The following is a 72,089-nucleotide window of genomic DNA, read 5'->3' on the forward strand; positions in this document are numbered from 1 at the left end:
AAATCCGAATAAAAACAGTTTCACTGTAAAAAATTGTGCCAAGTCCACGTTCATAAAACTCATCTCAATAACATTAGCACTTTACAAAAAAATAAGACTCGTTTCAAAAATTTTCATTCTTTACAAAAAGATGTGAAATCCGAACAAAAACAGTTTCACTGTAAAAAAATTGCGCCAAGTCCACGTTCATAAAACTCATCTCAATAACGTTTGCACTTTACAAAAAAATAAGACTCAATATAATAATTGTCATTCTCTACAAAGAAAAGTGAAATACAAAAAATACCAAGAAACTGTCATAATGTTAAAAAAATTGAAAGAAAATTTGTTGAAAATTTAAAAATTAAAAAAATTTTTTTATCGTACTTGGCGCGCGTCATTGAGTACCCCAAATTTTTTCAGGATAAATAAACATCCTTTGAATGATTAAAAATTTATAATTAAGTCAACCTATAAAATGCATGAATTTAATTAATCAACTATTATTATTTAATAATAAGTTTTACAAAATTTAGGTAAAATCGACATGTCATACATATGTTATTTGAAATTTTTTAATCTTCCAGACATCATTTATGATTTTACTAAAACGCCCTCTCGTGTTTGGTTATGAAAACTACTTCAAAGTAGATACAATTGAGTGCTCTAGAAAAGAAAACATATGGTCGACTAAATTGAGAAAATGCGGTGTGATTGCCAATCAAAATGTGTTAATTACAATTAAACTAAGCAATATCAAGTTTCTTCATTGAAGCTTAATGACAGAGCTGAAAAAAATTGAATCCAAAAATTTTATATAATTTCAGATGATTTCACCACACCACCATATTGATAGTTATGTCCACTAAAAATTTAAAAACGGATTTTTTCACTGAAACTGATAATTAATCGAGTAAGCAGTGTTTTTAATGAGTTGAGTATGCTTGACTAATGTAAATTTATAAGTATAAGAATGTATGAAATCATATATTATGTAATTAGAGCTGATCAGCCCGAATATGTATAACTATACATAATTACATAAATTCGAGCAAAATCGTTTTTTCTCGGGTTGAAATTCTTCCGAAAAAATTTGGGGTACTCAATGACGCGCGCCAAGTACGATAAAAAAATTTTTTTTTAATTTTTAAATTTTCAACAAATTTTCTTTCAATTTTTTTAACATTATGACAGTTTCTTGGTATTTTTTTGTATTTCACTTTTTTTTGTAGAGAATGACAATTATTATATTGAGTCTTATTTTTTTTGTAAAGTGCAAACGTTATTGAGATGAGTTTTATGAACGTGGACTTGGCGCAATTTTTTTACAGTGAAACTGTTTTTGTTCGGATTTTATATTACTAGAATTCAAATTTGCGCGCGCAAGCGCGCGCCTGAGTTTAGGGTTTACATATATTTTCATGCTTATGATATATTTGACCAATCACGTTACGAATAGTTTGCTTACATGATATATTTTCATATTTTTCATCTAAATTATAAGAGTGGAAAAGGATCAGGAATATTGAAATAAGCAGATATCTGATAATTCTTAAAATTTTTATAAGAAATCAACCCGTGTAAAAAAATCGTCTTAAATAAGTCTTAAAAAAGTCATTTGTTTAAGATTTTAAACGTGTCACGAACCAAGAATATTTTAAGATGCCAAAATAAAATTTCGAAAGCAGATTTTTGAAATTTGGTTCTGAAGTTTATTATGAAAATTAATTTTTACATATTTTTTAGACCATTTTGCGAATTTTTGACAGCAACAATTTTGAGTAAGCTTTTTTTGAATTGAATTTGAAATTTTCGAAAAATTATTATCTGACAATTTTAAGACTTATTCGTCTAAAAAATGTCTAAAAATTAATATTTATAAGATTGTGACAATTATAAAATACCTCTCAATTTCAGTATCATAGAAAATCTTTTTTAGTGGCAGATCACAATGTAAAAATTAATATTTATTCTTTCCTTAAATTTCCTACTCTACCGATGATCCAATAATCATTTTTTCTCGTCGGTTAACAAAATTTCTTTCGTACCTACAATCATTATCATAACACTCTAGGAATGAATTATCATCAGAGAAAATATTTACAATTGCAAACACACGTCAAGTATCAAATGTCAACAAATGATCGTGTCCGCAATAATAAAGAAGTAATTAATTGTTTAAGAAGATAGATAATAATTAATTTACTGTCAATCATGACTGATACAAACGGTAAGTTATTAAGAATTTATAAAATGTATATTTATGAAAAGTAACATTTTTTTTTATAGTAAATTAAGTTGTAAGTGCAAGGTAACCTCAAAAAAAAAAAAACTAAAATATTTATGATATTTATTTATGTTTTTTCAATTATTCAAATTTTCTTTTTAATTATTTAGATTTTTTTTTTTTATATTTCGGTATTTTTTTAATAAAAATTTTTTACCTAAAAAAAAATAAAATAATCACTAAAACATGTAAGAATTATATGAATTCATAATAACAAACAATATTTGATACAATTAAGCAAAACTCGGGAGGAATTGTAAATGTATTATAATACTATAATATATTTAATTACGGTAGCACTTACAATCATGCAATTGCAAGAACTGATGTACAAATTTAAATATGTCAATAAATATTCTTAATAATAAATTTATGATAGTGAAATCAACAGAGATTTAAAAGTTTTTTAAATTACTAGTTCAAGTCGATTACAAAAAAAAATATATTTATAAAAATTTGCATATGTAATTCTTTTAAATTTCTAAATGAAAATTTTTTTCACAAAAATTTAGATGATATTAAATTTGGCTGTCATTTCACAATTTTTTTAATTTTCTTTGAAAATAAATTGTAGCAAAAAAAAATATTGAAAATTATCATCATTTAATGTCATTAAAGTTGGCTGTCACTATTATAATTTTTTTACTTTTTTTAATAAACAAATTTGCTCCGAAAAATTATTTCTGAAAAATTGCATTTTCGACCTTTTTCAATTTTTTAAATGACAATTTTTTGTTTTCATTTTTTTTTGCCATAATTTATTTGTTAAAAAAATTTTCAAAAATAATTATTATCTGCTAGATTCATTCTCATAAATTTAGTTGTTATAAAACCCAAAAAATTGACAGACCTCTGTTAATTTCAGTATCATACTATTAAAGTCAGTCAACGTTTGTAATTTTTTGATTGTTTTAATAATTAAATTAGAACAAAAAAAAAAATATTAATTAAAAATTGCACTTACGGTTTTTAAAGTTTTTTACAAATGAAAATTTATTTTTTAATTTTTTTGTAATCATTTTTTCAACAATATAAAATTCTAAAAATTTTTAAATGTCGGCTAACTTAATTTTTATTTCCGTATCATAAATATTTGTAAATAATTTTATTTCTTATTAATAATATTAATATTTATTAAAAATTGCACTTACAGTTTGTAAAGTTTTTTACAAATAAAAATTTATTTTTTAATTTTTTTGTAATCGTTTTTTCAATAAAAAACATAAAAATTTTTAAATGTCGGCTAACTTAATTTTTATTTCCGTATCATAACAATTTGTAAATAATTTTATTTTTTATTAATAATATTAATATTAATTGTTAGTACTGATTTTTTTTTTTTTTTTTTCAACAGAAATAGAAAAAAGTGTTTTAACAATAATACTGGACGTAAATCCTCTGCAGCGCTTAGTCAGAAATGACCCCAAAGTAATGACGCAGTGTATTGATGCAGTCACAGTCTTCGCAAATGCACATTTAATGGAATCGTCAACGAACGAGCTGGCAGTTTTAGCTTGTCATGGCCAGGGCGCTAAATTTTTATACCCAAAACCCGATAAGCCGATCGAGATACGTCAGTTTGACGGCCAGTATGAAAAGTTAACTCTAGTTGAACGAACAGTTCGCTCTCAGTTACAGGAAACTATCAATGAGTTATTACAGTGTGGTAATTTGCGTAACGAAAGCTTAATATCTGGCGCGTTATCATTAGCGCTCTGCTATATATCACGTTTGGAGCGTGATAAAGCGCCCGGTGAAAAATTACATTCCAGAGTATTAATTGTTACGGGAAGTAATGACTCTGCGACGCAGTATATGAATTATATGAATATCTTCTTCACATCACAAAAAATGGTAAGATTTATTTTTACTTTTTATTCTTCTAGGTTTTATATTATATATAATAATAATAATAATAATAATAATAATAATAATAATAATAATAATAATAATAATAATAATAATAATAATAATAATAATAATAATAATAATAATAATAATAATAATAATAATAATAATAATAATAATAATAATAATAATAATAATAATAATAATAATAATAATAATAATAATAATAATAATAATAATAATAATAATAATAATAATAATAATAATAATAATAATAATAATAATAATAATAATAATAATAATAATAATAATAATAATAATAATAATAATAATAATAATAATAATAATAATAATAATAATAATAATAATAATAATAATAATAATAATAATAATAATAATAATAATAATAATAATAATAATAATAATAATAATAATAATAATAATAATAATAATAATAATAATAATAATAATAATAATAATAATAATAATAATAATAATAATAATAATAATAATAATAATAATAATAATAATAATAATAATAATAATAATAATAATAATAATAATAATAATAATAATAATAATAATAATAATAATAATAATAATAATAATAATAATAATAATAATAATAATAATAATAATAATAATAATAATAATAATAATAATAATAATAATAATAATAATAATAATAATAATAATAATAATAATAATAATAATAATAATAATAATAATAATAATAATAATAATAATAATAATAATAATAATAATAATAATAATAATAATAATAATAATAATAAGCGTTATTAAGCCAATTAGACGCCGGGGAGTTGTATAGATATCTAGGAATGGAAGAGCACCGCATGCATGCGGTCTCTGAAGTCCGAACAACTCTCCAGAGCGAGTATGTTAGGAGACTCCGGAAAATTTGGTCCTCCGAACTTTCCGGCAAAAACAAAGTCTCAGCTACTAACATGCTCGCTGTCCCAGTCTTACTATACTCTTTCGGTGTCCTGAAATGGACCCGAAAGGATTTACGAGATCTCGACATCAAAACCCGTAAGATCATTAATATGAATCGGAGCATGCACCCCAATTCATCAGTCGCCAGATTATACCTCTCCCGGTCCATCGGTGGGAGAGGTTTGCAGAGTTTGGAGCGGCTTCACGACCGTTTGGTCCTGGGTTTAACTCACGAAGTTGTCAATTTCACTGCAGACGAGGATGACTTTCTTATGCAAATTGTACATAAACATGAAAATGCGCATAAGGGGTCATTCTTGTATAAGGCAGCAATATATGCGGCAAGAACCCTTAGTCTTGGAGAAATAAACGCTCTTATGGAACTCCGAAAAGAGGAATTTAAGAGCGTCATCAGGAACGCCGAGGAAAAACTACTCCTTGGCGAACTGATGGACAAGTCCATGCACAGCGTGTTCTTTAAACACGTGCGTGATCATGGCTTGTCCATCCAGCTGACGTTTTCCTTCTTAAAGTCAGCGGGCCTGATGTCCGAGACTGAAGGGTTCATATTTGCCTGCCAAGATGGTGTCATTAACACTCTTGAGTACCGTAGCAAGGTGCTCCAGGTGCAGCTTCCGGACACGTCCTGTAGGAGGTGTAGACAACATCCGGAGACGCTTATGCACCTTTTGTCGGCATGTCCAGTGCTGGCGAGAGGTGCATATATCCAGCGTCACAATGCTGCCCTGAGAGTACTGTACTACTATCTTCGTCATTGCTACGGTATTGACGTGACACCAGTGCTGCCTTATTTGCCAGGAGATATTCCCCAGTTTGTTGAGATTGACAGTTGCAAAATTTATTGGAACATGCCATTTGCAACAACCCGGCGGATAGATCACAACAAACCTGATATTGTGCTCTTCGACAAGGCCACTCATGACATTTATGTCATTGAGTTCTCGGCCCCGGCTGAATACAACATCTCAGCCAAAGAAGAGCACAAAAGACAAATATATCAGGATCTCCTGTTTGAAATTGGTAAACTTTACCCAGGTTACCGTGTCAAGCTTGTCGTCCTGATTGTTGGCGTCCTAGGAGGGATGAAGCAGTCTTTTGTATCCTCACTTGCCAAAGTTCCAGCTTGCTCATCAAAAGCTGAGTTCTTGGCAGTTAGGATGCAGAAGGCTGTTTTACTTGGTTCTCTCCGTCTCTTAAGGGAAATGACTTTGGCCTGCTGTGATCACTAACCGCCTTGTTGTGCGGAGTGGTCCAGCAGTAACGGACGGAGCTCAGGCTGGGCCCTCGGAGAATCGGACTCCGGGGATAACCCCCCTGAGCATTTAAGGGGGATAGCCACTGTAAAATTTCGGAAAAAAAATTTTTTTTTTTTTTTCATTAAACTGAAGTTTATATATTCAAAATTATGTATTTCAAATTTTATAGAAAAATTCCGAATAGTTTTCGAGTTATAGTCATTTTTATAAGAGCGCGTCGATTGACCGTTTTACGCGCGGCGCTTCGACGAAAACGTCGCCTGCTCGCTCCGTCTTTGATTCGTACGGGTTGGCGATTGTTTTCCCTCACGATTGTCAACCGTTACAATTATTTGACTTTTAACGTATATTTTTTCTTATTGTTGAGATACTGTACCTCATAGTTTAGTTGTTTTGTATGAATACACACTCGTTCTTTAATTTATTGAGTTTCTTAGTGTACTCGTTATTGTTTACTTACTTATTTTTTTAAATCTTCTGATCTTTTTTTTTTTTTGTTTATTTAACAAAAAAATTTGTTAAATAATGGATCGTAAACAAAGTAAAGTTATTAAAAACGAAAGAAAACTGCCAAACGACAGGAAAAAATTTAATCGACCGCTCAACAGATATGAAACTGAAAAAATACTGGCTCTCAACGACGTGATAGTGCTTCCAAGAGGAAATTATCACAAAAATCTAATTGTACAATTGATTCGAGTATTAGCTACAAAATTATAAATTTTTTTCGATATTTAATTTACTAAGTGGCTGTGTATCGTGTAAAAAGTGTGGTGGTGATGTAAATTTTACTGAGACAAGTATTCGAGGATTAGGTTTTAAACTAGTTGTGAATTGCAAAAATGTGATCCAGTTTTGATAAATTCATGTCCACTCATCAAGAATGCGTATGAAATTAATCGCCGTTTCATCTTTGCAATGCGGATAATTGGTATTGGGTTATCTGGACCTGAAAGATTTTGTGCTTTCATGGATTTACCACGACCAATGTTCCATAGCTTTTACGATCGTCTGGTCACACAAATCAGAAATGCAGCTAGAAACTGTTGTGATTTAGTGTTGAAAAAAGCTGCTAAAGAAGAAATCCAAGAAACCTGCAAGCATTTAAAATCCAATGACATTCCTGGAATTTCTGTCTCCGGTGACGGTAGTTGGAAGAAAAGAGGGTTTAAATCTTCATTTGGTATATCTTCTCTAATTGGTTACTTCACTGGCAAAATCGTAGATGTAAGTATGAAATCCAGTTATTGTAAGATGTGTGCGCTAATGAGCTCAAAAAAGGAACAGCTGAATACGATCAATTTATGCAAGACCATGCTCTAGACTGTCCAATAAACCATGAAAATTCTTCTGGACAAATGGAGGTAGATGGAATAAAAGAGATGTTTATGCGATCAGAGTTATTACATAACGTTAAGTATGTAAACTATATAGGTGATGGTGACACTAAAACGTATAAAAATATTTGTGATGCTAAACCGTATGGGGACATGGTGAAGATAAAAAAAAAAGGAATGTATTAATCACGTGCAAAAACGAATGGGCAGTCGACTAAGGGCTTTGAAGAAGCAACGAACTAACAAGAAGACAAAAACAGGAAAAGAAGAAAATACACAGAAAAGTTTAGGTGGGAAAGGTCGATTAACGGACAAAGCAATTAATGAATTTACAAAGTATTATGGTTTAGCAATCAGACGTCATTCTAATGATGTTGATGAGATGTATAATGCTATTTGGCAAACATTTTATCACAAGTTTTCATCACCCGAAGATCCGCAGCATTTTCTTTGTCCTGAAGGTGCAAATTCGTGGTGTCAATTTCAAAAAGCTGTGGCAACAAATACTTTGGACTCATTAGTTGAAAAACCACCACTTCCTGCAGATATTGCGGAAGCTTTAATACCGATTTATGAAGATCTATCGAATCCAGAGTTATTGGAACGATGTGTCGGTGGGTTTACACAAAATAATAATGAAAGCTTCAATGCATTAGTGTGGCAGCTCGCCCCAAAAACAAATTCTTCTTGTTCCCTTATTGTTGAAATAGCTTTATATATTTCAACAATTACATTCAATGATGGGGCTCTAGCAACTCTGAAGATATTAGAGAATCTCGATGTTAAAGTAGGACCAACACTCTACTCATACTGCGCTGAGCGCGACGCTACTCGGGTTAAAGCTGCTGAAAGCCGCATGGAAACGGCCAGTAAAAAAATAAAAAAGTCAAGGTCAATACTAAAGATAAGGAGGAAGAACCCTCATATGGCCCAGGACTTGATAGTTTGATGTGAGTATGAATATTTTGTGAAAGACTAGATTTTAAAGTTGCGAGAATCTTCTTAAAACTTTACTCGCGTTTTTCTCAAAACGACTTTTTCAAACTTTCCGGTACTGTAACTTTCGTAAATATGAACCGATTCTCAATTTTTTTGTTTCCCCGTATTCGTCTACTTAGTGGCTATCGTCGCACGTAGGGGATTTTGAAAATTTTAATTTTTAAGATTTTTAAGGCTGTTTGAGTCCAAAAAATGAGGAAAAAAGACGAAAAAATTTTCAATATGGCGCCATTTTTTCTCAAATCAAAATTTTCAAAATCCCCTACGTGCGACGATAGCGACATTCCTATAGATTAAAATGCCGTTTGGTTTTTTTGTTTCAGATAATCCGTTTTTGAGTTACAGTACCGGCAATGGAGGGGGAAATTTTTTTGGTGCTCTACAAAAATGTTTATAACTTTGTGATAACAAAATATTTTTGAATAAAAATTTAGGAGAATTATCCTCAACATATACTTTATAAAACAAAAAAAACCCGATCCCCAAATTCCTTTATTATCCTAGTAAAAAAAATTCCCGAAAATTGCCTATTTTTTCCAGCGTCACAGTGGCTATCCCCCTTAATAACAAAATAATAATAATAATATAGTTTTAATTAAGTCTTGTATGAATAAAACAGCGCGCTTTCAAATACAATCATCTGCCCAGGCACAAATAATAAAAAATTTATAAAAAATGTTAATATAAACATCCCGTCAAACAAATTTTAGAAGCGTTGCTGGATTGTTTCAAATTCAATGCAGTGAGCGAACAATTTACTTAATTTCTGATGTTAATTAAACACGACGTATGTGAACATTAACTTTAATTTTATGCTAAATATTCAATGCAATTAATTCGCAGTCTTGACATTTATTTTCCACTATTCTAACAGAAGCATAGCGCCGAATTACCATACAAAATTATGTTAAGTTTGTATACTTTATGTGTTAATTTCATTCAGCCCGAAACAGTAAAAAATAATAAAATGATTTTATTGAAAAATAAACATACACTGATAAAAAAATTGACTTGACTCAAGAGCCAAACTCTTGAACCCAGAATCCCATTTTGGAGAAAATGATTTTCTTGAAATAAGAAAATTTTCTTAGACCAAGAATAATTTCTTAGTTCAAGAATTTATTTTTTGTATACGGCAAGAAAAAAATTTTTTTTTGTATACGCCCTTTTGGCTCTAAGACAAACAAATTTTAAAGCTAATAAGGCGTATGAGGGCATTCATTAATTACGGAAGGGTATTGAGAGGGAGGGAGGGGGCTAAAAAAATGTCTTCATGTCCTTATGTTGGGGAAGGGGGGGGAGGGTAAATTCATTCTTACGTAATATTTCGTGAATCAAAATTCAATATTAAAAATTTAATTTCATTCTAGATTTCAAGTAATTTTATTAATTTTAAATTGTACAGTCGAATTTTCATTTTATTTTAATAATTTTTATTGCTTATTGAAAAAAAAAATAACTTATTAAAATTTTATATGTTTTTATTGATATCCTTGTTTCGTTCTATAAAAAAATATTTTTTTTTTTATTTAAAAATGATAGATCCACGTTGAACTATAAGTTTTAGTGAAACTGATCTTTCCTAATATAATAGTTTATTATTTAGAATATCAAGATAGAATCTTATGTAAGAAAAGGGAGGGGAGGTTCGAGAAATCTTATGTATACTTACATGGGAGTAGGGAGGGTAAAAGGTCACCAAAATTGTCCTTACGTAATTTATAAATGGCCCCAATCATTTTTTTAAATCATAACTGTTAGCTTGAAAAAAAAAAGTTAAAAATCATTTTTCGGTTAGTTGGAGTGAAAAAAAAGGTTTTTATACGCTCTTTTGGCTCTGCAAATCAATTAATTTCTCTTTCTTTTTGATTTTTTTTTAAGGGAGTTGTGATAGATGTATGCAGTCTCGATCAAGAATTGACGTTATTACAACAAGCTTGTGATATTACTGGTGGAAATTATTTAAAGATATCGCAATTCGCTGGTCTGTTGCAGTATTTGCTGGTAAGTTTTTATGTTATAAAAGCAGCCCATACAATTGTTACTGTACGACTCAGTAGACATATACTATTTTATAAATTGTTGGACTTTAATTTATTATTTATAAGTAACTAGACGGTCAAAATTTATTTTTTTATTTTTTTTTTTAAATCACAACAAATAAATAAAAATAATGTCAGTTATTTTAAAGTTTCTGACGATTAGTTTTTTTTTATAACTAAGAAACTAGTGCAGAACTGCAGAGAACGTATGAAATCAATGTTAATTGAGTATCCAATTTTTAATTGAATTTATTTTGAGTTATAGGTGGTCAATCGACTTCAAATTTTGAGAGTAATTGTATCATTATGTCCTTAATAAGCATACAATAATTTAGAATTTTTTGACGGTAGTTAATTTTTCTTAGCGGGAAGTTAAAAATTTAACTCACATCGTTGTTTCATATTTCTGCGTTCATAATTATACAAAAGAATTGCAAATAAAAAAACCAATAAAATATTCACACTATCGCTGGAGTCTGCTATAAAAGCAAACTAGCAAAAAATATCTCTAAAGCAGGAAAATATAGAAGAGTATAAAATTTTTTTCCTTTATTAATTCAATGTTATTTCCCCGAATAATATGTATCCGGAAGCAGAAATACATTAATTTTTATTAGCATTAGCTTTCCAATGCTTTTAGTTTTTAGTGAAACCATGAAAAATTTCAATACACTAATTGCGTATTTATGGAATAGCAACATGAAAATTAATAATTATGTATTCTGTTTTTGGAATGAAAACTATTAGCTTGGCGGCAACAGATAATTTTTTTATTATTTAATTTCATCCGTAAAAAGAAAATCTGAGCAATTTTTTTTTCCGAAAAAACTATTATTTCACTTAAAAATTGATATAAATTTTTCTTCTTGACTAATTGAGCCACTAGACAATTACTATCAATAATTGTAATTAGATTCTCAAAAATAAAACGGTAACAAGTACATTAATTTCCTGACAAAGAGGAGATTAAATAGCATTTCCCGCTCGGTAGACAAACAATACGATTGTAGACGTGCTTTCCGGTATTGAACAGCGGAAAATTTTTTTCCATCTAAAAAAAAAAAAAACAAACGTGCGCTTTTTTCATTTTATTAATGTACCTATATATTTTTAATATCGGTTATAAAAAATTTTTATACTAAAATCTCAAATTTCCCAGGAGAAATATTTTGGACGTCTTATAAGCGCAGCGGATGAGGCAGTGCCCTTCTCTTGACTTACAAAAAACAAGTGATTTTTTTAACTAAAATTGAGTCTATTTATTTTCTATCGCACTTGTAGAATAATATTTACCTATAAATGTCATTGCAAAACACTAGTTTCAACACCTACAACATTTTTGAAAGACATTTTGCTTTTTAAACAAATGAACAAAATGTTGAAAAAAATTATTCCGTGAATGTCCCTGTGTCTGATGTATGTAGGGAAACTGGCGTGGTCACGATAATTGCCAAAAAATTTAACTGATCCAGTCAATTTTTTATTATACGCTTCAGTACTATCCCAAACTAACTCCTTTCGAAGATCACGGTCTAATTCAATGTAGTTTATTTATAACAACCTGTTACCCGCCTGCTCTGCTGGGCACTTTATAGAATTGTAGTTTTAGATCTAGACTTGAAATTCAATTGGAGTATTATTTTGACTTGCACAGGTTCCACATTCCATCGAATCGGAAGTAGAATTTATTGAAATCCGTATTGAGATGATCTCTACATGACAAATAAAAGATCCTTACCAAATTTGCAGCTTTTTGAAGCTATATTTTAAAAATTAAGATTTTTATCGCTAACACCCACCCCCGCGATCTTTATTGGAGGTGATTCTGTGTAAAATCCGTTCTTGAATCATTTTTGTATCACATGTAGATGACTCCTATTAAATTTGGAGTCTATAGGAGCTATAGCTTGAAAATTAAAAATTTTCATTGTTAATACCTACCCCCGCAACCCTCTGTGGGGTGAGATATCGTAAAATTCATTGATAGATTATTTCTACATCTCTTACGGAAGATTCCTACCAAATTTGAAGTCGATAGAAGCTATAGTTTAAAAACGGGAATTTTTCATTGCTAACGCCCTCTCAAATCTCCTTGTGGGTGGAATTTCGTAAAATCCGTTCTTAGGTGACCTCTATTCGGCGAAAGGAATATTCTTGCCAAATTTCAAGTCTCTAGGTCTTATAGCTCCAGAGATACCGTGATGAGTGACTATATCTGTAGAAAATCTCCTATATATGTACTAAGGTGTGCCATAATGTAACTTCCGTGAAGAACCTTTTAAAATTAAAATTTTGAGTTCCGCTTTTAACAGGGGATGCGTTTGGGCGTTTCCTGAGATATTTTGGGGTGAGACGATAAATTTGATTTTCATAGAATTTTTTAACAGAAGCTTAGTTTGGGCACTAATATATATATATAGATTAGCAATAAACTAAAAATCCACTAGTCGTTTGTATATTTATATCTATGTAAATAAGGTTTATCTACAACACATGCGCAGTACCTTCCTTTTCTGGATAGACAATGGCGCGAAAGATTTAAAAGTATTTGTATTTTATTTCAACCAATTTTATTATGGAAAATGAAATTATGAGGCGTGCACTTTTGATTGTTCCAAACTTCTTACTATTATATTTTGAGGAGAATAATTTTAATGAAATTAAACTAATTAAACTAACTTAATGAAATTAATTTAAAAAAAATTGAATGTCTTAGAAAATAGTTGTATTTTTGTTAAAATATGATAAAAATTTGAATCTTGCCAAGAGATTTAAATAATTTGGAATTCGTTTGATTAAATAATTTAAATATTGAATTACAGTGGGTATTTCTGCCAAATCCAGCTGTACGTACGAAACTAGTACTACCACCGCCAGTTAAGGTTGATTACCGTGCTGCGTGCTTTTGCCATCATGAGTTGATTGATATTGGCTACGTCTGTTCAATTTGTCTTTCAAGTACGTTTAAAAAATAAATTAACTTTATTGGTATTGTTATTATTATTATAGCTATTAACTTCAACAATTAATTAAGCAATTTTCTACCTCCTATTTTCTATCGACCAACCCTATATTTTATTAATTTTCACTTCACTCTCTTCAATAAGCTGCTAAACAATCACCCTCAATTTCAATTATTTCCATTCACTTTTAAATTATTGATTTTTTTTTTAGTTTTCTGTAAATTCAGTCCGATTTGCACTACATGCCAGTAAGTACTCAATTTTTTTTATTGCCAGCAATCGATTAGGCTAAAAATTTATGTGAAAATTAACTAATTGACTTTTTACAGCACATTATTCAAAGCACCGGCACCAATTCCTGCGAAGATAAGGAAGAAAAAGAAGCACTCTGATGTTGTTCATTAATTATAAAGTATTTTTTTTTTTTTTACTGTAAGTTTAAAATAATAAATCATTTTTCAATTAAATATTTAAAAATTTTTATAATCCTGATTTTCATGCTTATGATATATTTGACCAATCACGTTACGAATAGTTTGCTTACATAAAATATTTTCATATTTTTCATCTAAATTATTATAGAAGATATTAATCATGCTTATTATTCACGTGGTCTTATAGATACAATTTAACAGTGAGTATGTGATATATTAAAAAATTATGTATACTCGTCAGTTACGTAATCGCTGAGACTTAATCTAAAAACTATATTATATCTTTAATTTCTTATAAATTCTGTAGTTTTTGGATAGAGACATATTTAAAAAATTATAAAGTATTAAAAAAATTTATTTGAAAATCGATGTAATTATTTAGTAAAAATATAATACTGACAAAAAAAATAAAATTTTAAAGAAATTTTTGTTTCTGGTATTACACTTTTAAAATATATTTACATTGATTCTAAAAAATAAAAATTTATACGCTTTTATGTTACGTAATTTTCTGAAATAATTTTTTAGTCGTTAGAAAATTGGTATTATATTTAAATACGAATTTTAAAACATTTAAAAAAAAAACAAAATATTCAAAAAATTACTAGCAAAAAATACTTTGCTCGAAATTATAAAGAAATAAATCCGAAACAATTTTTATAAAAAAAATTAGGAAAACGGTTAACCCTGAAGGCCATCCTTGCAACTTCCTGCTAAATCCATACCTAGGCGCTTAAAATTGCACTGATGGTGTTTTTGAGCTCTCTGAGCTCAAAAATACAATTTATGTTATTTTTAGCTCTTCGAGCCCAAAAGTCTGACAAAAGTTTCATAGAACACTATTTTTTTAATTTTCAAACCGCAATAACTTTTGAATTAATCAACCGATTTTCACGCGGTTGGCAGCATTCGATGCAGTTTTTTTTTTTAGTTTCATAACGAATTTTTGAGTTTGAATTGATCGAGTAAGAAATTTAAGAGTAACTCCGAAAAAACAATTTTTTCGGTTTTCTTTTGTTCACGATATCTCTCGAACAAATCAACCGATTTTGACCAGCTTGGCAGCGATCGACGTGATTTGGTGATGTTGAAAGCTGATTATTAACTGATTAGCTGATTAACAATTGAATTTAATAAATAATTAATATTTTACAAGTATTAAGTGAATAAATTTATTGAAAATTAAAATTAAATTAACCTTATAGACTATTCTACTCTAGTCCTTTTATTATTTTACTAGAACTTTGAATAGCGCGCGACTAAATTTTAACCAATAATGAATCGTGGCCCGATTTTTGCGAGTTTCGACCTTTGACTAACTTCAAGACTATCATGTATTTTAATTTAGAGGATAGTGATCAATTACTTGCATGCAATCAAGAACTATTTTTTTAATTACGCCAGAACAATATAACTTTTTACGCGCGCACATAAGTACACTTTTTTTTTTTTTCTGTAAGCTAAGAAGTATCGCAATGATCAATAAGTAGTAGTAGAAAGTTGCAGGGATGGCCTGCAGGATCAATTATTTTTCATATTTTGTTTTTAGTCGTGTGATTCTAAAAAATGAGCATATTAATACAACAATTGAAAGATAAAACCCATAAAAAAAAAAAGCACGCATTTCAAGTTAAGGATTCCCGCGATTACATAATCAAAATCAACTTCTGACATTGAAATATGTAGCAACTGTCGAGCTTATGCTATGATCGAATAAGCCCCTATACCCGTATATACATGGCGTATAGCGGATGTCATGCGTGATTTACGATGATAAACGCCTCACGCATACGCTTTCTGCAAATAGCGAATATATAAACTCGTTTGTATACAGTTTATATTATATGTTTTGCAGTAACAATAAACTAATGTACATACATCTCTGTGTACATTGTTCGAATAATCCGCCTTATCTGCATCTCTAAACAATAACAACAACAATAAACAATACCCCACATCGAGCAAAGATGGAAAAAGTAGGACCTCAAAATGACAGGAATAAAATAATAATTTAAAAGATAATTTGCTTGAAAAAAAGGGGTAAAAATTAATAAATCATCTCAAAGCAAAAATATTACTCTTAATGTATAGATAGACATAAATTGTTTTTTTTTTTTGAAAGCTTAGAATTAATTATTCTAGTTTATTTTGGACGTCATTGTTGGAGTACTGACTGAAATGAGCGTAGAAAATCGCTTTCATCATACACTTACTTTACGAGCTCTAACAAAAGCTCATTTTCATCCGCGCTTCCTTTTACTACCGATTTCATTGGTGCTTTGAAGTCAAGTTGAAATACCATCTACATCTACGGGATATTGGATAACGGCTTTGCACACCGGAGAATAAAATACATCGTTAGAGCATGGAAATTCTATTACCAATATATAGATTATATATATGTCATTGAGTTATGTAGCTATACTACTTCGCAACGTTTTCCTTTGTTATATGACTATTTATATTTAGTATTTCTAGAATGGTAATCAAAAATTATTAAATGCAATCATTTTATTGACAAGTCTCAAGAAAATTATCAATTGATTAAGAAGAAAAATTCAAATGTATAAACACATATACAAACAAGCGGGTAATAAGGCCTAAGTGATATGAATGCTATTTAAAATAACCGCATCCGCTAAAGACTTCTTTAGTAGAAGCGTCTAGCATAGAAATGTCGCTATAAGTTTATAGAGTCCCAATACAACGTTCCTTGTCTTCTATATTTTATCATCCGTCATATGCTAAAGTAGCACAGAAGAATTCCTAAAAAACGACTTGAGTAACTGGTGAACATTTTTTATAATTTTATATTTAATAATTTAAAATCATTGTTCTATTTTTTATCAACATCTTAAAAAGTATTGTTGCTCAATTTAAGTGATGATTGATCTCTAATACCTATTTTATCAAGTATAGTATAACTATTTCCAGTATGTATAACCCGCAGGCCTTATTAACCTACCGTAGTAAAATAAGGCCTATTCGCAAGATTTTTGAAAAAATTTAATTTTGTGTTTGTTTATGGTGAAAATTACCATTACTCCATTATATTTTATGACTAATGTATGAATTTAAAAATTAATGATACATTGCAATAATTAAATGCAGAATTTTCGATTTTTTTCAAAATCTTCTCTAGCTCGGCCTTATTACCCGCCGGTACCTTAGTCTTAAAAAAGTTTAAAAAAAATTTTTCGAGACTATTTTAACATGGAGCTAACAGCGATAGAGCCTCGGAACATTAAAACGGAGCGTTATAAAAAAGTCTTAAAATTGTCCGATAATAAATTTTCAACAATTTCAAATTCAATTTAAAAAGAGAGTACTCAAAAATGTAGCGGTTAGAAAGTCGTAAAATCGTCTGAAAATTAATTTTCATCACAAATTCAAGAGCTAAATTTCAAAAATCTGCTCTCACAATTTTTTTTTGGCGTTCTAAAATAGTCTTAAAGTAGTTTTGGTTTGTGTCATGTTTAAGATTTTAAACAAACGACAATTTTAAGACGATTTTTTTCACACGAATTACATTCATCATTGCTGTAAATTTTCTTGTTATAAATAAATTTCACAAAGAAAATAACTAAAGCAAATATTTTAAAAGTTTAATTGAATTTAAATTAAAAATAAAAATGAGTAAGAAAATACTGTTGTAATAATTGTAATAATAAATTCCGTTTAGTTGAAATGGGACAAAAGTTTCTCAAGTTTAAAGTCCATCATTCTCAGTTGGTAGACTTGTAATTGTAAAACCGTCAGTTTGACTTTAACTGAATAAAGTTCAAATGCCACCACTAGCAATGCAAGGTAAAGGTAAAAATAAAGTAAAACTATCAACAGATTATTCACTCTCTGATCTTTTTCTATTATCGTAAAATTCGATTCAGTGGACTAAAATTTAATCCATCTTATCCGTCGTATGGAATTGACAAAGTAAAATAAGACAGAAAAAAACATAATAATAATAATAATAATAATAATAATAATAATAATAATAATAATAATAATAATAATAATAATAATAATAATAATAATAATAATAATATATTATTATTATATTATTAAGTCTTACTATACTCTTTCGGTGTCCTGAAATGGACCCGAAAGGATTTACGAGATCTCGACATCAAAACCCGTAAGATCATTAATATGAATCGGAGCATGCACCCCAATTCATCAGTCGCCAGATTATACCTCTCCCGGTCCATCGGTGGGAGAGGTTTGCAGAGTTTGGAGCGGCTTCACGACCGTTTGGTCCTGGGTTTAACTCACGAAGTTGTTAATTTCACTGCAGACGAGGATGACTTTCTTATGCAAATTGTACATAAACATGAAAATGCGCATAAGGGGTCATTCTTGTATAAGGCAGCAATATATGCGGCAAGAACCCTTGGTCTTGGAGAAATAAACGCTCTTATGGAACTCCGAAAGGAGGAATTTAAGAGCGTCATCAGGAACGCCGAGGAAAAACTACTCCTTGGCGAACTGATGGACAAGTCCATGCACAGCGTGTTCTTTAAACACGTGCGTGATCATGGCTTGTCCATCCAGCTGACATTTTCCTGCTTAAAGTCAGCGGGCCTGATGTCCGAGACTGAAGGGTTCATATTTGCCTGCCAAGATGGTGTCATTAACACTCTTCAGTACCGTAGCAAGGTGCTCCAGGTGCAGCTACCGGACACTTCCTGTAGGAGGTGTAGACAACATCCGGAGACGCTTATGCATCTTTTGTCGGCATGTCCAGTGCTGGCGAGAGGTGCATATATCCAGCGTCACAATGCTGCCCTGAGAGTACTGTACTACTATCTTCGTCATTGCTACGGTATTGACGTGACACCAGTGCTGCCTTATTTGCCAGGAGATATTCCCCAGGTTGTTGAGAATGACAGTTGCAAAATTTATTGGAACATGCCATTTGCAACAACCCGGCGGATAGATCACAACAAACCTGATATTGTGCTCTTCGACAAGGCCACTCGTGACATTTATGTCATTGAGTTCTCGGCCCCGGCTGAATACAACATCTCAGCCAAAGAAGAGCACAAAAGACAAATATATCAGGATCTCCTGTTTGAAATTGGCAAACTTTACCCAGGTTACCGTGTCAAGCTTGTCGTCCTGATTGTTGGCGTCCTAGGAGGGATGAAACAGTCTTTAGTATCCTCACTTGCCAAAGTTCCAGCTTGTTCATCAAAAGCTGAGTTCTTGGCAGTTAGGATGCAGAAGGCTGTTTTACTTGGTTCTCTCTGTTTCTTAAGGGAAATGACTTTGGCCTGCTGTGATCACTAACCGCCTTGTTGTGCGGAGTGGTTCAGCAGTAACGGATGGAGCTCAGGCTGGGCCCTCGGAGAATCGGACTCCGGGGATAACCCCCCTGAGCAATTAATAACAAAATAATAATAATAATAATAATAATAATAATAATAATAATAATAATGAACTTATTTTTAACGGATGATTTTTGGTCGATAGTTTTGCAGTGTATATTTTAAATGTGAAAAGGTATTGTAGAAAAATTTATAAAACAGCGATCACGAATAAAAGAAACGAGTGTAAAGAGAGAGCGATAAAGCTTTCTCGAGAGGATTTCCTCACTTTTTAAGTAGAGAAAGAGAACGATCGGGTAAACTACCAACACGCTATTCTTATATTAAAATACATAGCCATGTCAGTGCCGTAAATCTTTTAGTATTTGAGAAAAATATATGGCGTGCAATATCGTACGAGAGAGTTTATACAGTAATACGCGAGGTCTCATTCGCGCCATTATAATCATTGAGCTCCAAATAAATATCTTTTAGAAATAAAACCCGAAATAAAATTACCATTTTTTGAGAAACACTCACCACATTTTCGATTTATAATTTTATTTATATAATTAACTAGCGACCCGGTCCGCTTCGCTGAGCCTCAGTCAAAATGACTAAAGTTTTTGTTATAATTTTTTATTTTATTATAATGATCAATTAATTTTTAAGTTCGAACAATAAATTCAGTACAATAATAATTAATCTAGAGCAATAACTAAAATTAATAAAATCATAAGTAATAAACTTTGCATTATTCATCGTCAAATAAAAGATTCCTACCAAATTTCAAGTCTGTAGTAGAAGTTACAGTGTAGAAATGGTAATTTAATATTCTAACACCCACCCCTGCAATCCTTATTGGAGGTGGATTGTTGTAAAATCCACTCTTAGATCATTTCCGTACCACTTATAGAAGACTCCACCTAAATTTGCCGTTTGTAGGATTTACAATTTGAAAGTTAAAAATTTTCATTGTTAATGTCCACCCCCGCAACCTCCCTGTGGAGCGAGCTATCGTAAAATTCGTTCATAGATGATTTATATAAATCTTACGGAAGATTTCTACCAAATTTGGGAGCTATAGGAGCTATAGTTTACAAACGGGAATTATTCATTGTTAACGCCTCCGCAATCTCCTTTGAGGGAGGATTTTTTAAAAATTTTTTTACATACAAACCTTCTCCTAAAAATTCTAAAAACAACAAAAAAAATTTAGCTCAATCGGTCCAGCCATTCTCAAGTGATGCGTAGACATACATGCGGCATTTTATTTTTATTTATATAGAAGAAAGAAGAAGATAGAAGATAGAAGAAGAAGAAGATTAAACAAACTGTTTCATAAAAATTTCATTTTCCATATCAGGCTTTATTGAAGGTTACACCGTAAAAAATTTTTCGTCATCGTGTAGTGTTAAAATTTGTGTGTAAAATATTACACTCTAGCGTGTAATATTCTACACACAAATTTTAATATTCAACATAATGACGAAAAAATTTTTACTGTGTACTTGCACGGAAAAAAGTAAACTGTAAAATTCACTCGGATTCTGGTTAATTTTTATAGTGACTTCATGTAAATCCTAGCTGTTCCACTTTCGTCACTTCAAATCCAATGAAAATTATACGGTACATAATACATAACTCCAAGTTTTCATCCTAGAGACATGAAAATTAATATTTACTAACATTTTCGTCACAGAGAAACTCAATTCCAAAAACATTAAAATTTAAAAGAAATTCTCTTTCAAGTTATTTTAATATTATTATCTAAAAATATGGATAATCAGAAAAAATAACAAATTCACGTCAAAACCTTTCTAATAGTACTAAATTTAATAATAAAAATAAATAAACAAATTTATTCTAGAATGAAATTTAAATCTGCTAGAAAATTGAACGCGATTTGCGCGTTTCTGTCAAAATGTTTATTGTTGAAAATTTAATTAATCGATATTTTTACAAATTTTACTCATTAATATTTAACAGTTGCCAAAGTAGTCACCATAGTAACGAAAAGCGACACCAATGAAAATGGTACATCAACTTTTTAATAGAGAAATTTAAAATTACTCCAAAAATGAATTACAATGAATAATCTTGGGAAATTTTATGAAACCTTGAAGTCGCAAAGTTAAGTCAAGACCTCTCCCATGATGCTAAATCCAACTTTACAAGACTCGTTTTATCTTACAAATGCGCTGGAAACAAAATTTTCTTCGTGCTCGTAATCTTTATTTTATAATAGATTTATTTATAGGTGATTGTTCTTGGATCATATAATTCGTTGAAATTTATGACATATCCACAGATATATCTCAAATAATACTTCAGTACTTCTTAACTTCAACTTCATCTACCCACGAGGAGCACGTACACAAGAATACGTAGACAGAATAGTGATCTTCCTTCACCACACTTGCATTTTATAAAATTCATAAAACTCACGCAAAGCTTGCAAGTGTTTGCAAAGCTACCAAGTACCAACTCCTTGCAACCACTCTCTGAAACCTAAAAGACGATATTTATTCATGAAAACATTTCAAATTCTGATAGCTAAATTGCAGGGCTCCTTGTTCTCTCCTTTCACTCTTCGTTCTTCTTCGTCTTTTATTTCTGGATCAACAGAAATCTTCTTTCTCTCACATTCGTTTTCTCATTCATTCAACGTTTCACTTCTTCACCGACACTACAAAACGCAATAATTCTTTCCTCAAGCACGATTGAATAGTAACCGGTATTTTCAGTAGCGCTATTTACTGAATAGAGTGAAATTTATAAACGTGGATAGCTGACTATTGCTGACTCAATTGTCCCTTCCATGCTAGCTTGTTATTCAACTACCCGCTATATATTTTCCACGCGTACGATATAGTTATAGAGCTTCAGGGCAATATATCGCGTGTTGAATAAAGGTGTGTCCCGTGGCACATGTTTTTGAATTCGTTATTGCCAAATCATTTGTCTTCCTGAAAACTTCATTTTTAGTTGTTACAACCAATCAAATGAATGCTACATATTATGAGTGAATTTTAAAGATTTATTAACCGGAATTATTATTTTTTTTTTAGGATAGTATTACAGATACCTCAAGTTTCAAAAGTTCTATACACAGAAAAAAAAATTAATTTGAATGAATCGCATGAAACGTGTGGGACAAGGTATGTACATGTCGAGGTTACCCGAGTACTTCCGAGTTTCGCTCAGTCCCAAACGAGCCTTAATAAAATGGTGCGACTTAATAATATAAAATTTAAAAAAATTAATAATTTCTTAAATAAATTAAAGGTGTGTATTTTCTGATTATTCAAAAACAAATACTCTTATTATATCGTTTATAATTTTCTAGTAATTAAGCCTATTGAAGTTAAAATTGAGAGAAAAATATTAGTGTTTTGTTTTTAATTATTTGAGGTTAGCATCACTTGGATAAAAAAACGTGTTTTCGGTCAAAGCGGGTTTTAGGGTTGATACCTTTTGATTGATATTGTTTAATACTTATTTTTTTGAGTGGTGAATAAATATAAAATTAAAACGGAGCAAACAACCTGGACGGCATTGACATTTTTTACTATTTTTAATTTTTGACTTTATAATTTGTGATTGAAAAAGAATTTAATTAAAAGTCACCGATTTAATAGTCATTTATATTAAAGTATTGCTATATTGAATGAGTTAATGTTTTGAGTTGTTGAAGACTGATTAAATGAAACTAAAATTATTAGTTAATTATCTAAAATAAGCATGTTTCTCTTAATGATACTGCCAACCCGCTTTGCTCGAACGGATTAGGGCAAAGCGGTTTTTTGGGAGTGTTTAATTTTAATAATAATTCATCAATTAATTCAAATTTATACAATATTGCTTATTGATTTTGAAGTTCGATAAATCTTCTATTAAAAAAAAAAAAAATCAAATTATCATACAAATACTAAATTTTTTCGGCTCTCAACCTTAACATACCCGCGTTAGGCCAATTTCCCCTAGTATTTTCCGGATGAAATAATAAGAACTTGAAAAAATTAAATTTCACAAAAATTATTAGTTTTGTTAACTTTAAAAATTGTTAATTGTTAAGAAGTTGCAGAGATGGCTTTTAGGGTCAACCGATTTCCTAGATTTTTTTGAAGATAATACAATTCTTTATCGATGAAATGTCTATTAATCCTTTGTATTTTTAATTCTTGAAAAAGAAATTTATTTCAAGAGTTACAACAATTATTTTGACAAGAAAGTAATTCAGCTGATAATAATTATAAAGTACTAGCTGTTACCCGCCCGCTTCGTTGGGAATTTTATAGAATTGTATTTTAAGATCTAAACTTGTGACGTTACGGAAGGTTTTAAAGCCTCGTCATGCTTTACACGACTTTCCCGTGGTCTAGGGTCTGGATAGGGATCACGCAACACAGATAAACTTACAATTAACTAACATTAACCAAATAAAACTCCGATGAAACTCGCAAAATACTCCTGGAAAACTCCACAAAAACTCGGTGAAGACGCCGACTTAACTCGACAGAAAATCCGAAAAAATACTGATAAAACTCGGGGAAAAATTTATGAGAACACCAGTAAAACTCAAAGCAAACCATGTAACGATCCCAATTAAACACCAATTAACTACTATCGTCTCTATGTACCACAACTGCATACAATACTCCAAAACCGAAACCGCTGGATTTATTGAAACCTAAATTGCTGAAATATGATATTTTAACTGATTCGAAAAAGGCAATTTTTTTAATAATATAAATTAGGAAAAAAAAATTTCAGCTTAATTAATGAGGATAGGGTCTAAAATTGATTGATATAGCATCGAATGCCCCACATAATGTAAATATATATAATTAAATCTTTCCATATCACTATCATCGGCTTTTAAACGTCTCATTACCTTAAAAATTAAGAAAATTTTGCGCAATTATTTTTTAAATTCTTTCATTGTTTAAAATAATCAACTTGTAATGTTATAATTTTTCAGATCACACCCAAATCTGAAAAAACAAAATGACGGAGATCCCAAAAATTAAAATAGAAAGTATCAACATCACAACCGTGAAGGTCTTATTACAAAATCCAAACGTTTCCGTCAACACAATCTTCCCCACACAAAATGGACCTAGTCGCTTCATATCTCTACTGAGCCTCGCAGTAATAAAAGAAGATTACGAGCTGATAAACTATCTGGTATCTAATAATGCTGATATTAATTTACACATTCCCCAATGTGAAGCAGCTGTAATTTTAGCCGTTAATATCGGAAACATTAAAATTATAAAACAATTACTCGAGCATCGAGCTGATGTCAATGTATATAATCAGAAAGGTGAAACGCCACTTCACATTGCCGTGCAAAAAATCCGATATGATATTGTGAAGTGCTTGCTAGCAAATGGAGCTAATGTCAATACTCGAATTTTAGGACCATCAAAATATTCTAGTTTGCGTCCTCTGCATCTTGCTGTAGTCTCTAGATCAGAGGATATGGTCAAATTGCTCTTGGACGAAAACGTCGACATCAACTCTAGGACATTAACAGGAGAGACTTCTCTCATAAAAGCTGGCTTGAACAACGATATTGCGATGATCAAGTTTTTAATTGCACGAGGAGCTAATTGCATTAGCGTTTTTCCGAACCTAACGATAATTCATGATCTGCTGTGTTACTTAAAACATACATCAGTGTTGGAATATCTTCTAAGCTTGGACGAGTCTTTCACTGACATCAACATCCGCACCAACTTAGGAGAATCATTTTTGATGTTCAGCTTGGAATATGGTTATGGAATCCGTGAAATTTCCCAGTTGCTTCTCGATGCTGGAGATGATGTTGATGCTGTAAATTCGAAGGGTCAACTCGCCATCGATTTAGAAAAAAACCGTTTTGTCAGTTCTTCGGTCATCGAGGAGCACATTGTAAAGTTAATATCGGCTGGATTTGACGTTTCTCCCAGAAATCGACTGACTGTGGCAGAAGGATTCGAGAGTTTTAAAACTGAGTGTTGTGAAGAGGTCAAAAAAATGAAAATGAACAAAGTTGGTGCAAGTCAAGTATCATTTTTCAAAGTCTTGTTGATGAATGTGCATGATTTGTCAGTTCGTTTGAAGTACGTAAGTTTGAATGAAGTGGTTGACAAAGTAAAAATATTTAGTGAGTATTCATACTATGGGGGAATGCTTTTTTACAAATTATCCAAGGTCAATCGTAGGATCAAATATTTGGGGCAGATAGAGAAATCCGTCGAGAACATACTATGCTCTGCACCGCTGCTACTGCCCTATAATTTTGTAAGAGACTTGTGGTCCTACTTCAGAAATTACGAATTAAAAAAATTATCTTCGTGAAAAAAATGAGTGAACTTTGTTATTGTCATAAGTGCATCAAAAATCTTGACAGTACTTCCGACTACATTGGAATCAGTTTTCAATGCTTTCGTTTGAATCGTGTGCTATATAATCGTAGGAGCAGAAAATATATTTTGTTGTAAATAAATAAATAAAGAAATAAATTTCTCCTAATAAATTTGGGAAGTAAAAACGAGAAAGTTCACGAAAAATATGTTGTTGTATGTTTTTAAGCCATTTTTTTTTGTAAAAAACTATACAAAATTGTGAAAGTCATCATAGATTATTTTAAGTTGAACTTTAACTGCGAATAACTTTTAACCGAGTTGATTTAGCGAAAAATTATTTCAGACCTTTTTGGTAGGCCGTTTAATTTTATACAAAAATATTTAGGTCTTTTCACTACCCAATAACTCGTAGAAATATATTAAAATTCCAAAAAAAAAAAAAAAAAAAAATTCCCGTGTTGTTTAAATGGCAAATCAAAAATCACCATATGACACCTCTAAATATTGATATTAAGAGCTCAAATTTTGCCAAATTTTTTTTTTGTCATTTTGGACGATATTTTCATAGCTGCAGAAAAAAAAAATTAAAATTTTTTTTGGCCCACCCTAGTACACATGTCACATGAAAATTTTGTTTGCGATCTTAAAGATTTTTTTTTTTCGATTACGGATTAGATTACCACCTCTATTTTTTAGTTATGACTAATACTGTACCGTTCTATTCAGATTTAACGATGCATTAATTTTATCCTGAACCTCATTATTCAAACAATTAAGTTCCATTTTCACAAAACTACTGTTCGAAAAGCAAATGCATTATCGATGTATTACCTCGCCAACTAAACAACATATTTTTAGCCTGAAATGCATGCAAATATGTCTAATATTCAGTACTATCGTTCGAGTATTGATGCTGGTAAATCATTCAAATTTGTTATCACTTTAGAATAAATCTATTTGGTGTATTTCATCCTTGGAATCAGACATATAATACGTTTTGACTCATATGTGTGGTATTCCATTATCTACGGGAATCTCTGTTGAGGTTTCTCGAAAATTCACTACTGATCTCATGTTTCCACAATGGATAAACGAAAAAGAGGAATACGATGAGGAAGATAGCAAAATAGTTTGATTCAAGTAGAAATACAAATCCTGTTTATATTTGCCAGTAAACGTTATTCCACTGCTACCGCTTACACTGTTAGCTACAAATAGAATGCTCAAGGTATTCGCTAAATTTTTCAAATTATTTTCAAATATTTATCTGTTGTTACTATTATTATTATTTTACAGTTGAACAATACGTTTAAATATTTACATATCCATCCTAACGAAAAAAAGGAGAACAATTTATTTTGATGATTGATTCAGATTATTTCCAAAAATCTTCGCTTAAAAAATCCCTCATGCTCATGGAGCACTTAAATCAAATGGCTGTAAATTCTATGCTCGGATTATTGTTCATTCTCTGGAGCATTATTGACATAATAGTTACTTTCGACCCGCAGTTCCATCCCAACAATCTCTGTTTATCTTACCCTAGATCTTTGGTGATTGATCTGATGACATTTCACCGTTCGATACAAAATATTCAATGACAATCCATGCAAATGATCACAAGAAACAATTGACCAGTAAAGATAAGCTTTAAATTGTAAAAGTACAACTCGCTTATCAATGACTGGGGTATCTAATCCTCAATGATTTATTGAAGGGGAGCGCCAAGATAGTAACAAGAACATGATTGTTTTTTTTTTTTGTATTGATTTTGATACGAGTGAATAATCAAAAAGTTTGGAAAATCCAAAAGTGCACGGCTCATAATTTCATTTTTCACAAAAACATTAATTAAAATAAAATGTTAAAAGCAAAATAATAAAAAACAGAAAACTCTGCCATGGTTTAGTGGCGCCATAACTCTAAGGTGAGAAAAAAAAATACTATAATAAAATGTATAGATAGATATACAAAAAAATCCACAGTCATATATTAGTTTTTTAAACATAACAATTTAACGACAGTGAATTGAACGCTTATATTAACTAAGAAATTCAATCGTGTGTCACTTTAGATAATAAAAAAAAAATTATTTTGGTACGATCGTTTTTTCGACCGATTTCCCTGCCACATACACTTATCCATACACAGACGTCCAGAAAGGATTATGTTTATTGTTATAATTAACTATGTTAAACAAAAAAATTGTTATTGAAATATATTTTATGTGCCTGACAAATTATTTGATATAAGTGTACTCATACACTGATAGAAAATTTATGTTAACTCAAGAGATATTTTCTTGATCTAAGAATATATTTTGGAAGACAAATGATTATTTTGCTTTAAAATTTTCTTGTCTTGATTTAGATTTTCTTGGCTTAAGAGCTATATTATCTTCAATCGATACATTTAGTTTTTCAACCAAAATAACATTATCGTTTAAAAAACTTAAAATAATTCATCAAAGTATATTTCAAAAACTAAATAGTCTTTAATTGTTATACCGAAAAAAAATTATTTCTTGGAAATAAGTAAATTAATGACTCAAAAAAAAGTCATTCTTAACACAAGTCGGTAACATCTTGAAACAATGTTATCGCTTATTTTGAACCAAGAGACAAAAATTCTTGAAAGAAACATATCTATATCTAGTTTCAAGAGTTCAAATTTTGAAGAAAAAAAGTTTCTTGAATCAAGATTGTTTTTCTATCAGTGTATCAACCTGTAAGTTATTTATTTATTTGATTTATATGATTTATATGATTTATATGAATTATATAATTATATTGTTTATATTCTGATTTACATTTGAAGATTGTAAAACGAATTGATTTATTTGATTTATACTTATTCAATTTATATGATTTATATGTAATTATATTGTTAATTTTCTGATTTATATCTTGAACTACTCTTTAAAATATTCATATTATAACATTGAATCTATTTTTGTATTAAATAAGAGTTAGTGCCTGTTATTACTAATTTCACTTATAACTCTTTCTCTATTCTATTTGTTAAAACTACAATATTAGATAGTTTAAATAAACCACAAATATGTATATTTGCCATTCGGTTAATGCCTTGGCATCAAAATATTTTTAAATAAATAAATAAATGCGATATAAATAACAAAAAATCGATTTCAGTTTCGAGAAAACTGCTTTTTTTAAAATGTCGAGAGTAAATCACAACGTCAACACTTCGCTTATAAGGCGTGCAATAACATCGAATAAACTATGATAACACTCCGGTAAAACAATTTAAAAAATTCGAAAATTCAATTACAAAGTTAATTAAAATTTTCCATGATACAGAAAATTAATTCATGGATTAATCGAGGGTAGTAATCCTATAAATGTTAAATATTTGATAATAAATCTGATAAAATAATTTAGAGCGAGGGATAAAGATCAGATAAACCCAGTAAAGCATGTTTACGATACACAGTATCGTTTTTGGAGTATCACAGTGTTGGTCAATTTTGACAACAGTGTTTAACAATCGTGGTTGAGAAGATAAAACACACACACACATACACACGTGAAATAAGGCAGTAAAGAGGAAGTCTTGGTGAGAGATGAACTTGAGGTTGGCTTGCGGCAACGATCTATATCTCTCCGGAGTTTCTAACCAATCTCTAGAACTAGAAGCACCGGCACCACCACCAGCCCCAGTCTCTTTACTTGGATGGGAATGAAATGAAGGGACTTGGGACTCGGGATCTGAATTGTCCTAGACGATACACTTTATTCTTCCTTCCTCTCTTCATCCTTTGCTCTCTTATTTTCTTATCTCATATTATATTGTCTCTCTTAGCAAAATCATGTACGGCTATAGATATATATTTCACCCCAACTTTCTTTTTTCCCCTCTCAGTCACTCATCCACGTCTATTTTGTTTTCCCTCGCCGTTTATTTGCCGACAGTTGAACCACTTTCGCTATTTTCATCCTGTCCTCACGATCACTTTCTTGACATTGTGTTTTTACTATCGACCATCTTCACTCAAGTTCTTGAATACATAATGTATTTTTCTAAACGTACATACATGTTTATTCTAAACTACAATACTTTACTACCCAGTACTTCCAATTGTTGATTTATTTTTTTTACAGAGTTGAAATAAATTCAAATTAAATTCTGGGTTCTGTGTAACTACACACTGACATATATATAAATTTGCATTCATTTATTTTCCGTTATATATATCTGCTCGAAATTTAACTAATGAAAGTGCACGTCTATATTTTCAACTAGCAGCCCACCCCGGCTTTGCAAGGGTATGACAAAAATTTCAAAATTAAAAATTATAATACACACATAAATCCTTCTATTAAAAAAAGAAAGTTTGACTATAATTATTTTAATGAACTTTTATTGATATTTTAATGATTTTTTTTTGTTATTATTTTTCATTGATTTTTTAATAAGTATTTGATTATTTTTTTAAAACTTTATCGAGTGAAGATGGTCGATAGTAAAAATGTGAAGACAATAAATTATAAAACATTTGCAGTAAAAAAATTAACTTTAAAATTTATCGACAGAATTTTTCTCCGTACATCGGTTTCTGTCGCTTGACAATATTGAGGAATAAAGGCTGACTATTGAGGTGTTAGATCCACTTAGAGTAAGTAACTTGTGAAATATTTTTTTTTCGATCACAAGTTATGCATTTGTATTAATAATAGACAGCGTAAAGTTGTTGTGACTTTGAAAATATTTCTATTTGCTGGTCGACTTTCAGAACCAAATAATGTAGTTATATACTTTATGTAAGTACTTTGAAGTATCTTCAAAATTTACTTTGACTTGCTGTAAGACAAGTTAAGAATAACTTGACAAATATAGCTCGAAGTTTATCGCAATAACTTTGCTATCGATTCATTTTCAATAGCAAAAAGACAGTTTGATCCGAATGAAATTTTTTACTTGAAATATTCTTACACAGAAAAAAAAGTTCACTTGAGCCAAGAAAATATTTTTCTTCTGAATTATTTCTTGAGCGAAAAAAAAAATTTTTATTTGACAAAAGAAATTTCACTTATTCCAACAAAATTAATTCTGTTGCTTTAAGAAATACCTATCTTGATCCAAAAAATTTAGTTCTTGATAGAAGTAAATTTTCTTGTCTTGAAAAAATTTCTCTCTTGCTCCAAAAAATTAAATATCTCGATAGAAGTAAATTTTTATTGATTAACATGTCAAATAGAAAGATAAAATAATATTGAATAATTTTTTTTCATTAAATATGTATAATTACACGCTAAAATAATATAAAATGAGTATCAAATATTCAAGAGAAAAATTTTCTCAAAGTGAGAAAATTTTTTTCTCAGCTGAAGTAGGTGGCGCTGCTTCTATAAAGTATCTAAAAATCTTGATTAAATATAAAAATTTATTGTATCAAGTATTTATGATAATTTGAATTAAGAAAAAATTACTTCCACCAAGAATAGAATTCCAAGAAAAATTTTTACTTCGGCCAACACAACTTCGGTCTTCCTTTAGGCACCTGAAAATTTTCTTGAACCAAGAAATTTATTCCCCAATCAAGAAATTTTCCTTTCTGTGTATTTATTAATTTGACTTTTGACAAAGTTGACATGTAATTTTTCTTTGTTTTCTAAATTATCGAACATATATATTAAATTCAACGAATTCTTGAGAATCACCGATGTGAAAATAAGAAAAGTGAGTGAGAGTTAAGTTAATGTAAATGTGAAGTCGGAGAAAAAGGATGATAAACCATCGGTTGGTGGTTGGTATGGATGCGCATCCCCTGAGGGAGGGATACCTATAGATCCGACTCTACCTATGTACATTTGGTGGTAATGCTGGGTGGTTTGGTGTGTGCTTAAATTAATTGCTCGGTTCTCGATTAGCACGTGGGGGTGGCTCGCGGAGATTAGCCTATACACAAACTCGTACCTGATGTACTTACCCATTGTACACGTACATTTTGAGACCACTCTCGGTTCTTGATTATACTCTAGTGTCTACGTATGCATTTATACGTACAAACTCAATTTTGCCTGGTTATTTTTGAGTGTAACGACAAAGTATACTCTGCAGAGTTTCTCATATCGAGGAATACGTGACTTTGATAATAACCACGCATAATATTATGTATCGTAATAACTTGATAGATTTATTTATTTTAATTATAATGCATACGTGCCGTGAATTTATCTTTATTTTATTAATTTACTGCTATAAAATTTATCTCAGTTAAAAATTTTTAAATATATGGTCACTATCTTCATTATTTATCACAAGTTTTAATATAGTTTATTAAAACCCGTCAAGGAATTTTATCGTATAACTATACAAGTTTATAAACAAGAATAAAGGAATAATTTGCTGTAATTTTTCAATTGCTCGCATCATAAAATGAAGTGGTCGATCTAGTGTTTTATTCTCAATTTTTAGTAGATTTTATAGAAATCTAACTATTTGCATTGGTCCTCATGTCAGAATTTTCAAAAAATTATTGTATATTCTTACTCAGCTCGTCAATCTGAGTCAGAAAATGTATATGGTTCAAAAGTTTATATATATGTATATATACGATATAACTGGCCTTGTCTATATTCTACGGATAATTACCAAGGTTAAGTTCTAGGATGGGTCGAGCTGATTCAAAATTTCAAAAAATTTTTAAAAATCCAACTTTTTTTGGTTTTCCTTGCAATAATTTTTCATATTTTTGTAAATTGCATCTTGAAGCTTATTTAATATCCTTTAATTTCCATGCTAATTTATTCCCCTTAATCAAGTAGATCACGAATAAGAGCAGATTAAAAATTTCCAAAATCGCGAAAAAATGTTGGAATTTTTAAATATTGTTGTACATCCTTACACAATATATATATTTCTTCAATTGCTAGGCATTTAGTAATAAATTATGTAATAATTTATTACATATTATATAATTTATTACATATTATATAATTAAACATATTATATAATTTCATACTTGTTACTTTTATTCAATACATTCGAAAACGATGCCTGTAAAAATTATATACAAATGTATAACAGATCCTTTTGAGTCATGCTAAATATTATATTATTTTTTTCTTACTATCTTGTCACTAGGTACTTAAATTCTATTTTTTTCTCAATTATAATAAACATATTATATCTAAGAAACGTTTATTCCAAGAAAAGTAATTATTTGACGGTATTATAAATATATATTGAATGTCATGAAGTAATCTTGAGCTCTGGAGTCTTTAAATTTTAACTAAAAAATAACTCGTATAAATTATTACGCATATTTAGATATTAAGTAGTTCATAAAATTTCCTGTTTTAATCGAATAAAATAAACTTAAAAATGAGTATTTATTTTAAATTTGTATTCACTTTATTAATTATTTAAATAATCTATAGAGTATTTCATGCAGGACTCATTGAAATTTCTTTCATCTACGATATACAACAAAGAAAAAAATGTACACTTCTACAATATTGCACTTTAATAAATTCTGCTCAACTTCAATAGTGATATTCTATCGATATAAAGTTTTTATCTATTTTTTATCGATAAAAAAATAATTCCAACGAACCTTTTTGCGTTTTTCTCTTCTGTGTAGCTCAATAGAAAGAGATCATTTTTTTCAATTTTTTGAACATAATGTTAGTAATAGACGAATTTTCATAAAACAAATTTATTCTGAAACAAAGGAAAGTGGGGCGTGTGCTTTTTGGAAAAAAAAAAAAAATACTTACGTTTGTCAGTATATGTGTCCGTATAAAAACAGAGCGGAAATTTTTATCGTGAACAGGATGAAGTAAAATAAAATAAAATAAGAAAAAAGTGAAATAACTATAGGAAGAATGGGTCCAAAAATTTATAGCTAGTGAATGCAGATACGCTGCAGAGAAAACTCGGGACAGTTGCCATACCAATTGAGTTATAATTTATTCGACAAGTCCACTATATAATTCATCTAAGATTTCTGTACTTTATCTTTTCGGTGTCTTTCTTTTATAGTACTTGTTTATTGATAAACATGCAATACTTTTGCAAATATTAAAGGAGTAGATAAACTTTGCAGTCTTGATCGAAAATTGACAGCTTCTTATCATTATTTTAGAGCTAACAACCATAAAAATTTTTTTTTAATTTCTTCATTAATTTTTTTTTACTATTGGTATGCATTCTTTTATTGTTTAACTGAATGTAATTAATTTAAAATGAAATTGTGTTTCGAAATAAACGAATTTTCATTAAAAGATAATATAGTAAAACGTACCAATGTGCTTCGCGCTTAAGACAAGCAATAAGTTGTAAAATCAAAAAAAGTTTGGAAAATCCAAATGAGCATGCCTTAACTTAAAAAAATGACACCATATACCATGAAATCAGGTTTTTTTAAATATGTTTTTATTATTTAATGGCTATAAATAATAATAAAAAATTATTTAAACTGTTCGGTAATTATTTCTCTTAGCAACAAAGCATGTTTCACATCATTTCTTTATGAATAAACAATTTAAAAGGTGATTTAATCCGAGGAAATCGGGGTATTTTAATTTTTTGGCGATAGCAGAGCTATGCCTTCGCGCTTAAAGCATGCAAAACTAACAAAGGTCCAAGTGAGGGCCTAAAATAGTTTATTTAGTTGTTTAAATATTCTTACTTTATGCTTAAAGAAGCTGATTACCGAAGTAAGTGTATTTTTACGCTTGTAAGATTAAAACTGAGTTAGTTTATAGAAGTAGTCGTGGAACAAAAGTATGCGTGTTGTATATTACACATTAATTTTTCTGTGGGTTCCGTTGATGATTTACCTTTTCCATTAAATTATATAATAAGAATATTTTAAAGAAAAATTATAAGTGAAATTAACAACAAATTTTTTTTTTACAATTTTTTTTTTTGTAAGTTATAACTTATAAATTATTTCCAAAATATTTTTTTTTTTTCATCAATTTATATTTAATTCGTTGAAGTAAATATTAGGGCTACGTAAAAAATAAATGTTTATGAATGATCTAGCAAATCCATCCGTGCAAATGAAATTAAAATGAAACGATGAGTAATGATGGTAATAATAATGCCAAAAAAAAAAAAAAAAAAGAAAAAAAGGTGATGAAGAAAAGATGAGAAGCCGAGGTAGCACTTCTTAATGCAGGGAAGCACACGGTTGCTCGTTACCCATTATATACCAAGTGAAAGAGACTATCATGAAGCGTGTGTCCCACTAAGAGCACGTATTGCTTGATAAAATAATGAGCAGCCGATGGCAAAATTCAATTTGCACTAGTCTGAAAACTTGTCGCTGCATCTTATATACTTTATTACAAAAACGTGTATAGTATTCATAATATCATAACAATAGTAAACAAAAGAATAATAGGGAGATAAAGGCGAAATTTTCACAAAAGAGACATTTTTATTAAAATCTTTTGTTAAAAAAAATAACTAAAACGAAAGTGTACTCTCAATGGGTTTAAAAAAAAAAATTATTTTACAAAAAAAAGTTTTTACAGTGTACCAACTTTTGTACAGGTCAGAATTTCTCATTTTTCTCATTATATTTAATGATAATAAATAATGACAATAATAAACTTGCGGCTTACAGTCACTGTGCGGCTGCACGGTAAAACTGCTGAATTTATATAATGCGTTAAAATTTTAAATTAACTTGTTGACTAGTAAATCCTTCATCAAAAAACCAAAAAAAAACGAAGTATCGTTGTTTTATAAAATTCATGAAATAACTATTTTTTTTTTTCTAAATTTTAGCACCTGGGTAAGAATTTGATCTTTAATTTATTATAAAAAAAATCAATGATGCGCCTTAATGGTGTATGCAGATTCTTGTTTCAAAGTATAGTTGGGAAAGTTTTAATGAATTAGATGAGATACTTTTCACCACGTACTTTTAGTATGCTGTGAAATAAAGGAAAAATAAACTTTGAGCTCTTAACGCCACTGTTCAGCGAATTTTTTTTTTTTTTTTTTTTTTTCAATTTAAAACAAAGAAGAATAATGGAAGAGGTTAGAATTAAGGTCGTATAAATGATAAAAAATGTTTTTCTATTTTTTTGAGCCATTATTGAGAACCAAGACAAAAATCAATGATGCGTCCTCCGGAAACAATCCAAAACTACCATTGACCTATCAATAAGAGAGATTGTGCAATTCTAACCAAGGGTCAATTCATTTGAATTGATCCCCATTGAACATATTCGATTGTTCCTTCAAACAAAATGACGGTTTTTTTTCTTTGTAGTATTCGTTCCATTGTTCCGTTGGAAAATTATTCGATCTTTTTTTTTAATTTACATTTTTATTATTGTTCCATTCCTTCTTTAAGTGAAATTCAATTTTTCTGATAATTTGAACAATTTTTTTTTTTTTTTTTTTTTCAAATAAAAAATCTATGATTTATATTTAAAATAGATTTTTACTGGAATTCAAATTTGCGCGCGCATGAATTTAGGATATGCATGTATTTTTATTCTTTGATATATTTGACCAATCACGTTACGAATAGTTTGCTTACATGATATATTTTCATATTTTTCATCTAAATTATAAAAGTGGATGTCATAAGGCCGTGAAGGGGCGGTTTTCTGACAGCGACGATATTGCGATATGAGCTTAAGATTTGTGGCGGGAAGGTTTGAAACGGGCATAATTTTAACGTCCGAGGCGTAGCGAATATCGAAAAAAAGTCATTGTCAAAATCGCCACTAAACGGCCAAATGACATACAATATTTTTTGTTATTATCGCTCCATAAGTTTAACTTTTGAGAGATAGGAGGCAAATAATGACATATTTAAATTTTATGAAGTTTCACAAAGGCAACAAAACTTAATTTCACATTGATTATCTTTTTATTAATATTTATTTATGGCGTGGTTGTTATTTTATTAACATTAGATCCGCTTCATAATAAACTGCCATCAGAGAAATACTTAGCGCCACTCAATAGTAAGTGTTTAAAATTTACTCACAATCATTGGTCGGTACACTAGAATTCGACTTTTTTTTTACAATCTCTCTCAATTTCGTATGGGTGTACTCGAAAAGTTTGTAAAAAAAAAGGAGGAGGTAAAACTTCACGGCCTAGGCCGTGAAAAAAAAAAACGCTACGGTGGAGTCTCTAGAAAAGAGTCCCTTTACGGACGCCACCCAGCGCTCAAAAATTGAACTTTTGGAGCGAATATAACAAAAAATATTCAAACAACACACTTGTCAAAAAATTTTTCTTTTTCAGTTAACTATATAGACGACTCTATACTTTTGGACGATGTATTAATTTGATAATTTCACACGAAATTTATCAATGGATAGCAATTAATTCAATTTATAAACCTCAATACCTACATGTACTGCTTAGAAGCATTATCTATAGGATACAGGATATAAACTTAGTAGTTTGATCGAGTAAGATAAGATATACATACAATATACCCACATAATCTCGGTACAAGTCTTGCGGCAAAATCTGTTAAGGCACATTGAACAACTTCATTGAACTTTCTTACAGCTTCTCTATTGATATACGCGTAAATTCATAAACAAAAGTAAGACACGTGGCCGTTTATTAATACCCGGAGGGGATTTGAGTTGATCACCATAGATGTTGCCGCTCATTTTCATATCATGTTTGCCGTGTAGCATATAAGCGTAAATTATATATTCACATCCAAAGATACAAGTTGTATTCAGTTCGGTACACATAAATTTATATTAGCCAACAAACTTAAAGGAAATCCCTTTAGACGCTGACAGAAACAGTGAAAAGATGATCCGAGGGAAACTTCTACCATGCTGTTATAAATTTTAAATAATATTCGTAATGCCGGATGACGGACGGATAAAAGTGGTTTACAACAGTCTACTGACTTTCGTCAACATCAACATCAGCAGAACTTAATAATTGCAGTTTTAGTTGAATTTAAAGACTGCCGACGAAACAGCAGCGAAGAATTGCTGTAGTTTTCTGGAAAACGGGGACAAATTTATCAAGGGAATATTGAAGTTTACGTCTATAACAGTTGACTAAAGTTCTGTTGACAATTTACTGGTAGCGGTAGTAAACCCGTATGACTATCTGCAGCTATGCTCTGCAATTGATCAATAACCACCAGAATCGCCAATCAATTGTTAACTTTACCGTATTAGAGTAATTATTGACTGAGAGAACGTTGAAGGTGTAAAAGTTTGCACAGGATCAAAAGTTACAATAGTTACTTCCAAGCCCAGATTAAAGCGATTGGCTGCAGCAGTCGTGGGTGGAAAAGGCGTGAGGAGGGGGGGGGGTTACGGATACGGTCGAATTGTTGAATGATCTATAAACTGATACATCGTCTTGGCTGGGTCGAGTGTCGTCTGGAGAGGTTGTATCAAGCGAGGGGCAGATAGCAGCTTCGATTGATCTGTCATCGGGTGCAGGGTCGAGGACGCTAACTTACGATGAAACCACTTGATAGAGTGAGAGTAACACTTTGAGTGTTGGGGGCCATTTTGTCTATTGTCTATTGTTATTAATGTCTTGTAACTCGAGCACGTATTGTCTTCGTTATCGGTTCTGGGCTATTGGATCACGATTAACCTCTTTAGATAAATCATCTACCAATGATTAATTGAATTTTATTTTCTCTGCTTTGCTTGTTATCAATCATCTAGCCATCAGAAGGTTGCAAGCTAATTTGTGTTGGTTAAATCTTTACATAGAAAAAATGTGTGATGATTTTGTACACTGAGAGAAAAAATTTATTTTGGATAAAATGTGTATTGTTGCAACAAGAAATTTATTTGTTGAAAATTTTCAACAATTTTATTTTTTAGTTCAAGAAATAAGGTAAAAGCCCCAATTATTGACACTGTAAGAGACAAAATTATGATTTCATTTTTTTTAACCAATCAAATATCAATATCGTTGAATTTTCTTTGTGGTAATGTCTCAAGTAATATGTTAACTAATCAATTTCTTTTTTTAAAATAATAATCAGTGATATTTACTAATTAATTTTAAATAATTAAATAGATTATCTGGATACACCAATTATTGACAGGTTAAAAAACTGATTGATCTAATTATTGACATACCTTAGCCTCAATTATTGACACCTATACTGCGCAAGCGTCGAATCATCTGCTTATTCTTATTTATCGAAACTTATTTTTCATACAGAAAAAAATTGTAGTAAATATGTCATAAAATTGAAGTATTCCGAAAATTTTCAAAAATATACGTAAAATTGACGACAAATTATTTAAATGCACTATTTTAAAATTTATAGTTATTTCTAAGATGTCCCAAATTGTGTCACGTTTGGATGTCCCAAGCTTGGGACATTTTTGGGACAATTTTTTTACACGGGAATAATTATTCATTTTTAGACACGGGAATGTTATAATGATTGTATTGAAAGTTACAATGAATATTAGTTAGAATAATTACATGGATAAAAGGTGCATGCTAATTCGATAGGATTGTGAATCTGTGACAAATTAGAACAATACTCTAATTAAATTTCAAGTCTAGATCTAAAAATGCAATTCTAAAAAGCACCCAGTGTAGCGAACGAGTAACAGCTAGTATCCATATCATACGAAATGCAACTAACTTCGTACAGGATTTGTAGCAGAATATATAGAGGTTGAAGACATTTCATTATCTATCTGTTCGTCAGGAAAATCAAGTCCGATTGGTAGCAGAAGCTAGGATTACAAATATTCCTGAGGGTATAATCTCTTCTATATTCTCCTCTAGAGTTTTACTCGAATTGCATCCAATGTACTTGCGTTTTGTACTTACCTCAATTTATAGTTGAATGTATAGAACATTTACAAATACATGTTCAGCTGTGGATATACAACGCGCACACAGAGATTCATGAATACACATACATTTACATATACATATATGTACATACAGCTTGTGAGATAACTAATCTGGGGTCACATTGCGGCTTGCTTCAGCCACATAATTGGACGTATATCCGGTTGTTCCTGATGATTAAAATCCTTATACCGAGATCCTAACTGACAGATATATAAATCTATAACTGCCGAGTTTGTAATGGATATAAATTTTGAGTGATGCATCCAATTATGTGTTTTTTTTTTTTTTATAAGCTGTAAAGTTGGGTTTGGATGACACGATGAAATGAATTATTTAACTTGCTGACTAAATAATTTCAGAAAAACTTTTATTAAATCTTACATAGCAGAGATTATAAATAAAAAAAAAAGAGAACTGAGATTTTTGTGTGGGATGTGGGTTCGGGTAAGTAACTCTTCTTTATTATACGGCTTAGATTTTTTTAAGCTCGCTTTTGGATAGAAGGAAAAGAGGAATAGTAAGGAAGAGAGAATAAAAAAAAAAGTAATACAAACTCTAGCTCCTGGTGGTCGTGGATTATTTTGTGGTACCAAAGAGCAAGAGCCAGAGAGGGTAAAAAAATAAAAAAGCTTAAAATAGAAAATGTTGAATCTTCCCGGTGGGGATCATCTAGGATTGCTCGAGATCTTTATCTTCTTTTCTACAATGAAGAATCATTCGTTTCTTTCTCGGAGATATTTTTTTTTATTTCTACCGTCGTTTGTTGTTCCTAATCTTAAATTTAAGTAGGTTTTATAACTTCTAAATAGTTATTCGCTTCAGCATACGTCCGGAATTAGATTGCAAATTAATTCATTTTACGTCGGAATAATTTCATCAAATTTAATAGGTGAAATTATATTCGTGTTGAGATTTTTTCGTCTCTGATTACGAGAAACGGATACTTTTAAAATTATTTAATGTCTTATTTAAATCCTCAATCATTTTTCTTGAATTAATCATTCTATTACGTCTTGAAAAAGACATTTCCGTAATCAATCATAAAAAAGTTTTATTCATCAAATTTAAATAGCCTTCAACATATTTGCTATGTGGATTACTGAAAAAGCTCTTTTTCATTCATTATTTTTTGACGTGAATAAATGAATAAATATCGCAAGTCAAACTTCGATGTACTCTGAATATTAAAAATTTTTGTTAAACATTTTTTGTATTGATTTTAAATTCAAAAGGTTGATGAATTATTATGAATATTCTACAAATTTTTTCATCAATTGATTCAAAAAATTTCATAATGTGAAAATTCATTATAAAATAAAAGTAAAAAAAATTTTTTTTAAACTAAAAATATGCGTACGCAAAAATAATATTCCCGAGCCACGAAAATTAATGAAAAATATCAGAACAGCTTTTATTTCACCTAACAAAATTATTGTCTTCATAAACATTTTCTTGAATCAAAAATTTATTTTTTTTTCGTGGAAAAAAATATTTTTTTTTTTAATTTCACGTTGAAAATTTCTTATTTGTGAGGGAAAAATAAATTTTTCACCCTGAAAAAAAAAATTGGTTCTAGGAATATATTGCCTCTAAAATTTTGTTTTAGCTTTGAGACATTCAACTCGAATTAATTCAAGAAATTCTCTTGTGAATCAAGAATATAAAACTTGTAGCTAAGAATGTTTATAATTTAGGAATTATTTTACAAATTTTAAAAAATTAATAAACATGGAATAATCATACCTCAGATACTATTAAAAAGATCGACTCAGTATTATATTGTTTGAAAACTCGGAAAAACATTTAAACTACTGAAATTAAAAAATTACTTTGTACAAAAGATTTAAAAAATTGTTTGTCAAGAAACTAGAATCACATTGATTCAGTTCTATTGGAATGTAATGATCTTAGATATTTATTGTAACGTCCACGTTTTCATTGTAAATATCTAATTAATCCCCGGTTCGAAATTTGTTCGTCGGAGTCCAGGGTCTTAAATGGGGATCACGTCAAAAATAACAAAACATAAACAAAATACTTCATTTTATTTAATAAATCGACGAAAAAAAAAACCTCTTTATTTGCTTGATCATGTTAATAAACAATATAAACAATACAAACGATACATTAGAACACTCTTTTCACATGTATACAACAATATTCGCGGTTCAGAATAAAAAACGCGGTTCAAAATCAATAAACAATGTAAGCAATATAAACTAATACAATAGAACATTCTATCCAAAACATACACGACGGTATTCGCGGTTGCAACTCAAAAAAACGCGGTCTACAAACACCAGCTGGTTTTCTAGTAAGCCCCCCTCCCTCCAGGGCGACTAGTCGTCAGCCTTGGGGGCCCTAAACTCTACCCCGAGAGCGAGTGGAGAGTTTCCTTCTCGCCTCCGCCTACACGACTTTTTGATCACCTACCGTACCTCACCTGAAGTTCTTGGCACGGAGAGTCGCACACTGAAAAAAAAAAAAAATGAATTTCAGTCAAGAGAAAAATTCTTGAACCAAGAAATTAATTTTGAAGAAGTTCATTGTCTTGAATCTAGACGAAAAATTCTTGAATCAAGTAAAATTTACTTAAACCAAGACAAATTTCTTAGTTTAAGAATTTTTTAACTTAAACCAAAAACTTGAAATTCTTTAAAATTATTTACTTGATTCAAGTTAATTTTTTTTTCTGTGCACATTCATCAAGTCGGTCCGCGATATTTACCTGGGTCTTGGTCAGACTCCAGGTAGAGTATCATCCTCTCGAAATACTTGGTGAAGAGTATTCAACTGAGTTATTCTCTCGAGAAAGAATTGCTTGTAAACAAATAAATAAATAAATACAAATAAAGTCATAAATTTAACAAACTTTTCAAAAAATTTTACAATTTTTTTTTTTCATATAAGTGTCATCAAATTAGTGAATAACATTCAGCGACCGTAGAAAATACTCAACTCTGAATGATTCATCATGGATTGGCAATAAAAGATAGTAACTAAATAAAAAATTTATTTGATTAATATCTGGACATTGAAATGGTGATATTGACAGTTGTGTTTTTCATCGAACAAAAATCACAATATAAAAAGTCACTTGACGGATTTCATCGATATAATTTTTATTTACACTCGGGCAAGTCGAGAGGCCATTATTAAAAAACGAGAAAATAAAAAATGGAAGAATTGAAACTAGACCAAAAATGAAAGCCTAGAAATAAAAGCTTTACATATATATAATATATATATTTATTCTGTATATCTATATAGGTATTTTAACAATGAATGGTGATGTATGTCACGTACGCACAAGTAAATACAAATACAAATGCAGGGCAGTTTGAAGTGACGCTCTTGGTTTGACGCAGTAAGGTTAACGAGGCACACACCAGCTGCCCGGGGCGTTTGCATGGTATACAAATTCAAGCATCAACGCCAGAGGACCTAGGACCTATATAGCTGTTGTGAGCATCAAACCCGCTGCAGCCCTGCAGGGGAAGACTATGTTGAGTGATTCTCGTCGGCAGATAGGCGACAAAACCGGAAATTGCCGCTGGCAGCGATTGTTGATAGTGACCAGTCATGTCTAATGTAGTTCAGATAGAAATCGACATTTTATTTACGCTATTAATATTTATGGAATTGTATTCTGGTCAGTGATATTTAAACAAATGTTAAGGGAGATAGCCACTGTGAAATTTCAAAAAAAAATTTTTTTTTTTTTTTAGTGAATCAAAGTTTAAATATTCAAAAATATGTACCTAGAGTTTCGAATGGGAATTCCGAACATTTTCCGAGTTATAGTCATTTTTGTGACTGTGCATCAAATGACTTTACACACGCGGCACTCCGACAAAAACGCGTTTTTCTCGAAACTACTTTCTTTTTTAACAATATTTATACCATTATAGGAATCATTCCAATACTATCATGGAAACCATTCCCATACTATTGTAGGCATTATTCCCATATTACTATAGCAATTTTTCTCATACTATGATAGAAATCATTCTAATACTATTATCGAAACTATTTCTACACGGCAAAAAAAACATAGGGATTTTTCCTATTTTTACATACGAAAAATTTCTATGTTGACATAGAAAGTTTTCCAATGTTAACATAGAATTTTTTCAATGTTAACATGGGAATTTTTTCTTTATTAACACGATAGAAATATCCATGTGACATAAGAAAAATTCATTTATCACTAAAATTAATGTAACTTAATTTAATAATTACAAATTTACATAATAATTTTCTCATTCGAGCAATTTCAGATAATTTAGAAGTAAAACAGTGATATACAGTCGGTTTGTGATAAAAAAATTCGAGGAAATTTTTTTCAAATTTTGCTTTACATTTCGAAAAAATTAAAAATCCAGTAGATTATGGACAGTGTGGCTTAAATTGCCATAACTTTTTCAAAAATTGACTTATCAGGACGTTTTTTTCTTCAAAAATTTTTTTATTAAATGTTCTTTTTGGAAAAAAGTAGAAAAAAATTATTCGAACCTATCTTCATTATTATTTTTTAGATTTTCCGAAAAAACTCCGAATTTCTCGATGATAAACATTTTTAATTTCTTTTTTCTTTCTTTCATATGAAACTTTGATATTTTCTACAACTATCCTGAAAATATCAGAATGGTGTTTTTTCGATTTCTATTTTTTTTTCAACTGAATTTTTCCTATGTCACATGGATATTTCTATCATGTTACCATTGGAAAAATTACTATGTTAGCATTGGAAAAATAGGAAAAATCCTTATGTTTTTTTCGCTGTATATAGTAGTATAGGAAAAACACCTATACGATAATGGAAACTGTTCCCATTATGAATAGTAAAATTCCCTATAATTTTCTTACCGTGTATACCAAATTTTTTACTTGTGCATTTTTTTGCAATGTTGAACTGTAGCTTGTAATAAATTATTTTTACAATTTATCTGATAATAAGATACTTAAAATAAAGATTATTTTATTACTCTGCAATTATCTTACTATCTTTCATCAAATAAACAAAGTGCAAAGAAAAAATTGTGGTAAGATTCGAAAGGATAAAATTTTATTTAGTTTATAAGTAACGATATTGATCAGCTTATTCTCATGAATTTAACAAGCTTAAAAGTAATTAATTTCGTTATCAAAAATGATAAGATCATCAAATGTTGAACTTGCAGCTTTTGCTATCGATCGGTTATCAGACTACCGTCTACTAGCGTCAGTAGAATGCCAGCATGCTGTCTTCCGAAAGTCATTAATCTGACAGCAACATGCGATGAGCCGAACTTTCGTTTCAAATCGAACTTTGGTTATCAAAGTACATCTAACATTTGAATTAACCAAAATGTATGATCTTTGTTGGCAACTGCTTCTTTTACTTAGTTAGTAATGGATAGACTTGTTCCACATAGTCTTGCTTTTGAAGGGATAAGATTTAAAATGCGGTACAAGTTTCAGAATCACGACAGGTATTGATGTTTCAGAGTGATCAAGTTTTCTGACATTTTGGATGGAGCTTTCATTGCATCGAAGAAAATTATTCATTAACTTGTAACAAGTTACTTCTTGATTCTTCTATTAAGAATAAACAAGTGCTAAAATTTATAATCTACATCATCAATTAATTCCATTATGATTAGTTTTATACAATGTGTAGAATAAAAGCTTAGAATATTATCCAGTTACTTTTTCCCGATAATAAAATATTCAAAAAAATAACATTTTAATCATCCTAAAATTTTCTTACTGGTTTTTATCAAGTAAATAAAGTACACTGGGAGAAAAATTTTTTCTTCGAAAAAAGTGAGCAAGATTGCAATAAGAATTAACAATTCATTTTCTAGTTAAAGAAATTATAATTTTTCTCCCAGTAACTACCTTGTTAAAAAAAAAAAAGTTACTAGATTTGGGATAAAATATTTTTGGATGAAAATTCGCGAGTTGTTTATCTAAAATTGTTTTTTTCCAAATCAAAAAAAAATTTTTCAATAACAAAGTTACTGTAAGAAAATAGATATTTATGTCATAAGGCCGTGAAGTGACGGTTTTCTGACAGCGACGATATTTCGATATGAGCTTAAGGTTTGTGGCGGGAAGGCTCGAAACGGGCGTAATTTTAACGTCCGAGGCGTAGCCGAGGACGGAAATTTACGCTCGTTTTCGAACATTCGCGTCACAAACATTAAAGCGAATATCGAAAAAAAGTCGTTGTCAAAATCGCCACTAAACGGCGGAATGACATACAATATTTTTTGTTATTATCGCTCCATAATTTTAACTTTTGAGGGATAGTAGGCAAATAATGACATATTTAAATTGTATGAAGTTTCACAAAGGCAACAACATTTAATTTCATGTTAATTATCTTTTTGTTAATATATATTTATTTATTTATTTATATTTTGAACAAATGAATTTCTTGTTACAATAATGCCCATTTTTTCAAAAGAAATGTTTTTTATCAATGTCATAGTGGAAAATTATGTTAAAAAAATGTTAGGATTGAACTTGATAAATTCAATAAAATATTTTACAATCAACGAGTTTTTTTTTCGATCACCAGGACATTATCATATTCAGTATATTATCTCTTCTGCATTCAGTAGTACTTCATTAATGATGTAATAGATTCTACAATTTTTATGAAAATGAATATTTGTCATTATTGTTTTTAGTTTTTAGAAAATAATCTATACCTATCAGCTGATAGTATTCTGAAATTAAATGAAAATTTTTTAATATTGCGGATTCAATTATTTCATTTCTTGTCTTAAATTTCTTCAAACAAAAGTTAATTTTTTCAACTTAAATTGTAGCAAAATTTGTTTTATACACTTTAAATATTTATTTTTCACGGTTCTTGTATGTTATCAAAGATTTATAAAACTTTTTAAATTATTTATTGTATTTTGAGTGACAAATGTGCATCTTGGCTGGAAAAATTTATAAGAAAAGTTTGATAAATTTTAAATGAAAAAAATTTTTTATTGAAACGGAATATTGATAAGGCGAAAAGGGAAATAGGAAGAGCTTGAATGCTGAAATGTGAAAGTAGCTCGTATGAATAGACGCGATTTGTACTGGGGTTAAGTTGTAGTTTACAGTAGTAGGAGATAAGTTTTAACGAAACAAATGCGGTTTGAACAGGCGGTACAAGATAAGAAGGATGCTGAGCAACAAACTTACGCACTAGTTGGACTGAGAGTGAGCAATGACATATAGATGTAAAGTGAAAGCAGTATACATGAGTTTAGAGTACAGTAAAATGCCCAGGTAAACTTTTCCCACCAAGTTATTCAACGTACTTTGTATTCACGTGTTTCATCTAACTATCATCATCTTCTTTTTTTATAAACATAACTTTTAGTAGTCAAATTTTGTTTTATTTTTACTGAGTAAATGGATATTTCAACAGCAAAATTACATTCTATATTTTAATATTAAATATTACTATTACTACTGAGTAGAAGGTACTATTGCTTGAAATACAGCCTTGAATTGTTCCATTACTCTACAGTGTTGTAATTTTTTATAGCATTATTTTATTATCCACTCTTATAATTTAGATGAAAAATATTAAAATAATATCATGTAAGTAAACTATTCGTAACGTGATTAGTCAAATATATCAAAACATAAAAATATATGCAAACCCTAAATTCATGCGCGCAAATTTGAATTCTAGTGTAATTTAAAAGACGTGAGTTTTTTTTCATTTAATTTAAGTATTAGAATAGTTTGTGTAAATATAAAAAAAAAAAAAAAAATTGGAACGTTCAAAAGTAGACGACTTATAATACTCATTGAAATTTCAGTAAAAAATCTGGAAAACAGTTGACTGGCAGGACATCCCTGGAACTTCATGCGTTTTTTCGAGCTTGAAACTCTCGAAAATCTTCCGATTGGTTGATTTTTGGACATTTTCAAAGTTATTGTGTGCACGTCTTCGGTGAGTTAGATGAAATGTAACGAAAAATTCATAAGAAAAAATCTGAAAATCGGTTGACTGCGCAGGCCAACCCTAGAACTTCCCGCTAAGTTTGAATTTGAAGTGCTTTAAAATGTATTTTTCGATTAATATTTGAGCTGTTAAAACTCAAAGCAACGTTTTTCACGTTTTGAGCTCTTCAAATTTTATTTATTAAACAACTATAACTTTTGAATGTGTCGTTCGATTTTCTTTTTTAAAAAATCATTCGACGCATTTAAAGAAGGATTCAGCTCTTGAACGAATCAACCGATTTCGACGGGACTAGTGGCAATCGACGTGGTTTTTCAAACTTAATAGCGATTGATCCTTAATTTTCAAATATATTTTGTTGATGTATAAGACATAATTTTGAAAAAAAAACGCTTTGCTTTTCGATAGATAATGAAATTATCTATCTAAGAGCGAAGCGCTTTTTTTGAAAATTTTAATTCATTTATATATAAAATGGTTTTTAAGATTCCATTTGTTGTACAAGTATGACAGAGATACTTCCGTTTTACCAATAGAGGACAAGAGAGAAAAAAGTGTAAACTCTCCTTAAGAGCAGAATACTTTTTGGAATTAATCGGTGGAGCCGTTTAGAAGCTATTCCAAAAAAAAACCTTTTTTTAAAAATTTTATTTTTGAGATTTTTCAAAATCTAGTCAGCCGAATCAATTCAAATTTTCAAAATTCAACACACACACAGCAACAAGAACACCATCGCGGGAATAGTCGGGGAAGCTTCCTGTGACCTTAAAACGTGGAGATCTGATGAAAATTAGATTTTCGCAAAACTGGGTAAAACCAATAACTTCCCGATTTTTTAAAATTTTCAATTTCTTTAGTGGAAAGTTAAAAATGCACTAGTAATTTCATTATCAATGTTCATTTAAAATGAAAAGCAATGGAAAGAGAGTTTAGTTTTACTTAGTAAACTTATGCTAATAGTAAAGCTCTAACGTCGTTAAAGTTTATATGCACAAACTCATCTGTACAGTGTAGACGTATGTAAGAAGAGACATATATTTATTAAAAATTTAGTAGTTCGTATGAGTTCAAGTTTAGATTGCTTATATACTGTTACGTTTATGTATTAGCACAGGTCATTGCATGTATATAAAGCTATATACATTCAGGGGTCTACGCTCGATAGACGGACAAAGATAAGGCTATTTTCACGAATTTTTTTGACCGGTATACGTCATAAATATGGACATAAAAAGTGTTAGGCCTAAAAAATACACTATTTGATTACACAAGAAAATTTTTTTTATATTTATTTTAATCAGTTTTTATACATAAAAATGAGGGAGAAGACTGGTCCAAAAAAAAGATGAGTGTGCGCTGTTGATGAAATATCTGGAATGGATGATCTGAAAAAAAAAAAAAATAGTTTTAGATTCAGTAAGTAAATGGCTATAGCGCATATCATACGATTTTTTTTTTTTTTTCAAAAATGACAAAATGGCAGCCATTTTTCGAAAAAGTACGAAAAATCACTTTTTTTCCGTCGTTCTTTGCCAAAAATAAATAGTTAAACTCAAAATTTCAAAAATCGTATGATATGCGCGATAGCTATAGTCATCAAGAACATGTGGTTAAATTTTGGTAAGGTTCGGTTGAATAGTTTCGGAGATTTTATCAACAAGCCGTCCAAAAACGTCATTCCGAGAAAAACGCGTTTAAAGTTTTCTGTAACGAAAAATCGTGAAAAAATCTTACTTACGTCTAATCAGCGATGCCTGCACCATACATTATGCCTTCATCTTCTTCATAGTGCACATTTTCATCCAAAATAGCCTGCCTTCGTTTCGTTCTGGCTTCCTTAGAGGCATCGGTGCTGCGGCGGTTTGCAACTCGTATGCGCGTTCTGTCACAGTCAGCAGCAAACTGTGCGGCGATCGGGCCGATTTTGACGCCCATTACTTCCAAGATTTTATAATACTGGATGAAATCCCTCGTTAAAAATACAAGCAGCTGTTTGACAAGCTATTTCAACAATTTTTTTTCCGCAAAAGATGTGTTTGGGAGCCATTGACCAGACACAGTTGTTGAAAGATTCGTTATTATTCTGCGTGTTGCCACCGAGGCATCTTTCAAGCAGTTCTTGTTTTTCTAAAGATTGCAAAAACATTTCACATACACCGTCAACTTCCATTTTTCCAGCACTACCAGAGTGATTAGCACTACAGTCTCTTTTGTGCGTTTCGTACCACGCTGCATATTCAATCGTTTTCTCAGTTCCTTTCTTTTTCTCGCATGCTTTGCAGTAACTTGATCTGATAGCGACGTTCGCGATTTTTTTACTGTGTTTATATATCAAAGAAATTATGCCAATAAGAGAAGAAAATCCTCTTTTTTGCCAGGAACCGTCTCCCGAAACGGTTAAAATATCTTCTGGTTCTCCGTGCTGAGCATTCAAGAGTTTCTCTTCTCTAACAGCCTTCAGCATCACTACATCATACACACTTTTCACCGCGACAGAGATCGAATCGATAATTTTATAATAAATAGAGGAGCTTATCCCAGTTCCAAGTTCCATAAGACCACAAAACTTATTAATACCACTCAATCCAACACCAATCAAACCCATAATATACACTAGACGACGATTAATTTCGTATCCAGTAGAAATCATGTGACACGAATTAATGTACCTTTCGCCACACTCATATGTAACACAAACTTTAAAACCGAGTCCTCGCTGTCCATACTTTGTAAAAGAAATATCTTTATCACAAGTTTTACACTTTAAATACTCTTGCAACGTAGAAAAAACCAGGAAAAACTGTATAATACTGTATCCCGACGTTTGATCCACGTGTACGTCGAAACTGGTATCTTCCGATTGTTGTAACTTCAACGCAGATGCACTAGCATAACTTGTATTTGCCTCGTGGTCATGTGGAAGCACTCCATGAAATTTCCGCTTTTTCGGCTTCGAACCTGGACGTCTCCACTTAGCAGTTTGATTTACACTTTTCTTGTCCATTTCGGTAATCACGAGCACAGATACTGACGGTTGAAAATTTCAAATACGACTAATATAGGGAGAAATTCTAATGGAACGGTATCCTTCGAGAAAATAACCTATCATAAATAAAAATTTTCAGTATAGATAGTATATTATAATATTGTACATTTGTCAGTATGCCTGAAAAAGGTTGCAGCTGATAAATTTTCAGTATGATACTTTTAAATATGTATACTTTCAAAAAATACAAAAAAAAAAAAATCGATTTTTTCAAAATTCTAAAGAGAGTAGACCCCTTCACTACGTATGCGAGTTTGCTAAAGGTAATAGCGATTGACCGTGTATTCTCTTACATGTCAGTAGGCGAGCGTCAGAGAATATACATTTACAATGTACATGCATAATATATCTATGTGTATGGATGGGGAACTATAAAGTTAGATTTATCTTCTATATTTTATGCAAATACAGATTATTAATTTTGAATAATTCTTTTAGAATTAAAAATTGTAATGAAAAGTATAATTAATTGAATAATTCATACACGTGGTAAGAAATTAAAAGGTTATTTTTATTTCATAAAAATGGGTGAAGAGTAATTTTATTTTGAATGCTTAATCACTTTTTTGCTAACAGAGGTTGCATAATGATATCAGAAATTTTTTTTCGACAAGAAGTAAAGTATTTCGGCAGTAATCATGACTACGCCAGTTTCAATTCAAACATTTGACACCCGGACGTCCACGGAATAATTTTTTTAAACATTTTTTTTATTTATTTAAAAAGCAAAATGTTTTTTAAAAATATCATAAGTGTTGACAATGACATTTTGTGTAAATATTGTTCTAAAAGTGCTATAGAAAATAAATCGAGACAATTTTAGGTCAAGATGTCACTTGATTTTTGTCTGGCGAGTCCGCTTTGCCCCAGTACACGTTTTTTTTTTGCTAAACAATTGTAAAATCAAAAATACAAAGGGAACCACCCGAACTTGTATCGTCCTTTAGAGTTAAATAGTACCAAAATAATATGGTTTCATCAATATTATCATAAGTGTAATAGTGTTCGAATCATCTGATGACACATTCCATTCGTAATTTTAACAAATTTAGCAATTTCTTTATTTTGTATTTTGTTACTTTCTATCAAAACTCGAACACCCAATCAGAACTTTCAAATACTCAAGAGTGTTCCCACACGGAAAAAAGTAAACTGTAATAAATAACAGTTGATTTATAATAAGTAATGATCAACTGCTAAAAATTACCACTTCAAACAGTAAAATCATGATTTTATTATTCACATTGTAATATTTACAATTTAAACCTTACAATTTACTATTTACATGGAAGAAAATACTATTTCAAATAGTAATATTCGCCATGTAAATGTCTAAAATGTTAAAGTATAATAATTAAGAATTCAGACTTTAATATTTATCATTTCGTACCTAAAAAATGATGTTGTGATATGTAAAAAGTATAGAATAAAGTTAGTAAATTTCTAATACAAGCAACGTCAATATTTACAAAGTAAAATGGTAAATTTTAAACGCAACGCTAAAAATCAAACTATAATTATGGACTTGCTTAGACTGGTAAAATGTATATTTTAAAAGTATAATTTTTACTGTTTGAAATATTAAATTCTCCCAGAGTGAGACCCCCTTTTCTTTCATCTGAGTTCCCCTTCTCTTCATAATATGGACTATATATTGAAATGGTAATTTTTACTGTTTAAAACTGTAATTTTTAAAGATAAAAGAGTCGTTATTTACTATAGTGACAACTACTAATTACTTATTTTGGATATTAAATTATAAATTGTGGCTTTTATACTTTCTACATTAAGTTCTGTAATATTTACATTTTTGCCACCCCGATATCCGCTTTACTGTTTGAAACTATAAAAACTAACCGGAATCCGAGTGAATATTACAGTTTACTTTTTTCCGTGCATGATCACTACAAATGCATACTTTGACATTCGCACTCAATGTCACAGTAAAACAGAACCTACCCGCTTTGGGCGAGGTATCCTCTTTAGACTACCTTCCCCTATACTTCGATGTAATAAAAGCTCTATCCAAAATGTCAGAAAACTTGATCACTCTGAAACATCAGTAGCTGTCGCCACTCTGAAACTTGCACTGCATTTCAAAACTCATCTCTTTAATAGCAAGACAATCTGAAACAAGTCTATCCATTACTGACTTAGTAAAAGAAGGAGTTACCAATGGAGATCATACATTTTGGTTAATTCGAATGTTGTGTGCACTTTAATAACCAAAGTTCAATTTGAAACCAAAGTTAGGCTCATCGCATGTTGCTGTTAAATTAATGACTGTTGGACGACAGTTTGCTGCCATTCTACTGATGCTGGTAGTCGGTAGTTTGATATCCGATCGATATCCAAAGGTGCAAGGTTAAAATTTGATAATCATATTGTATTTGATCATGAAATTAATTACCTTTAATCTTATTAAATTTATGAGACTAAGCTGATAAAGATCGTTATTTATATGGGTAATTAAGTTATATTGATGAAGAGGTAAGATATAATAACGAAAATGAAGATGATGAGGTCATGTGCGATGTATAAAGGAGATTGAAGTAAACATAGACATAAGATCAAAGAAGTTAAGCGTATAAACTTGCAACGAGGTTAGTTGATACAAAGTTATACTCTACAAAAAGTAAGAATGATGGATCCGGTGTATATACGTATACACTGATATAAAATGCAAAACTTGTTGAAGAAAAAAATATGTATTCACTCGTGTGCGATAAGCAGCTGATGAAAAAAGCAAGTGTATCAAGATTACAAAATGAAAAAATATTGTGGTTAAAGGTGAAAGATGAGCGTGATAAAATATTTGCCTTCAGAATTTACGACGTTTATTAATTTTTTGTGATCAACCTGGATCGAGAAACTTTTTATCCGGCAAATTATTGTAAGACTCGATTAATTTTATTTTTTTGCTTTAAATTAAATTTTACTGAAAATAATTAATCATTTGGTAAAATTTTCGCCTTTTGATTTCAATTAATATTATAATAAGACTATGTATGTGCATTTTAATTGATAGAAAGATTTTATTCTTTAGTATAGTTTTTCTACTACTTTTTTTACAATTTTTTGAGAAAGACACGCGGGGTAACTGTATGCAGAGTAACCCTCTTATTTATTGAGGGAGAAAAAGAAGTTTGTGATATGGGTAGGCAAATTAAAGGTTTTTTTGGTGGAAAATTAGCGTATGCAAAAAAAAACCCATATGGTATCATTCATTTATTCCTGACGAAGATTTTCACATTGTAATGCGAACAGTGACTAAAGTAAATTATTTTCTTGTAATTAATTTTTGTCAAAAATGTATTTAAGCTTTTTATTCCGCGTAGAATTTGAAGTTATGTCATTGCTCAATGAATTTATGTAAGTATTATTAAAGTCAATTTGCTGATGTCATTAAAAATCCACAAACTTCTCTTAGTTGCGCAAATTTACCTCATGCAAGTGCGCACATTTACCTACAATACGGGATAAGTGTACACTGATAGAAAATTTATGTTGACTCAAGAGATATTTTTTGATCTAAGAATTTATTTTGGAAGACAAAATATTATTTTGTTTTAAGAATTTCTTGTCTTGATTTAGATTTTCTTGGATTAAGAGCTACATTATCTTCAATCGATACATTTAGTTTTTCAACCAAAATAACATTATCGTTAAAAAAACTTAGAATAATTCATCAAAGTATATTTCAAAAACTAAATAGTCTTTAATTGTTGTACCGAAAAAAAAATTATTTTTTGGAAATAAGTAAATCAATGACTCCAAAAAAAGCCATTCTTAACACAAGTCGGTAACATCTTGAATCAATGTTATTGCCTATCTTGAACCAAGAAACAAAAATTCTTGAACGAAATATATCTATATCTAGTTTCAAGAGTTCAAATTTTGAAGAAAAAAAGTTTCTTGAATCAAGATTGTTTTTCTACCAGTGTAGTTTTTGATAAATTAGCTACGTTAACTTTTTCATACTATTAGTTATTTTATCAAAGCCAAGAATTCAATTGAACCCTTTTCAGGAAATGTATAATATAACCTACTTATGAATGTTAAAATAAATATCATTTAGTGTCAAACGAAAGTTATTGAGAAAAGATGATAATTCATTCTATGAAATCTACCTTCCATTTCAGGTGTAGCCGAATGACGTCTTTTTTTATGATTATAGGCATAAATATTTCATCAAATTATTGACAATAGATTCTTTAATAGCAAAAAAAGCGATATTTTTTAGATTGATTTCAAAAGTACCCGAACTATGTTATTGTGATTAAAAATAGTGTATAAAAGTTTTTTTTTATCCATAACTCATAATTCTCAGCAATTACAGAGTGGCCGCAGGTTGCTTGTAAATCTATTTTTTTTTATTTCAAACAATGTTTTATATTCCACTAATAAAAAGGAAATTTATAACCTTCATCATAAATTGAATTGATAATGATCACTAGTTAAAATCAATTTTATTTCCAATTTTTTATTGTTGCTTCGTTGCACAAACAGGAATTCCAGATCAATAAAACATTATTTTTTACAACTTATGTTCTTCCTATAACCTTTTTTGCAATCCTTTGTTACACATAAAAAAATCATGGATATAATAGTGATTTTATCAAATGCGTTGGTGTAGAAAAAAGGGAGGTAGAACAAATAACTATAATCCGACCCTCGATGATCCGATGAAGGGATAAGAAATTTATTTATTTAGCTTATATTTGTATCTAGAAATAACTGAAAGAATGAGTCAAATAAAAAAATTCATTAATTTTCTTATTTATTTATTTAGTTTTTCTTCGATCTATCAATTCATTGAATTATCACTATAATTTATTTTTTTTTATATGAATAAAAATTATTAGACAATTAATTCTTATCTTCTTTTTTTTTTTTTTTTTTAATTGATTACTGTGTTTCTTTTGCTGCTTTCTACCCAATCAATAGTTCCATTCACTTTCTTCTTGACTACTGATTTATTGTAGAAAACGTAAACGATCCCACTTGATAAGTCCACCAAATTGCCATGGGTCTTTTTTGCCAAGATACGTTCGACAAAAGCTCCGAGTGAAAGGAAAAAACGCAAGCGACAAAAAAGTAAGAATAAAATCTAGAAAAAAAAAAATAACAAAATAAAGAGATAGGATACTTCTGCAGACTTTATAAGATTTCTCACTGTGTGTAGAATTTTGAATCTAAAACTAGAATTTTGAGTTCCGCTCTTAACAGGAGGAGTGTTTAGGCATTTCCTGAGATATTTTCAGGTGAGATGATAAATTTGATTTTTATAGAATTTTTTAACAGGAGCTTAGTATGGGCATTTCCGCTGAAAATTCAAAATTTGGTCGGAAGTGCCAAATTGAATCTCCTGTTAAAAATTCTGTGAAAATCAAATAAATTATTTGAAATATTTCAGGAAATGCTTAAACGCAGCTGCTGTTAAAAGCGGTTTAAGAATTTTTTGTCTTGATTCAAGACAATGAGCTTTCTCAAAATTATTTTCTTGATTCAAGAATTTTACTCTTGATTCAAGTTAATTTTTTTTTCAGTATAGGTAAAAATTAACATTTTGTAGTTTTTTTTATTCATTCTGCTTGATTTTACGGTACATTTATAATAAAAAATATTGTGAAGTAAAAAAATAAAGATCTCGATAGGTTTTTTGACTTAAAAAGTTGAAAAAAACTGTTGGCTTTTATGTTTTTTAGATAAAATTTATATTTTATCTTTTTTTGATGTTTTTTGATATATTTTTTTTTGAAAAGAAAATGAAAAAGGAACAATTAAAAAAAAAAAAGTTGAAAATCACAATTTTCTACAAAATTTATAAATTTAACATTTATTCTGTTAAATCAACACAAAAAAGTGTTAAATATTTAACATAAAATTTTTTGACGCATTGACGCAAAATTTTTTACTATGTGAATTTAAAATATATAAAAAAAAATTACCATAGGTACTTGAACCAAAGGTCTCGATTTTACATTTTAAAATTATGAAAGTGAAAATATTGAGACTCTGTTTCGTCGATTAAATTTTTAGTCCCAATTGAATCAATGATTTGATTGATTCATTAAATATAAAAAGAAACAAAATATAAAATACAATCTTATTTTCTAAATATTTGTCAAAATTTTCAACTTCTGTTTATTGAAAATTTATAGAATTTATTTTTGTATGAAATTCAGTAAAAAAAATACTGACAAACCAAAAGCAAAACTGTGCTTTCGATTAAATTTACACTTTTTGTTGACCCAAACTTGATAAAATAAATGAAAATCTCGACGACTCTCACCAATGTAATTTTCAAAGCAATTTATATGATATAAAATACTACAATTATTCGAACGCGTAGACGTATATAAACGAAAATGTAAGATAACATTTAAAATAAAGATTAAAGTTAAAGAAGATAAATAAATAGATGAAGTTGCAGAATCAAATATTTGTCAAAGAATATAACAAGGAAGAAAAATAATGAAATGTCAATTTGAACAATCACCTAATAAAAAAAAAAAAAAAAAAAAATGAAATAACATTAAAAAAAAAGTTTTAAAATAATATAATGTACTAATAAAAATAAAATTGAAGAAAGGAAGCACTCGGGATAAAAAAATTCAATAAATTGAATTAAAACTCGAAATCGAGTTGTTCCTTGTCTGCAGTGCCTGACCAGATTTACTCTACAAACTTTTCATATTCTACCGTCACATTCGAAACGAACGCTTATAGACTACTCGCGCTGGTAGTTTCATCACATAAAAATCAGCCCTATTTTATTTTTTTTTAATGTTCTATCTTTATTATATTCTCTTCTTTTTTATCTATTGCTACTTCAAATGCAAACTCATAACCTCATCAACGTTGGTCATTTTTATTCTTCGCCCCGACTTTCATTTTAGATTTCATTCTACTTCAATCATTTTACGTTTCTCATTTTTTATCATCTGGGGTGACGTCACACCTGCTTTTTCTTTTTGATCTCAACTCTTACTTGGGGGTGACATTGTGAATTATTGTCAGTTGAATTAAAGATCAGATAGTTTGAGGTGGTATGTTGGGCATAAAAATGTTACATAATTTAATTAAAAAAAAAAATTAATGATTAGAAAAAAGTAATTTTAATTTCTTTGAAATACTAATAATCAGGAAATAATATTACAATTTTATCTGATAAATCAATATACTGAAAAAAAAATTAACTTCAATCAAGAGTAAAATTCTTGAACCAAGAAAATGATTTTGAAGGAGCTCATGGTCTTGAATCACGTAAAATTTACTTAAACCAAGTAAAATTTCTTAGCTTAAGAATTTTTCAACTCAAACCAAGACGATGAAATTCTTCAAAATTATTTACTTAATTCAAGTAAATTTTTTTTTCTGTGTACGAAAAATAAATGTAACTAATTTTTCTGGCAAATTAAATCGGGCATATAAAAATTAAAAAAAAGAAAAATTGTTTTGACTAATGAGTCGCTGAGAAAATCTATAAAGTTATAAAAAATTTTAAATGATTAATAGATGTTTTATTCTGCCAGCGTTAAACTGAGGTTCAGTAATAATTGGATTGTTAGTCAGATCGCTATTTGGAATCAAAATAGATGATATTACTTCCAGCGAATATTTACCTTCAAAATTCATATAGAAAATATCTAACTACTATGTCAGTAATACTCAAAAAATTTTATTAAATAAAACCAGACAGATAATTAAAAAATTTAGTTCTAATTACAAAAAAAAAAGTAGTTAAAATTTTTCTACACACTGCTCACGTAATCAATACAATTTTACGCCGAAAGTGCGAAACACTTTTACACTAAAGCAATTACATCACACCGGAAACCGCAAATTGTTACAGTGTTTGTGGTGACGGGATCATTTAAAACAAATGCCTTTAATTAATTGTCACGTTCTCTAAAATTTTAATGAATTTTCTCAAGTGTTACTAAAAATTAAAAGTGTTTTTCGGAACTACTCTAAAATTCCTAGGATTAATTCAAACCTCAAAATTCACTATGAATCTTTAAGAACTGCGTCGAATGCCGCCAATCGGGTGAAAGTCGGTTCATAAACCGATTATTATTGTTTTATTTACCTTCAATTACTTTTGAGCTCGGAGAACAGAAACTTCCACGAAAATTATATTTTCGAGCTCGAAGAGCTCAAAAACGGAATAAGTGCAATTTTGAGCGTTTAAGTATGAAATTAGCGGGAAGTTTTAGGGATGAACTTTAGGGTCAACCGTTTTTTTTTTCAGTGTTACACAATTGATAATAAATTGTTCAGTATTTTTTTTACTCCTCTTTATTTGTTCATAAAAAACTAAACCTCGTAAAATTAAAAGTATTCTATAAAACAAAAAGTGAAAATTGTGCATATTGATCAAGAATTGAATTACTTCTACTTGGGTGGTAACAAAATAGACAATTTGAAGAAATATATTATTGTTAGTGCTCTATTCACTTGACTTCCCATCGGAGCGGCTTACGTGCCAGTAAAAATAAACTTTCGAAAAATTTGGCTTCCATACTAACTCGACTTGTTACAGTGAACAAAAAAAAAAATGTTTATTGGATTTATCTTTATAGGACATTTATAGTCGAGATAAAATTAAGCTGTAAACCATAAAGTTTTTACATTCAACATTTTTAGATAACAAACAGTATAAAGTAACGAAACGACCGTTTGTTAAATATTTATGGTACAACATTCGTGTTTGCTATTATTAAAGGCGCATCCACAAAGCTAAGGAACCATAGGTTTTTGTCAACGGTTACGAAGATAACAATTGATTGGCTTCTTTTAACAGATAGTAGACGCTCTTAAATTCCAGAACCCTCGACCCCGAGAAGAAGAGTGTCTGGTTTATTCTGCTGGTAGCAAAACCAAAACCGAGACCCTAGTTTGTTTTTTTATTGATTTCGATTAACCGGTTAGTTGTTAAAAAATACGGCCTGTCGTGTCGTCGAACAGTGGACGTCATTATGAATTACTGGCGGAGACGATACGCAAGTCAAAATGGTCAAAAGGGTCGGGAGTTACGACTGATCATGTATCACTAGGTCAATAAAATTCTTTACATATACAAAAGTTACTTCTATTGATCTGTCATCCTCTTTTGTTAGATTGATGTTATTATTATTGATACTTTCATTGTTATTGCTGTCACTAGTCTTTTGCTTCAAAAGTACCGAGGGAAGGAGTTAATAAATAAAGTTTTCCAATATTTCGTAAATTTATTCATTTTTATTGAAGTCTAAGTTATTAGACTCTTGGAAAGTTTAGAAGTTTTTGTAAGAATTCGGTAGTTTATAAAACTTCTAGGCTGTTGGAGTTTGTAGAAATTTTGACAGGAAGCGTTGAAGATAGTGCTTTATTTGTAACAAATGGAATTCAGTGAATTTATGCAGTAGCTTCAGTTGTCGACATTGGTTTGATGTTCAAGTGACGTAAAATGAAAAATTTAATTTACTTGTAAGTTATAAGCAAACTTAGTTGTTAAATTTGAAATTCAGAATCTTCTACAACTATGGATTATTTTAAAATTATTTGCCCGATTAAATAAAGTGATATAGATCTATTCAGATCAACCATTTATTAATAAATTATATATTTACATCCATGATCCCCACGGGAAAAATATGTATGTCTGCGTATGTGCTTGGGGTATATGCCAGTGTATGTGAAAGCAAACTTCAAAGTTTTTTTGGATTTAAATTATATTCATGATAAAAGGAATAATTAATCATAATGAGTTTAGAAATGCACTGAAAAAAAAGTTTATTTCTACCCGAAAAATTTTTTCCTCCAGTAAAGAAACTGGTATTCCTTGGGGGGATTATACCAAAGTTTAATCACCATTGCAATAAGTATTTTGACTGTCGAAAAACTTGGTTTTACTGTCAGCAAAATTTGTCAACATCCATATATGAGCACTCTTTCTTAATCTCATCAATATGCCTCTGGCTCGAAATACCACTGGATATTATAAACTCCACTCAACGTAGAGACATATCAATTAAATTCAAAGCCAGAACTCAAAGAGGACTGTGAACTAGAGTCTACAAGAATTCTACAAAATTTATAGGATACACTGAAATCAACAAAACTTTAATTTTATAAGTGACTCTATTTATGCTATCATTTATAATCTATCATGTTGATAAATGTCTATGTTTATGGTTTTACATGTACTTCATATATTTTCTTTTATACTCTTGCCACCTGACTTCTGCCTTGGCATTTAAATCTGAATAAATAAATAAATAATTTTAAATAAATTTCAGAGGGTGAAATTACGTTCAAGACCCAAAACTCTTAAAAGACCTTGAAAATAGAACGGAAATTTTAAAATTAAGAATATTAAATCACCTTCAAAATTTGGTGCATTATTGAGTAAGGTACTGATGGGTAATACGGCTTAGCTAAGGGAGATTTTGAAAAAATTCGAAAATATTGCAATTAATTATTGCAATTTCTCATTAATTTTTAAATTAATACATTAGCCATAAAACATAATGGAGTAATGGTAATTTTCACCATAAACAAACACAAAATTAAATTTTTTCAAAAACCTTGCGAATAGGCCTTATTTTACTACGGTAGGGTAATGAGGCCTGCGAGTTATACATACTGGAAATATTTATACTATACTTGATAAAATTCGTTTTAGAGATCAATCATCACTTAAATTGAGCACCAATACTTTTTAAGATGTTGATAAAAATTAGAACAATGATTTTAAATTATTAAATATAAAATTATAAAAAATGTTTACCATTTACGCAAATCGTTTTTTAGGAATTCTTCTGCGCTACTTTAGTATATGACGGATGATGAAATATAGAAGACAAGGAACGTTGTATCGGGACTCTACAAACTTGTAGCGACATTTCTATGCTAGACGCTTCTACTAGAGAAGTCTTTAGCGGAAGCGGTTATTTTAAATAGCATTTCTATCACTTAGGCCTTATTTTTTTTTTTTTTTTATAAAATATATTTATTGATCCTTTATATTTACATATATTAATACAAACTCTGTACAATTCATATATTTTTAATTTAAGTTCATTTATATTTCCTGGCCATTTTTTGGTTTTAGCATATATTACAAATTTTTTATTTTATTTCAATGATGATAGTTACAATAAAAATATAGTTTAGTTTCAGCATTTAGGAAAAAATTTTTTAATTAAAAACCTAATCAGATTGGTGTTAATTTATTTACTTAGGCCTTATTACACGTGGGTACCTTATATAATCTTTAACGCACTTTTCTTAAGGTGGAAACATTCTACCACTATCCGCCATCTATCAGATCTTGTCAGTACTTCTTTAGAGAGTTCTATGAAAAGTAATAGAAAATATTTGATAGGAGATAGTGATAGTTTTGCTGCAATAATACGTTTGAATTATAAAAATAAATATCACTTATATAAAGTAAGTTTAATAAAAATTTTTTATGTCAGCTGCGTAAATCAAGATATTTGAAAGAAAATTCTTTTTATTACTGTCAATATATGCCATAAGTCTTTCTGTGAAGCGGGATGTAAAATTGCAGTGACATCGGGAGCAGTAAAATCGAGAAAGAAGGATGGCCAGAGGAATATATTAAGAATAAGACAAGGATAAGTGGTATAAAATGTGATATGTAGGAAAGGGTAGAGCATTATGAAGGACCATCGAAATGAAAACGAGTTAAATTTATGGAGTGAATCTAGGATGACCTTTTATACGGAAAACAGCAGTTGAGCTGTGACCTCGAGGAAATTTTTATGTACCTACGGGTTTGTATATCTATATTTGCGTTCATAACAATTTATCACGTACGAAACAAAGTATATATATTCATGCAATTTTATTATTCTGTTTCTTTAGCACTTGGAATCATTTTATATTTTATATTTTATATTTTTTGTCTATCTGGCTCTCAACTATCTCGGCAACTCTCACCTCGCTTAGAACTATTCAACTGAGCTTTTATAACCGCTCATAAACCATCATATACTTGCACTCAACTCAAAAAAATTAGATAAAAACTCTTCGAAAAATTCGACGATAACAATAGTAATAATACAAGAAGCACATACATCAGCTTCTTTTTTCTTGTTTTTATTATCAAATTCTTCAAGTTACTGTCGTGAAATTTATCTTTGTGTTCCGAGATGAAGATAAAAAGAAACCGCTAAAATTTATTGCTCGTCTCTAAAATCTGATATTTTTTACTTTTTGTATATTTATGACTGAATTTTTAAAATGTCGTCAAATGTCAGTCGGTCGTATTTTGACGTTTCATCTAAATTTTTATATCCTGCATCAAACACATTTGCGTGAGTCTATAAAATACTTAAATATATGTTTATTATAAAATCGAAATTAATTTTTTTTCCTGATTAAAATTTAATTAATTCCCTTAAAAAAAAAAAAAAAAAAAAAAAACACCTTTTGGCAGCCGAAATGAAAGTGGTTTTCATAGTGAATTCGATAGGATATCGCGTTCAATTGTTATTGCACGGAAATATGATAAAAGTGAAAATTTTTGCGATTTTCAAAAATTTTTCAATTACTGTAATTCCTTAACTATTTAATTTAAATTAAAAAATAAATAAGTATACATATCGAAGCTTATTAAATAAGCTTTCAGATGCAATTTACAGAAATTTAATATGATATTGCATTCAATTTTGCTGTCATAAAAATTGCTGTCATAAAAATTGCAAAATTGCTGTCATTTTTAAACTAATCGATAGATTTGGCTCATCTTAGAACTTAACTTGAAAAATCGTCCGAAAATTGGGAACGTTCTGTTTCTCTGAAATTCGTTTAGAATTAAGGGAGTTATAGAAGAGATAGAGCCGATAATATCGTATATGCATATGTTAAGAACCAGGGTCATTACCTTTACAGGATGTCAGGGATTATTAAGCTTTACGCGGCTTTAATCGCCAAATTGAGACACGGTGAAAATGATTGTTATCCTCACGGCCAGGAGAACGCTGTGTGCTTGTTGAATGCCATTTTGGAGTGCAAGCTTACTCCGGAACATCTAGATGTATTGGCTACAGTAATCCATGACATTCTTCAAGTTTGAAATTCTGCAATACTTGCGGAAAATCCGGAAGAGTTTAATGAATTGTTTGGTAAAATTTCAACTCATTATTTTTTTAGTTTACAAGGTATCGGGTAGTTTTCCGAAATTCAAAGGAGAGTTATATACTTCACAATTTTAAGTAATATTAAATAGTTAATCTACTCTCTTAAATCGAAATAGTGACTATAGTGACTATTCACTATTTTTGCAGTGCAGAGTAGATCACTAATTCAAATAGTGGTATACTTTTCACGACTAAATAGTGAATAGTCACTATTTCATAAGTGACAGTCACTATTTCGATTTAAGAGAGTAGTTTTAATTACACCGGCATTCAAAAAAAAAAAAAAAATTGTCTGTTCATTGGACCAGATCCACCGACGAACATATATACTTCGACTCACTGAATCCGAATTTAAAGTTCGTTTGGCCCGATCACACTCCAGTTTTGAGTAGAATGTAAAAAACCTAAAAGAAAGGGAAAAATTGCCGAAAACTGTAGTTACAGCGATGAAAAAATTTTTGTGGGTCGGGATCAAGTACGATCTTTATGTATTTCAATTTACTAAATCTAAATATGAACGTTAATTAGCTCTTTGAGACATCAAAATTTGAAGAAATTACCAAAAACCCCCAAAAATTGCAATAAATCATGAAAAATCGAAATTATCGAGATGAAAAAAATTTTTTGGATTTAGATTGAATACAATTTTTATGGAATTTGTTCCACTGAATTTGAATCTGAATTTCATAATTTAAACATACATTTGAATAAATTTAAAAATCAATTAGTTCAAATTTATAAAAATTATATGAAAAAAATTTGATGAAGAAAAATGAAACCACTATTTTGATCTTTTTCAGTTATTTATTTAATATCGTATTGTTATATAATGATGAATATAATACATTATTAATTAAATTATTATTACTTTTTCGTTTTTTTTATGCACATATAACTTAATAATTTATACTAAATTTAATAAATCATTAAATTATTTTTTTTCTGTACGTACATATATCTTATTATATTACAATAATCGGATTATATCCCAGAATTATTTATCCGTTTGCAGACAATTGCTTTAATGCTTACCTCAATCCCTTGGCAACACTTGACCTCTTACTTCTATGTGTGTTCCATTTTATTACAATACCATCACAATAATTACACCAATTTAACCCTAAATTACATCGTTATCTAGCAAATTCAATCGTTACTTTTCCAAAAACAGACTCAGTTATTATTCAGACTTTATAATACACAATTTTATTTATCATTAATTAATGATAAGTATATTTTTTTTAAATCCAATAAATATAACATTTCCCATTCTCTATGTTAATAATAAAACACTCCAATATTTTTAATAAAAGCACCCGGGCATTAATTGAAACGTACAACATAATTAAAGCTCAAAGCAAATAAACGAATAATAACATCATAAATCATATAAAATTCATTATGTTTAATTAATATTTATACAGATTTTTATTATGACAAGGAATTATGATTATGATTATACACAGAAATAATTATTCATTATGAAATATCTGATTATTATCATTATTATTATTTTTTGTGTTCTACGCGCTTCGGCTGGGACTTGTGTCACTTCTCGCTGTTCAATTAATCTACTTAATTAATATGACGCCATAATTTACACTCTTATTCATATTTTTTATAAATATAGAATACAAAAAGATTTATTCTATGTTCATGTTAACTGTCGTTTTTTCGCTGTAAAAAATTAACGCTATTACAATTTTTCGAAATTAAATTACTGCAATTTTTTTTCTGTGCTTGGTTACTAATGATCTCATTGTTTTTATTATCAAACTGATTTTTTGTAATAAAAAAATTTTGTTAACACCATTGCGAAAGATGACGTGGCTTTTTTTTTTTTTATATGATGCTAAAATAATAAATTAGTGATAAAATTGATGAAGAAAAAGATGGAAGACTTTGTAGATTAAAATTTGAAACAAAATTTTTTATTCGATGGTCAATATTGTTTTTTTCGAGTTCAGTTCACTTAAATTCTATTATTAAAGTTTCAATATATTTATGTTATACATTTCGATTTATTATAAAAAATTTTTCATGTAAATTGAGTGGAAAAATACCATAAAACACGGTTTGTGAATTGTTATCAAATTGACATTAGATTCTCAAAAGCATAAATAAATTTTAATCTCAATACCTATGTGTATTATGCGATGACGATCGTGTTTCCGATTATCTTGATACGCTGGACTATAAATGCTTCGGTAGATTGAGAGCACGGCACAGTTATAGCCATTTATAGCAAATGATGACAAATGGATCTCTATAATGCTATTTGGATTGATAATGCAGATAGTTATTGTTAAAAACTAATTCCTTGCGATAATACAAAGCTATCTATCTAATAACAAATAGAATCTATTTTATGTATTTCAGAATAATTCCATCATACAAAAATAAAATAAAATTAAAGTATTTAGTATCTTTTATCGGCAACTACTTTTGCAGTTTAGTTAACTATAAGCAAGTTTAAATATCTATTATTAAGAAAGTTGTCGTAATATAAAAGATTGCTTTCAAAAAATTATATTTTTTTATAACAATTCGAATATGTTTTTATTTATGTCCGAGAATCTATAAGCCTAGTTATTTAATTGTTGTTGAATTAAGGTAGTATTTACGCAAATTTCTATTTTCAAGAATTTCAAACTTTGAATTTACATCATTTAATGTATAATAAACACGCTGTTAAAATTGAGATAGGTCATGGAAGTAATACCACAAAATAAAATTTTAAAAACTACTATAAATTTGAATAGCGCGCTACGCGCGCGCCAAAATTTGAATCGTGGCCCGATTTTTGCGAGTTTCGACCTTTGACTAACTTCAAGACTATCATGTATTTTAATTTAGAGGATTTTATGCGCTTTCCCGTCAAAAATGATTTATTTTTTATACCAAAAAAAAAATATTGTTCCTATTAGAATAAAAAATATTATCGAGCGAATTTTCTTATGGTCAAAATACGTATTGTGATTATCAAAATACCAGTATGCTTCTCAAAGCAATAGTAAATTTAGTTTGACATCTGCGCTGTAATACTGCAGAAAATTCCGAGTTTTCCCACGTATGTTCTGTTGTATATATTGATGTCCAGTAAATTTATGATCTACTAGCTGTGAATACCCGCTTCGCTAGATCATTTTTTATAGTAAAGTTATTTGTTAGGATTTAAATTTTTTCGAATGTTCTAAAAGTTTCTAAAACAATCCAAAATATTTTCGACCGTTTAAAATGTTGACATATATTTTAACGCTTTCTAGATCATACGGGGTTATTCTAGATGATTCTAAAATTTTCTAAATTACTCTCATTTCTCTGTTCTAGAAATTTCTAAAATATTCTCATTCGATTAGAATTTAAACGTCCACAGAAATAAAGGAAGTCTTGAGTCAAGCGTAAATTTTCTTAAATCAAGAAAATCTTAAGAAAGATTGAAAATTTCTTGAACGAAGTTAAATTTTTTTACGCCAAGAAAATTTCTTCTTACTCCAAAATAACTTCGGTCTTCCGGACAATTTTCTTGGTTCAAGAATTTTTTTTTCTGTGTAGGTTTATTATTTCCCAGATCATTCTAGAATTTTCTAGAACATTCTCATTCAATCAAAATTTAAAAGTAAATTTTAGAACGTCCCAGATCATTTGAGAAATTTCTAAAATATTCTCATTCGATCAGAATTTAAACGTAGATTTTAGAACTTGCGAGATCATTCTAGAAATTTCTAGATCATTCTAGTTTATGATATATATTCAAAAATTAATGAAAAAAAATGATTACAATTAATTATAATTATTGATACAACTTGAAAATTAACATTTATTAGTACACATATAATTTCAATTTTATTTCATTTCAATACTTATTAAAAAATGAAATTATGTCAGTAAAGTGAAGTTATAATGATACCATTTTGGCTTCATTCGTACAGAAGAAATTCTGATTCAACATTAATTTAATATTGAAATTCATATTTTGACACAAATATGAATTAGTTTTGAGATCAATCTAAATTTGAACTTGATTTATAGATAGAAATTAGCACGCCTGTAGAACTTCCGATCCTGCGTTAGAATTTTAATTAAGATTTAAAAATACTTTATGTATCAAATTTATCCTAAATATTATTAAATCTTTATTAAAATTCTGAATTAGGATTGAAGGTTCTACCGGCGTACAAATTTCTATCTACAATTCAATTTTAAATTTGGATTGATCTTAAAACTAATTCATATTTGTGTCAAAATAAGAATTTCAATCTTAAATTCATTTTGAATCAGAATCTGTTTTTGCACGGGTGGTGTTCTGACTATGGTAAATTTTAGTATTTTGATAATCAGTATGCGTATTGTGCTGAGCAAAATACAATATACTGTTAGTAGAGAGATACGGAATTTTTCTCTCAGCATAAGAACTAATGTGGATGGAAAAATACTTTTTTTTTTTTTCAATGTATACTTTATCGACAATACCATACAGTAGTTAATGTAAGTTAATTATTGGAAAGCTTATGAAGGTCTATAATTAAATTTGAGGTTGACGGTTTCAGTAGTTTAAATACTAAAGCACTCGACATAAAATCGTAGAAGTCCAGGTTTAAGTCCTGGAATGAAACAGACTAATCACTAATGGCTAGTTACGAATAGTAAAACTATTTAAAAACCAGCGTTTCTAAGTATTTTTCCACAAAAACACAAACAAATCACTTGCACACCCATTTCGTAAATTAAAACACTCTAAAAGTGAATTTACAGTGTCATTAATAATGCACATAAATAAATGGCATGTAAAAAGACTATTTATTGTTACCGACGTGCGATCACGTGCCAATGAATATCTCATTATTTTTATTCTTTATCGCTAAATTTTCTCTATTAAATTTTAGATAAAAGCTACACTGATACTGACGATAAATTTTCTTAGTACATTATCATTATTATTATTATTACAATTATACTTCTATTCACATTATACGAATCCATTCTCTTCCTGATTGTTCGAGCATATAGTAAATTATTATGAACTTTAACATAGCAAAACACTTTTTCATAATATCTTCGGGTAAGCAAATAGATCGATAAATCCATCAAACAAAAACAATCTTTTTTTGAATTAGAGTCACGTAGGGAAACTGTATACTGCGAGTAAGTATGCGGAACTCCTTTATTTGTGAATGAAGAGGGGGAAGTTTGTGATGTGTGTAAGCAAATTAAAGATTTGTTAGTAGAAAATTAGTTTATGCTAGAAAAACCCATCGTTCACTTTAAAAAAAGTTCTAAAGCCGAAAGGGTATATATCAAAAAATAAAATTAGCTTCTAAGAACCTCTTAACGTCGAGATCTAATGAAAAAATGATTTTTGGAAATTGAACTGAAGATACTACCACAGTCGAATTTTTTAAATTGGCAATTTTTGTTAAGAGGTTACAAATTTTATTTTAATTTTTTTTCAAAGAATTTTCACAAAATACAAAAAATCGAAAATTTAAAGAAATTGGGATTTGTTAGTATTTTCAGTTTAATTTCCAAAAATCATTTTTTCATTAGATCTCGACATTGGGAAGTTCTTAAACAGTACTTTGACTGTTTTTTCATATACGCTCGTTTGGCTTTAAATATGTTCTTTCTTAAAGTCAAAAGAGCGTATGTCAAAAAAAAATTATTTTTTGCGTTTTTCAACCAGCTTTTTAGTTTTATACATCCCCAACTTGATCGGAAAAAAATTTATACTCCCTTTTGGTTCTGCAAAGCCAAAAGGGGGTATATTTTGAGATACACCCTTTTGGTTTTAGTAACACGATGTATTTAAGCTTTTATTTAGCATAGAATTTGAAGTTATGTCTCAATAAAGTTATTTAAAAATTGTTAAAATCAGTCTGCTTGAAGCATTAAAGATCCGCGAATCCTTTAGTATTGTGCAAATTTATCCTAAACGAGTGTGCAGACTTACCCACAGTATGGGATAAGCTTGCGCTTTTTGAATCATTCGGATTAATCCGTTTTTTTTTTTTTTTTTTTTTTTTTTTTTCCGAAAGGTTAATGATTTGGACTTTATTTTTTAATTTAATTATTACCTAAATAAATACTCCATCAGAGACATATTATTATTTTACTTTAATGCATATCGTTTTATTTTGACACTAGTTTGTATACTTGAGTGTGCACACTTGCTTCACATGACTACTATCGAATGGGTTCCACTATCTAATTTTCCACTGTAAAAATCCATGTTTATGCGTACATATGCATCCATCCATCATGAATGGCTCAATAGATAATTAATTGATCGTTAACTCATGACCACAATTGATTTTGATTGCACATTAGTAACGGAAGTTAATCCATATTCTGCTTCGCCATAATCATAGTCCGCAAAAAGAAAAAAAATTCAAAATTCAAATGAACTAAAAGTTTGATTAAAAAAAATTAAAAAAAAAAACAAATGTTGTTTTTCGCATTTTATTTACTCACAATTCCTACTCAATACATTTTGTTGCATGATTAATGAATATTATTATTATTTAAAATTTTTTTTCGTTTTAATTTTATTCTATAACAAACAACGCTATTAGACAAAGGGCTTTAGTAGTAATGAGCCAAACATTTATGACAATCATTTATTGTTTGGTGTATAATTGTCGGCTAATAAATACATGTATGTATCGTATACACATTAAATTAATTTAAAATCTATACACATTTTATATGTATACACATTACACATTCATTACATACTTATATAATTTAATAAGATTATTATTATTATTATTATTATTATTATTAACAGTTAAAAGTAATTTTTGTTCATAGAATATTTTTATTAATTAATATATTTAGAATTATTATTTATAAATATTTACATGTATGTTTAAATAACAGATGAGTTTATGTGCTAAAGATGTCTACATATTTGTAATTTATAATTAATTAGTAATAGTAATTAGACGATTTACAATTATTCCCGACGTTAGTTATTCGTTTTAGTTACTTATATTTTATTGTATCATTTATTTGTGGATTTTTGAATTAAATAAAACATCATATGTTTACTGCATATTTACCGTCGGGACGGCATGAAATAGCTGTTTGTCAACCCTAAACACATATATATCTTGAAAGCGTTTTAGTGATATCACAGTGATTTCATTGCTCCAATATTATCGATAGAATATTTAGTATTTTTTTTTGTTTGTTTAATTACGTTTTTTTTTTTTTTTTTTTAATGAAAATCGCTCGATGTGCCAGCTCTCATTCATGCTTTTTTTATTTTATCGTGAGGTTTATTTATTTACAACTGAAATTCACTGCACCGGATTTGTCAATTCGAATAGAGCGTTTCCAGAGTAATAATTATTTGGATAGCTTCGGTAATTGATTTGGAAGCCTTCTGTTTGAATAGAAAGACTCGTTGTTTTTATTATGGCTGTACATAAAAGTGAATAGTTTAAAAAAAAATTTTATTGTGTTTATTTTGTGGATTTTGAATTTAAAAAAAAAATTTTAAGGTAGTTCCTCTGTGAATCGAGTTTTTGACAGAATTGTTAATTTTTATTTCAACGAAATTCGCGATTTTCAGGTTTTGTTCTCATTTAAAGCTTTTAAATTTTCTGACTACTCAAATAGTCTCTGTTGAATTAAAAATTTATCAACGGAACTGAAAAAACAAACTAGCAAAATAAAAAAAAAATTTTTTTTTTATGTACCTACTAATAAAAAAAAAGTAGCACTTAATCCTTTTTTTTTGTTAAGATATAATAATTTAAATATTTTTTTTTTTTTTTTTGGTCATTTTGATATAGTATTTCTATGATAAATATTGATTTGACAGTTCCATGATTCTTGATTCTCCGATAAATAATCCCCAAAATAAATATCCCCAGACAAAATATCAAATAATTAAATTACCAACACATAAGCTTGTTATCGTGTTGTGCCCTTTTATCATGGTTTTTGTATGATATTTAGGATCAAGGATATTTTGTTCGGGATATTTTGTCATAGGATCAAGACGCCTGATACCGATTTGACAATAGTATTAACTTTCCAACAATGCTAAATGCCCTCTGACCACACTATACCACAAAGAAACTCTCTCAAGTGTCAAATCGACATTTAAAAGAGCTCGAAAAATTTCTTAAATGATTGAAAATTTTATTATTGTCTGAGTTGAAAAAAAAATTTTTTTTCAACTCAGACCATTTTTTTTAGCAATTAGTAACAAAAACTTTTCATAGATGGCGTCCAATCCTGAATATTCTCGCATTGCTAACGAGAATAACTAACAACCGTAAAAAATTTTGTACAAATTGGATAA

At 29.4% G+C, this 72,089-nt stretch overlaps 3 protein-coding genes across 4 annotated transcripts; all 3 read left to right on the forward strand.

Annotated features, from left to right (window-relative positions):
• The first annotated feature begins 2,086 nt into the window (after positions 1-2,086).
• Tfb4 (transcription factor B4) lies at positions 2,087-14,159 on the forward strand. Its single transcript, XM_074244088.1, has 6 exons — positions 2,087-2,209; positions 3,621-4,120; positions 10,566-10,688; positions 13,549-13,684; positions 13,901-13,937; positions 14,019-14,159. Exons 1-6 carry the CDS (start codon positions 2,194-2,196, stop codon positions 14,092-14,094), a joined length of 888 nt encoding a protein of 295 aa, XP_074100189.1. The 5' UTR covers positions 2,087-2,193; the 3' UTR covers positions 14,095-14,159.
• Positions 7,563-9,380, forward strand: LOC141528241 (uncharacterized). 2 transcript variants are annotated; one of them, XM_074244186.1, is made up of 3 exons: positions 7,563-7,575; positions 7,672-8,635; positions 9,008-9,380. In XM_074244186.1, the coding sequence occupies exon 2, from the start codon at positions 7,888-7,890 to the stop codon at positions 8,632-8,634; it is 747 nt and encodes a 248-aa protein (XP_074100287.1). In that variant the 5' UTR covers positions 7,563-7,575; positions 7,672-7,887; the 3' UTR covers position 8,635; positions 9,008-9,380. The 2 variants fall into 2 exon arrangements, with proteins under 2 accessions (XP_074100287.1, XP_074100286.1); XM_074244185.1 differs by lacking the exon at positions 7,563-7,575 and having other exon boundaries at positions 7,629-8,635.
• An 8,478-nt stretch (positions 14,160-22,637) lies between the features above and the next one.
• LOC141528180 (uncharacterized) lies at positions 22,638-27,934 on the forward strand. Its single transcript, XM_074244090.1, has 2 exons — positions 22,638-22,717; positions 24,414-27,934. Exon 2 carries the CDS (start codon positions 24,440-24,442, stop codon positions 25,775-25,777), a length of 1,338 nt encoding a protein of 445 aa, XP_074100191.1. The 5' UTR covers positions 22,638-22,717; positions 24,414-24,439; the 3' UTR covers positions 25,778-27,934.
• The last annotated feature ends 44,155 nt before the right edge of the window (positions 27,935-72,089 follow it).

The sequence above is a fragment of the Cotesia typhae genome, unplaced genomic scaffold (genome assembly GCF_013202065.1).
Source record: "Cotesia typhae breed Kobodo isofemale line unplaced genomic scaffold, CoteBio_Ctyphae contig_43, whole genome shotgun sequence".
In the NCBI taxonomy this organism is placed as follows: Eukaryota; Metazoa; Arthropoda; class Insecta; order Hymenoptera; family Braconidae; genus Cotesia; species Cotesia typhae.

Excerpts from the sequence above, each read along its gene's own strand:
- Tfb4 (XM_074244088.1), top strand. Across the intron at positions 4,121-10,565 it reads TCTTCACATCACAAAAAATG|GGAGTTGTGATAGATGTATG; the intron begins GTAAGATTTATT and ends TTTTTTTTTAAG. Across the intron at positions 10,689-13,548 it reads GTCTGTTGCAGTATTTGCTG|TGGGTATTTCTGCCAAATCC; the intron begins GTAAGTTTTTAT and ends ATTGAATTACAG.
- LOC141528241 (XM_074244186.1), top strand. The coding sequence starts at position 7,888 with ATGGGCAGTCGACTAAGGGCTTTGAAGAAGCAACGAACTAACAAGAAG.
- LOC141528180 (XM_074244090.1), top strand. The coding sequence starts at position 24,440 with ATGACGGAGATCCCAAAAATTAAAATAGAAAGTATCAACATCACAACC.